The 71,619-nt window shown below is 39.2% G+C and overlaps 5 protein-coding genes and 1 long non-coding RNA gene across 6 annotated transcripts in view; 5 read left to right on the forward strand and 1 right to left on the reverse strand.

Moving 5' to 3' along the window:
• The window catches only part of LOC120741458 (apolipoprotein D-like), a 5,258-nt gene extending 3,634 nt beyond the window's left edge, over window positions 1-1,624 (forward strand). The window contains exon 5 of the mRNA XM_040044392.1: window positions 1,229-1,624. Coding sequence (XP_039900326.1) covers window positions 1,229-1,458 — 230 coding nt within the window. The 3' untranslated portion in view covers window positions 1,459-1,624. The remainder of the gene's footprint in view (window positions 1-1,228) is intronic.
• Window positions 1,625-2,702: 1,078 nt separating this feature from the next.
• On the forward strand, window positions 2,703-5,999 carry otos (otospiralin). The gene is made up of 4 exons (XM_040043681.1): window positions 2,703-3,141; window positions 3,296-3,362; window positions 3,820-3,843; window positions 5,559-5,999. Exons 2-4 carry the CDS (start codon window positions 3,305-3,307, stop codon window positions 5,744-5,746), a joined length of 270 nt encoding a protein of 89 aa, XP_039899615.1. The 5' UTR covers window positions 2,703-3,141; window positions 3,296-3,304; the 3' UTR covers window positions 5,747-5,999.
• A 361-nt stretch (window positions 6,000-6,360) lies between these two features.
• On the forward strand, window positions 6,361-14,569 carry cops9 (COP9 signalosome subunit 9). The gene is made up of 3 exons (XM_040044300.1): window positions 6,361-6,550; window positions 7,822-7,894; window positions 13,813-14,569. The coding sequence occupies exons 1-3, from the start codon at window positions 6,488-6,490 to the stop codon at window positions 13,848-13,850; spliced, it is 174 nt and encodes a 57-aa protein (XP_039900234.1). The 5' UTR covers window positions 6,361-6,487; the 3' UTR covers window positions 13,851-14,569.
• A 541-nt stretch (window positions 14,570-15,110) lies between these two features.
• On the forward strand, window positions 15,111-23,734 carry and1 (actinodin1). The gene is made up of 7 exons (XM_040044299.1): window positions 15,111-16,802; window positions 17,268-17,342; window positions 19,918-19,962; window positions 20,325-20,470; window positions 21,211-21,600; window positions 22,023-22,229; window positions 22,308-23,734. Exons 2-7 carry the CDS (start codon window positions 17,270-17,272, stop codon window positions 23,280-23,282), a joined length of 1,836 nt encoding a protein of 611 aa, XP_039900233.1. The 5' UTR covers window positions 15,111-16,802; window positions 17,268-17,269; the 3' UTR covers window positions 23,283-23,734.
• Window positions 23,735-56,640: 32,906 nt separating this feature from the next.
• The window catches only part of tmtopsb (teleost multiple tissue opsin b), a 46,241-nt gene continuing 31,262 nt past the window's right edge, over window positions 56,641-71,619 (reverse strand). Inside the window, exons 3-4 of the mRNA XM_040044338.1 lie at window positions 70,882-71,115; window positions 56,641-57,743 (exon numbers count right to left, since the gene is read on the reverse strand). Coding sequence (XP_039900272.1) covers window positions 57,447-57,743; window positions 70,882-71,115 — 531 coding nt within the window. The 3' untranslated portion in view covers window positions 56,641-57,446. The remainder of the gene's footprint in view (window positions 57,744-70,881; window positions 71,116-71,619) is intronic.
• On the forward strand, window positions 69,874-71,168 carry LOC120741427. Its single transcript, XR_005697627.1, has 2 exons — window positions 69,874-70,151; window positions 70,904-71,168. It is a non-coding gene; the product is annotated as an uncharacterized LOC120741427 (long non-coding RNA).

The following is a 71,619-nucleotide window of genomic DNA, read 5'->3' on the forward strand; positions in this document are numbered from 1 at the left end:
CAGAAAGATGAGGAAATCTGTTTCTTGCACCCATCCTGATTTATTTCCACTACCAGTACTTCCTACTGGTCCATCTCTGACACAGTGGTCTGCATAATGTATGTGTGGGAACACAAACAGTGGAGGAATTGTGTTGCCAATGGCATTAACCGCATATACAAATGCGACCAGTGAACCTCTCTCTGCTGATGTCGTTGCCCCAACTTGTTTAATATAAGTTAAAGTAATAGTGTGGTAAGTTGTAACATCTGCATTATTGTTACAACTAACCCAGACTGTTGCTGTTACAACTGACCCAGACTCCTATAGCCATGAACTCGCTAACATTACAGCCAACGGCTAAAACATTAGCACTAAAGACCTACACAGAATATATCCCCATAGACATACAAATAACATAATTTAAGTTTGATGAGTTTAACTGCAAAGCAGATAATGCTATTAGAAATTGAAATACAGTAGAAAAACTTACTTTTTGGCATACAAATTGCTTTTTTTTCGTGTTAAATTGTCTGTGTTTGACAAAATGTGCTGATTTTTCACATGTGATAGCAGAACTGAGTTGGGCATGCACAGGATGAGTCACATCATTTGAAACTTAGCCCTGATTGGAGAAATTGGAAGTGTTACAACTGACCCACGTTACAACTATCCCCGGTCTCCCCTACTGTACAGTTTTACTGTCATGGCTGTAGCCGGTCTTATTTATTGAACCTGTTGTATCATCATGATGTTTTAATTTTGTAATTACCTTGACTAATTTATCAGTGGGCTGATTTTATCAACTCATATTACATATTTGCTGATCTATCAGTGTCAGCATTTTAGCCAATAAAAGAAAAAGAAAAATTAGAGTAAACAAGAGACGGTAGAAACACCCTTCGGACTTGCTATGAATGTTGATGTTGCTTGTTTCTTCCACCAGAGGGCACTATGCTATGTCCCTGTTTGAAACAAACTCGAAAGCCACAAATAAATCAACCAGCAGATCAGAGCAGAGGCAAAGCATAAATAGTTCAATAAAAAAAAACTACACAAAATCTGTTTATGTTTCATTTGTCGGAGAAAAAGAAAAGCAGATTTTTAAGTCACTAAAAATCATATATTTGTCAGGCTCCATAATATTACACATTTAAGTTGGATCAGTTTTATTCAGAAAATCAATATAGAGATTCTCCTTTGGAAAAATGTTTGTTTTTTATACATTTTTTTTTCTCTTTGTTCTCAGTCACTCCATATGTGCCATACTGGGTTCTGACTACTGACTATACCAGCTTGTCTGTCGTGTACTCCTGCACAGACATCCTTCGCATATTCCATTTCAACTACAGCTGGATTCTTGCCCGGTCGCCCTATCTGCCTCCAGAGACTGTGCATTACGCCAAACAGCTGCTAATTGATGAAGGAATCGACATTTTCAGGATGACACACACAGATCAGAACTGCAAGGATAAATAATAACCAATAGACACGTTCAGTTATTCCTCTCTTATGAACTCATCCCATTTCAATATATCTGTTTTTAACTGTTGCTGCCTTTTGAAAAGACATGTAAACTCTAAATAAAATGATCACTAAGTTAAAGTGTTAAAATTGTACAAAGGAGTTAAGTAACCCATTATTTATTAATTATTCCAAGAAAAAAAAAAAAAAAAAAAAAAAAAAAAAATATATATATATATATATATATATATATAGACAAATATGAAGGAAAAAAAAACAGCAGGACACTCAAATATAGAGAAAAGTTGAGGAAAAGGTAAAACAAAGACAAGAACATGAAAAAGTGCCTAAAAGACAAATAACTACAACACTGAGGAAAAAAAGATAGAGGAGATGATAGAAAGATGATATCATGATGTACATTATTCTCTGAACTTCATGTTTGCATATTGACACTAGAGTGGATCATTTTCCTTGGTGATGAAAAAAAGGTTCTGTGTATATTACAGTTACTCTTTACAACCATCATTAATATATTGAACATTCTATTCTGATTCACTCTGATTGGGGAAATGCAGTATTTTCGACAGATTATTCTTGCAGCACAGTGATGCAGGGGTTTCTTTGTGGCATGAAAACATCACAAAGATGTTGCTTTAAAGACATTATAAATGAATGTGCATGTGAATGCCTGCCTGTTTCTCTGTGTCAGTCCTGGGATTGAGTGGCAACCAGAACTAGCCAACTCTGAACTGGCAGCTGAGACATGGACTGAGAATTGTGTCTGGATTAGTGAAGAAGGCACCAGACGCGTAGCTTGTGGGGCTGTGAGGATGCCATTTAATTTTAATGGTGACAATTTTATTTGTCAAGTTTAAGAATGTGGAACCAGCAAATATTTGGCTTCATCCTTAAAAATGTGACTAAAATAAAATAAAAAAATGTTTGCAGATTACCAGTTCATTGACTATTTATACAGGGAACTAAATATTTATTATGGGGAACCAAATGTTACTGCTCTACTAAAAGAGTCAGGAGAGATTTACACTTGTGGCCATTCATGCTGCCTTTTCTCTTTCCCAGTTTTTGTTTGGGTGTTTTAATCAGAATTTACACCTCAGTTTACATTACAGTTGCTGTAGTAGGTTTTGTTGGGGTAAAATGTTTATCTGTTTATCAAAAAATGCTTGTCTGTTTATTTCTATAAACAAAGAATAAACATTTAAAAATAATAAAAGCCATTCAGCTCAGCTCTACTTTATCAGAAGTAAAACTGTTTTACAGCATTAACTATTAGACTCGATCAGTAGCAGGATAGACAGTGGTGGTCCAGAAGGACCAACTTGCTACTGTGTGCAATTTTTTACTTTCCTCCCAAATTAAACAGCTATAAATGAGCCTGAAATTCAAAACAAATCAAACTACTTCTTCTTTTTCTTTTTTTAGTAGGTGCGATGTGTACACAGCTGAGAGAAATATTTGAGAAAATATGAGGACAGCTCCCCTCTGAGTACACAGGGTACAGTATAATCTGGGTAAGGCCTGGCGGGGTTATGTGCTTGCATGTGTGTGTTTGCTTAAGTGTGTTTTTGGAGGTCGGCTGCCTCTTCCTTCACTGAGCCCCTCACACCACAGACCTCAGTGAACCAGCAGAAGATCAGCAGCATCTCATTGCACGGCTTCACAGACTATTCACAGGTAAACAGCTGCAGAGTTTGATTCTGGTTTCAGAAGATTTCTAGTATATATATCAAGATATTCACTTTATTTATTGTTTAAGAGATTTCACTTTTGCAACATAGACAAAAAAAACAAACAAACTACAGCATTGGTGGGCATTTTCTTCATTTAGGAGGGCGACATGAAGCTGCTGGTGTTGCTCGGTATTGTCTTCTGCCTCTTTGCCTGTCATCTCAGTGGTGAGTTTTTCTTTTTTTAATCCACAGAAAATATGTTCCCTTGAATTCAAGAGTTGGTGTGTTGTAGCTAAAGTTGAGTTTATTCATGCAGTGCAAACATTAATAAGTTTTAAGACTAAGTTTGATATATGTACATGTAGAAATGTCGGTGAAAATAGCTGGAAATCATGTGATGTAACAGTGCTGCTGGAAAGGATTTGTTTTGTGTACAAAGAGGACTCTGACTGAGTCTCCATGATGAATTCCTTCTGGTTTAGTCTGTTTGTGCGTGTGTGTGTGTGAATAATTAACAATAATATTTGAGGAGGCAGCAGGTATTTGTAGTCCCCTAGGAAAAAGCTCTCTTTTCCAGACCTGAATCCCATCTTTGTGCTCAAGGAATGCCTGAAATGTTAACTTTTTCCCCCCCTTCTCCCTCTCTCCCTTCCCCCCTTCCTTCTCCATCTCCTCATTGCAGAGGCCAGGATCATCCCAGAAGGAGGTAACTTTTCAAACTTCTTTTAGACGTCTTCAGACATATAAAAAAGCTCAATGAACTTTGCATACATGCTGTACATCAGAAGTAGCCACATGCGGCCGGTGAATCAAACCCTGCATTCTCTTTGAAATATATGTCCTATCATTATTATTATTATTATTATTATTATTATTATATCTGCATCAAAAGTTTTCTATAACTTTTCACAACTCTTCTGTAGATAACATTACAAGTACATGGCATATAATGTTTACAAATAGGAAAATGAACTGCTACATTTTTTTATTTCAAATAAATATTGGGAAGCATTGTCATCCATAAATTAGTCAATGTCTTTTGGTCAAATGAGTCATGTGGACTCAACACCAGGTTCATCATGAGGGTTATTTGAAGACATTCAGTTTTTTCCCACAGCCTTTTATAGCACTGAGCTCGACTCAAAGCAACTATGTCAACAGGGAGCATTCGTACAAAGGAAAGCCATTCATGTATATTTGAATTTCCTCCCCACACACTGTTGTTGGAATACAAAGGAGAAAGGGCGCGTCAGCTATGCTTGTCCTTAAATACTGACTCACATGACAGATGCTAAGTCATTATTTTCTCACATGTAGGCTCCAACAGCGGTGAGTGACCTCTGAGACTCTTGTGACCCTACCTAGGAAAAGAATTTCTCCACAGTGATATAAGCCTTGCTTATAAATGGGTGGATGGGGTGGTAACAGTCTTCAAATGGAATCTTAAAGCAACTTTAATAAACTAGAACACTTTTAATGCTAAAAAAAAAATCAGGATGCATAGATCAGGTATTTATTTAGAGAGAAATACTAGAGACAAATCATATTAGTTAATAATTTGGTCTTTTTAGCCTTTGAAAGGAGCGTTGATATGACATGCACATTTTTTTGTTTATAATAATCTCTTCAACTCATGACTTGTAGGAATTTATTCTACAAACTAACATTCAATTTTCATTTTAAACAGGCTTCTGCCTGGACACCTGAATTAACGTTTGCATTTAGCAGCAAGAGCAAATATATGATTTTAAATGCAATAAAGATGTTTCTAATGAGCTAATGTTGGTTGTATCTCTCTGAGAGTGGTAAACACCAGTTCTCCCTTCCCACTATCACCTGTTATTTTTGCTCAGAGGGGGTCATCTGATTGTTGGGGGTTTTGCTCTATTGTTGCAGGGTTTTTTTTGTTGGTTTTTTTACTTTAAAATATGAGGCAACTATTATTGTTATGATTTGCCAGTGTTTAGCTGTCAAAATAAAGCTTTTACACTTAGGATTACCTAATACAATACCATTGTTCTGTGATTGATTTGGGACAGCAACAAAACCCTTTGCTGATCTAAATACCTGGTGGAAATGAAAGCATTGTAAGAACCACATTTTCCATAGAATATGTTAAATAAGTCAACAAAGGCAATGCCTGTGCAGGGCTGTGGTTCACTTTGTTCTCTGTGAAAAATAAATAGCCATTGCCTCTCTTTTCACTTTCATATGTGGGAAAAGGTGCCTGTGATATATCAGGAGTTAAAAACACCTGGTGCTTTTCTGAATGTGTGAATATGAACTACTACCAAAAACTATATTTACTGCAAAATATCATCAGTAAATCCCTAACATGATACTTTATGGTCTGTAACAGCATCTCACTGTTTGAGACTGTATATGTACCCTGTCCTTTCTGACATGCCATGTGTCTTTCAGTGCCTTATGATGAACCACCAGCTGTTCCCTACTGGCCGTACACCACCTCTGACTTCTGGAACTACATTGAGTACTTCAGATCCATCGGTGCCTACAACTACATCAATGAGATGGCCCGGGCCTTCTTTGCCCACCAGCCCATAGGAGACACTCTAGGATATGAGACCAATGCAGGACATGAACACTAAGAAAGGTGCTAGACCCAAAAGAGAGAAAAAGTAACAAGAGCATGACATGAAAAAAAAAAGTTATCAAGAGGGTTTATTAAAGGGAAATAAGGAAATTATTATAAATATGAAACAAAAGGGGGATGTGAAAAGGAACACAGATTTTTTTTAGTAGCTTAGTCACATATATACAATAGAATTAGACATAAATAGCCCTCTTATTGTCATATAAAGTGCCACAAATAAATAAACAAACCATTCTTCAAATATGTAATGGAGTCTGAGAAATGATTTCTTTTAGTCTTTAAAAATCTAGTATTTTCTCTATACTATTATTATTATTATTATTATTATCTATTTATTTGTTATTATTGTTGTTGCCATTTTTGCTTTAACAAGAGGCTTACAAAAAGACTGTCAAAATTTGCGATCACTATTTATAGTATATTTTGCAGGCTGTCACAACAGGACTTAAATGGAGCAAACCGTACTTACCGTTTTAACTTTAAAGACTTGAACTTTAATTTGATCTATTAATTTATTAGAAATGATTTAACGTGCTTTGCGCGTGGTCATATTGAGGAATATTATAATCACCCATATTTTGCTGAGGGCGGACCGAAAGCGGCAAGTCAGCAGCGAAAACCGGGCATGAATTAGTGTTGCACACGGTTGTTTTATTTACCACCACTTAAGCCTCGATAACTGCTAACGCAAACGCACCGTTTGACCTAATTGCGGCGGAACTGCTTTTAGAATAACATGAAGCCTGCAGTGGATGAAATGTTTCCTGAAGGAGCTGGTCCCTATGTGGACCTGGACGAGGTAGGTTCTCAGATTTAGAGCTTTAAATTAACCGGCGTCTAGATGTGCTAACGCTAACTAGCTCCATATGTTTAAAATGACATGAAACGGAAGCGATGAATATAATCGCCTAGCTTGTTTGTTTTTTGTTTTTGTTTTGGGGTTGTTGTTTTTTTGTTTGTTTGTTTTTTACATTTAACTGCGTTAATACGTTACATTTTGGGTTGGGTTATTCAGTGTTCTTGATAGAAACACCTCAGCTCATCCCGTTAAATGCGTGCATGTCTATGCTGTTGCCTCAGCAAGAAGTCTGATTTTGAGTTCACCATCTTTCTGTGTGGAGTTTTCATGTTAACCCCGTGTTTGCGTGGGCTTTCCTGGGTACTCCGGCTTCCCCCACCGTCCACAGACATATAGTTAATGGGGTTAGGTTAACTGATGATTCTAAATTGCCCATTAGTGTCAGTAGGAAGTTATCTTTTTCTATGTGTTAGCCCTGCTATTGACTGTCAGCCTGCCCATGGTGTACCCCGTCTCTCACCCTACGATTGCTGGGATAGGCTCCAGCTTTCATATGTTTTGTTTTTTTAATGGAGAGTTTCTCTCTTGTTATTCCAACTTCCTCCCACATCCTAAAGACATGTGTGTTAGGTTAACTGGAGATTTTAAACTAACGTAAGAGTGAGACTGTCTGGTGATCTGTGCTGGGTATAAACCGCCTCTTGCCCTTTGACAGCTGAGACTTCAGTCCTAAAATATTGTTGTTGTTGTTGTTTTTAATTAGATTTAATTGCTATAACAAGGGTATTTTACAACTTTGGCATAGATAAGATTTGTCTTATCTCACTTTATATTGGGCCTGTTATCTTTAGTTTTAAATATAATTGTGAGTGTTTATTTTTTTGTTGTGTAACATTAAATCTTTGTGCTGGATATTAGTTAAAAGCTCTAAGTAAGCTCTGGCTAAATTGTTAATGTTAATTGCTTTTGTTTTCACTTGGAAGAAAAAAAATCCCATCCATTAGCAACATTCAAATTTTCAGGTTATCTCAGAATTTCAACTTAATAACTGAAGTTTCAAGTTATTTTCTCAATTTTGAGTTTATTTCTCAGAAGTTTGAGTTGGTAAGTTGAAATTCTAAGACCTGAACTTTTAACCTGTGGATTTTGGAAGAAATTTCCATAGCATGCACTGCTGTGATGCAGTAAGTGTAGCAGTTGGTGTACATGTACATGTATGTGTTAGATTTTTCTCATGTGGTATGACTGGTTGCACTGTTGTGTGTTTGCAGGCAGGAGGCAGCAGCGGTCTGCTCATGGACCTGGCAGCCAATGAAAAAGCTGTGCACTCCGATTTCTTTAATGGTAAGGGACAGGCTTCTGCATCTCTTCCCAAATTATTAAATTTGATGAGGATTAAATTTACTTCACTGATTCAATTTAATGAGGTTAGGGCTTACAGAGTCGAGCTGGAATTAAACATAAATCTTGTTTTCATATGGCACGGCTAAGCTACGATTCCTTAATTTGTCTCATGAGGCAAACAAATGTGATTAAAACACATGGTATAACATTCCAAAAATAAGCAACGGCATGCTCCTTTCTCTATTTATTGATCATATCTAATAGAAAAACGTGTGATGTTAACAAGTAAAAACCCATTTAAGAGTGCCCAGTTTGTAAATTTGCCTAGTTTAAGCAAGATTGTGTTTGCATGCAGAGAGGAAGGTTCTTTAATGTTCAAGGGAATAACAGAAAACTGGTAGACGTCTAGATTTCTAATAGGACAAGCAGACATTTTGCCTTTTCAAAACCTCCATTTAAAGTTTAAAATACATTAAAAGTGTAACTTAAGGTGCAAATATGAACAACTCAAACAAACATAAAAAGTCAGCAAATAAACTTTCAAAGACGTGAAATAAACCCTATATGTTCCAGTATATTATTTCAGTAATTTGAAAGGCTGTGGCTGAGAAAGCCTTAAACCTGTTACCCATTTTCTTCCCTTAACCACGTTATCTCCTCACATTAACCCTCAGCAATCCCATTGTTCCCTGTAAACACCAGTTTATGTGCAAACACAGACGCAGAAGACACACTATAAAACACCGAGCAAATCTGTTTTGTGCTGGCTGCCGGTGGAACAATTTTTGGCTCAGCAGCACATGACCTAGATAGAAAAGAGCTGATTGTTAAAAAGAGAGCGTGAGGGAAATGAGAGAGAAAGAGGATGGTAAAATGAGTTTATAGCTGCTGTCAGACCCAAACTCAGCGGGACACCTCGCCAGTCAGCTGCACACACACATTGGCACTCATCACCTGGGTCGTTAACACTGCTAGAACTGGTTCCCCTCTACCTAATAAGCTCTGTACTTAAGAGTATTGTAAAACTATAGATATCATCATATTTTAAAGCTCTTTTTTTAAAGTTGTTAGTTTTTTCCTGTAATTAAAGAAGGGGTTGTGCTGACTTGAAGAAGGCAAAGGTCCCCAGATCACATTTAAACGTGACAGGGTGAGTGCAGTTATGTTACGTCTCATGCATATGTAATAGAGGCCTTAGTCCTTGTATTTTGAAGCCCATTGCAGCATTAACACCTTTAAGCTCCGCTATAACTTGCTGTTCACACTTTGACATAAAAGTTTGGTTTGGAGCCAGAACCTCTTTTCAGGTAGTTGTAGTTGACTCTTTTGCCTCTTTTTCACTATAACCTACTTTGTTTGGCTTGACTTGATTTGACTCTAGTCAGTTTCGGATGTTTTCCATTAAATTTGGGTACCATCTCAGTGTGGGTGAAGTCATTATAGCAATGTAGCTCAAAAGTCCTGTGATGTAATTTGTACGTGACACAAACACAACAACAACAACAACAGAGGATATCAAGTTAATGTTATCTCTGGTGCTAAACTGACTGTAAGTCTCTGCACCTCGTCACTGGGCCATGGTGTTGCTCTGTGTGTAACCGTTCCTTGTTGCCAGGAATAGTGAATTTAATTTTTGTGAATGAGTCACTGACATGACTGAATCAGTGATATCACTCCCTGGCTAATCAGTAGCATGCAGTTTGTTGACGTCACATTTTTGGTTTAGCTCAGTCTGCTTGGAATCCCTGCCTACTGGGTATTAAAAAGTACCTGGTACTAGGACTGGGCCATATCATACCGTTCATGGTAATACCGGTATAATGTTGGGCAACAATAATATGGGTAAAACGCGCATGCGCAGTGCCTTTGTTTTCATACGCACATTGCAGAAAAAGCAAGGCGGCAACGGAGAATGAGAAGGGCGAAAGCGGATCGTTGAATGAAACGGATGAACCAGAATTGGTTTGTAAAAATGCTGCAACTTCAGTGGTGTGGAACTGGTTTAGCTTTCGTCCGTCAGATACACAACAAAGCACTATTTTTGGTAGAGCATGCTAGCGGGCCGTCGTTATTACTGTGTTTTTTGAAAATACAGCACACTTAAAATCAATCCTTTGATTTTTCTGAAAATCAACATGCCCCTTATAATCCTGTGTGCCTTATGTATGAACTCTGGTTGTGTTTACTGACCTCGAAATGATTTTATGTGGTACACGGCGCTCGAAAATCTGTCAAATGTTTTAGTACGACTTTGCTAAGCTACGAAGCCGCACCGCTTGATGGATTGTCGGAGCATTACGGCTATCGTAGGCAGGAGCCTGGCGGAGTGATACGTACTGTGCTTCAACATAATATTACTGTATTGTGTGTGTAGAAACTCTTTAAGTTTTGTGGATATTATACATGGTTATGCTGAGGATATGTTGGCCAATTTCCACTGGAAATGCCTTTTGGTTAAACGGTCAGCGAGGAATTTGCATTTGCACTGTTACATTTTTATATAACTTTAATGCACATAAAAAAAACAGCTGCTTCTTTAAGTAAAAATACATTGATTTTTTTTTTTTGCACTAATAAAGTTGTGGAGTTGTAAAGTATTTTGTCTAGTGTCAATTATATCGTCAGTTATATTGTTATCGCAAATTTTCAAATGTATATCGTGATAAATATTTTTGGTCATATTGCCCTGCTCTACCTGGTACCAGGTATTGTCCCCAATATGGAAAACCCTAATATCCGAGTCGAATCGAGCCAAGTCACATCATGCTAATTAAAAATGAGGCCATTGTTCTGGAGATTTCACTTTACTCTTATGGTCAGTGAATACTGGCTCTATCTGTTTATAGAAGCTGGATGACCATGCAGAACTGCTGGTTTATTTCAGAGACTCTGCCCTTTGACAGGGCTCTGTAAGTGTGGTAGTATAAGGTCAATGCAACAGTGTGAAACATGAGATTTTTTTCTTTTCTTTTGAAGACAGATTGTGAAAGTGAGGTGTGTCAAGGAAGCTTTGGCTTTTATGCCATATTTTTACACCGCTGAAAGTCATTACAGGTAGCCAGAGGGCAAACTGTCCCTCATTACTGAAGACTGAAGAATGTTCACTTCGTCAAACAGTTTCTCAAGCCTGCTGTTGCGAATCGTAGCCACCCTTTGGACATTTTGACAAATTAAATTTAGTCTGCAAACCTTCTTACATATGACCGGCACAAGTGGTTGCACAGTTGTATCAGTATTTTCTGTCTCACTATGTTGGTGCAGATTTCTTAAAAACTTGGAAGGTCAGAGTGCAGTTTAGACTAGATATAACACGATACCACTTTTTTATGTCCGATACCGATATGAATCCGATATAGTGTATTTTTTATTTAACAAAACTGTTTTTTTAATATCTTGCTGCATTTTGTATAAGTTCATACTAAAGTAAAAAAAAAAAAACACTAAAGCTATTCTGTTAAACCTGTATGCAAAAAAAAATACGCTGCACCCAAAATATTTCATAGTTCATCAATACTGAGCTAATAAACTTGAACCCTACACCATCCTCCCTATTCTGTTATTTTAAAGAGTACTTAGAAGAAATATTAAACAACCTAACTAGTAGGGTTGCCAACTCAGAGCAAAACAAAAATAGGGAACCACCCTCTGCCTCGTGATGCTTAAATTAAAGTTGATTACATTGATTAATGCACGTGTAAAATAAATAAATAAATAAATAAATATGCACAGAAACAAATTATTTTTCTACAATAATTAAATAGTACACAGTACAAGTACATTTTACATCAGATTAAAGCTTTGGGTGTAAGATTCAGACAATTATTTATTAAAAGCGAGACATTTTAAATGAGAATAAGAAAGAAAAGTATGTCTTTGTGCCCCCCTTCCCTGTTAATGCCCCACCTGGCCCCCTGGCAAAACTTTGCTAGATCCGCCCCTGCACAGTTACCAGCCGTCAGATTCGTAGAAAAGGATCCTGGTGTAGAAAGTAATATTAAATAAGTTCTAACAACAGCTTATCAAGCTTAAACGTGCTGCTGTTGTTTAGCCGCTGGCTTTCTCTCTCTAGTGCAAAGTGGGCCAAAAACAAAGAAGAGAGACGGGAGTCGCAACAGAAAAGCCGATCAGCTGATCATTGATCAGTTTCATGATTGAAGTAGCAGCAGGAGAGGGAGAGAGAGAGAAGAGGCAGTCGCTCCATATATCGGTTGTTAAACTTAACGTGGGAATGCTTTACAAACATTCAGAGATTAACTTACACATTTGCTTTACTTTTCTCGGGAATAACTTTCTCAGAGATGAAATGCCGGTTTGGTAGCGAGGCTCCAAATGCTCAACCAGACCGCCGACAGGTGTCGCACGCCACAGCCCCTCTATCAAGTGACGCATACTGGTCCGACGTGCTAAGGTGATGAGCTGAGTTATGTGTGATATTTAATGGATCGGATTACATTTTTTACTTCTCTCCGATATCCGATCCAGTAATTTAGGTCAGTATCGGACCGATACGTAATATCGGATCGGTCCATCCCTAGTTTACACCAAACAAAAACTCACAGCTTTGCATCCAAGAGCAGTTAGTATGCGGCAGTATGAGCACTGAGAGAGACGGATAATGGTCATAATTGTCATAACTGAAAATTCATCACTTAAGGAAGAAATGCTTGATTCATGCTTATGTAAGCAGGTTCAAATTTGTGCATTTGCATCTTAATGTATGTGTAAAATAGTGTCACATCTAAGGCAGTTTTAGGAAAGTTCCACCTTGATTAGAGGGAATGTAACTGATATTAATAGACAGTCCCCCATTCACTTGATAAGTTTCTGGTGACTTTCTCCTTCTGGCCAGTAGTAGTGGCACATGGCAACACTAGAGCGAACATACTGCCTCGTTTTGTTCCCTAAAGATCTTGTTAAAATTCCAGTTATTGACCCTGGATGAGAAATCACTTGTGTGCTATTTTAACCTTTTAATATCGAGCTGTCAGAGCCAGTTAGATCCTCTGGTGATGAGTAATTTTCACACCAGTCAGACTGTTAAGTTTGCTAACTGGCCTGTTAGTTTTGTCAAAGTGGGGGAAAAGTCTCAGAAGAACCTCATAATGTCTTCTAATGAAGTCATCTGTAGTGGTTTAGACACCATGCATTCTCCAGATGTGAAAATACTGGCTTTTTAGTAATATTGTTATGTATTTTTAACCTCTAGGGTTGCAACTAACAAATTTTGTCATTAACTTGTTTTGTTTTTTTTTTTTCATTATGTCATTAATTAATAAAACAATCCATTGGCCAATTATTTGTTCCTCTTCCTTCTGGGGTTCCAAGTATATTTAAGTGGTTTCCATCTACCCAACACTCATGTCCCAAGATAATAAAATAGAAATCACGAAAAATTAAATGTTTCCACCTGTGATGCTCAGACCAGTCATATAACTTTATTAACTCGTTGTGTGAACAGATATGTAAATAAAGAGTTTTCCTTGTCTTTTTAAGGCCACAGTTACACAGACCTAGAGAGCAGTCAGTGAAATCGACTCTTTTCAGAAGACATAAATTTTGCTTTGAACTCAGACTTTTTGCTCACACTCACAGATCAATTACTGCTTAGTGGGTAATTGGCAAGTGTTTGCAGATATGTCAGCATCTTCTGTGGAACTGCTCATCAACTTGTTGGTGAATACCTATTTTTTTTTTTCTTTCTTAACAACCAGTGTTTGCCAGGCAGTCACCAACCAGTGTGTAGGTCTGCGTCACTGGGGTATAAGATAATTATTTATTTATGTATGTGTTGTGTTGGTGGTGCACAAAAAAAAAAATCTTAAGTATCTACAGAGCAGCATGAAATGTGATCAGTATATAAAGTAGATTTAAACTCTGTAATTCTTTCCTTGTCTTTGTTCTCCTGTTTCTTTTTGCAGATTTTGAGGATCTGTTTGATGACGATGACCTGCAGTGATGACACCTGTTTGAGCTGCTGAACATGTACATAAAAGGAATGAAGAAATTGCCCCATTCTCTCTACAAGTCTCTTATTTGTACAGCTTCCCTCGTGTAAATCACTCAGCCCAATATTGAAATAAAACCTTTTTGTTTTTACAAAAAAAGTGATGGTGAACCAGGTGTCTGAATTCTGAGAATCTCTTACATTCCTGCTGAAGAGAAAATTATGAGTATGGTTTTGGTGTCGTCTTGTTTGAATCTGCTCCTGCCTGGATTGTAGGCTTGTTTCTCCTGAGAACCACCTGTTAGCAGACGTAATTACATATGTGTTAACGTGATCACTCAATGATCAGCGGGAGCATGATGGGACAGGAATAGGGCTGGAAAAATGTGGAAATGCTAAAAAAAACCAACAACTCCAGAACAAATAAAGATGAAAGAAATAAAAAGCCAGTGTGCAATAATTAAGGTATGACTATGCAGGAACAGCAAAGTACTGTAAACAGAGAAAATGGAAAAAAGATGTTTCTCCTCGTCCACCCTCTTTTTTTAATGGCCGACTATACTAAAACCAACTTCTTCCAAGTACTTTGGTGACAATTTGTGAATTTTCCAGCATGATTGAGCAACATGTCTCAAGACAAAGCAATAACTTAATTGCACAAGATCAGAGTTTGGATTCATGGCCAGGAAAACTCCAAATCTTAATGAAACTGAAAATCTGTAGTGAGGCTTTAAAAACAGGTGGATGGAAAGATTTACATTACAAGTAGCATGCTGTCAAGAGTATTTACCTAATGCTTCATAAAAAGTTTAATTTTACTTTACTAAAGGCAGATTTTGTATTTAGTATAGGCCTCGGATTATGGAAAGTTCCAAACTACAGCAGGTCATCAAGTGGAAAGCCTGCTATGGGAAACATTTTACAATTTAACGCCAGATTAAAACCAATGAGGTCAAACACTAAGGTTACTAAAAGAAAGCTCTTCTGCATAGCAGATAAATGAGATATACAGTAAATGCATGTGAAAGATTTAGTGTTTTATTGTAAAAGGACGATTACACAGGTGATACTGTCAATAAAATAACATTTGTAATGAGTAGTTACATTACCAGTTGAAGCGCAGTGGTATTTCTGACATATACAATCACGTGGGCTCTATGTAGGCCTGCGAAAAACTAGCTTGATCCTTACAGCTTTAAAAGTTAAGAGGGTACTAAGCATCCAAGTGCTGCTAATCAAATGCACTTTATAAATCACTTATCCCTTTATGCAATGCTCAGAGAAACCCAAGAGCTCCATCTCAGACTACGCAGGCCTCAGTTAGAATTTTAAATGTTAAACTTCATGACAGTGCAGTAAGATAAAGACTGAACAAGTATTGTTTATGGCAGCACAGCTTAGGTTTGCAAAAATTCAGTGGAACAAACCTTAAAGTCTGGAACAATGCCGTTTGCACAGGCAAAACTACATTGGAGATGTTATGCACTAACACCTCATACGAGCTGTTAAGCACTTTGGTTGAGGGCTAATGATTTGGGTTTGTTTTGCAGGCAAAGGACCTGGACAACTTAAACCCATTAGGCTGATGGTGCAATTCTCTGTATATCAAAGTGTTCTAGAGTCAGAAGTAAGGCCACAAGTCTGACAACTAACATTTGGCCCAATTTAGGCCATGCAATGGGGCAATGATCCAAGCACAGAAGCAAATCTCCATCAGAATGTTTGGAAAAAAGAAAAAGTGTTGCAATGGTCCAGTCAAACTCCAGATCTCAACCCAAAATGAAGCAACGCTGTAAAGAAGAGCAGGCCTCTTCCTTTTGCTCTACAAGGACTTGCAGTTTTCTCTAATGGTGACCAAACTAAAACACCTCAAGCTATTCAAAATCCTCCAACTGTAGTTCAGTCTTTAGCTATTTCACAATCAGTCATTTAAGCACCATGTTCAAAATCTTATACTTCCATAAATGTTAAACATATTCTCTCTCTGGAATAAGACAATGTTTAAAACTGATTTTCTCTTAAAAGTCATATTTGTTTTAAATTAAATTACATTTAGTGTCAAAAATATTTTCAGTAAAAGAACCAAAAACAATAAAACCCCCCTGCAGCTATTCTGGACATAAACCTGATAACATTACTGAATGGCTTAAATGAATTATAGGCTTATATAGTCAGATGTGGTAATATTGCATCATATATCTCAGATACATCGTTTTTCTACTAAAATCATTGTGTGTGTGTGTTTGTGTACCTGTGTGTGTCTTACGTGGCTGGCATGCCTGAACACAGTTAAACTCAGGAGGAAACTGTAGATTATCAAATTCCTCATGTGTGGACCAGCTGTGCTTGCATGTTGTGTGTGTTCAGACAGAAGCTGTGGTTTGGCCCTCATTGAGGTCTCTGAGAAGTGCTTATGTGGCACCTCAACGCCCCTTTATTTTACAGCCCTGTGTCTTTCCTCTGCCTCCCCTGTGGTCTTTATTTTACTTTACATGAGTTATTGTTGCATCTCTGAAACAGATGTGATTTCTTACATTTAATATAATTAAACAATCAACCGTGAAGTATCTTAAATTAACAACTTGAGGTTTCTTCTTTTCACCCAATACTCCACGTCTTCATCTTTACTCCGAGCTCTCCCACCGTCTCTGCTGTTCTGTCTTTAATTACAGTGCCTCCAATTGGCTGAAAGTTTCAGCCAATCAGGCATCTTCTTGGGGTGGCCCTTGACCCCCCTCAGGTAATCATGCTGAGCCTTTTTTAGTGCGTGTCAGAGATGATGGGCTCACTTTAAAACGTTGCTGGATCCTTTTGTCAGATCAGTCTGTAAGAAGAGCTGCAGGGCAGGCAAGGAGTCCCTAACACACACACAAACACCTCCCACGTACACACCTGGTGGACTGAGCTTCATCCGAGTCCACTTTGGATCCTCTGGAAGGAAACTCTGAAGTCAAACAACCGCAGGTAAGAGACCAAACAGTGCAGTCTGTCTTTACTTTTGGTAGAATCAGGTACTTTCCGAGGCTTAAAATTCTGCTGAAATTCTGCTGAAAAACACCTGGTTCTGTTTTACTATGACAAACCAGTAGATTGAACCCAGCCAGGAGCCGTTGTGGCAACATGTTTGTTTCAAGAGTTCAATTCCAAGCCACAGGTAGAGGTCACTTCTCCAACTGTTGAGGCTTTTGATAGAGCTTTAAAGGTTTTGTAAAGTTATTTTTTAGCTTTAAAATGCATCTTTGTGGGAAAAATAGTGACTAGTGGCTAAAATATTACTACTATGGCTGATTGGACCTTATTTTTGGAGCCAGTGATCAAAGTATATGTGAAAAAAAGGATTTTGCATCATGTGAAGTGTCAATCAGGTACAGGCATAGAAAGGATCAAAGTGACAGTGGTTTTCAAGATTGTGTTTTTGTTGCGCTCCAGTCATGGCTGAAAGAAGACGGACCAGTTTCTCCGGTGTGTTGATCACCATTGTGCTGGCTGTGATGCTGCTGCCTGGTGAGTACCCAGCAGACATGGGACATTACAGACGGCATCAGATAACAAGGCCAGATTGTCAGCTATACATTATATTATAGCGAATTATGGAAGTGATGACAGGTAGCTAAATTATAATGTTGATTAGTAATCTCACAGTGTAAATATATTCATATTATATATTACTGCAGATTGAAATCTCTATTGGAAGAAACAGTCACAATAACACAATCAGAAGATGCACAATTAGGAGCCCAATAAATTAAAGAATTATTAAAAAATATTTGCAAGACAGCAAAGCTCAAAGATCTCCAAGAGTTTGGAGGTTAGTCTGCTTTATGGGTGCATTCCAAGCTCAGTGACAGTGTTAGGATGAAAATGAAAATGTGTTAGTGGTGAAAAGATGGAGCTTTTTCTTTTATTTATATTATATACATTGCTTGGGTTTTTGGTAGGTCTGCAACAAATATTTTCTTAATCAAACTTGAGGGTTTTGTTTCTAAGTGCCTCCAACAAAGTCTGAGATAATGTCATCAGATATCTTAGATGCAACCCCAAACCTAAAGATAATCACTTTGAAATTGTATTAAAGGCACAAAAGCACTAAAACCTCACATTCCAAAAACAGCAACCCATCATATCTTTCATCACAACAAAATTTATCAATATCTTACACTCTTATCTAATACTTCAGTGTATACAAAGCTATAACTAATTAAAAATCTGTCTAAACTCATCTTATTCAAACAGGCTTCAGCAACTTTCAACTACTTTTCTAGCTCCACTTTAAAGCAAAGGTACCTGTAAAACACGGTGCCTCTATGACACGTGGATACTCTGAAAGATAAGCACACTCCCCAAAAGTCTTCAGTGCTGAGATGCTGCCATTTAAAGTGAAAAAACATCCCTGAAAGACTGCAGTTTCCGGTGAATGCTCACTTCTCGCACTGCAAATCTGTTCTTAAATACAGTCCTTGAGCAAATAAGAGTCCATTCATGTCCCGACTGATGGGTAGAACAAAAGAACAATGATGACATAAAAGCCTGTTTCCAGTTTTACGAGTTGAAAAACTGAATGATTGAAGAGTAAATCGTGAGGTGAAGGGTAGACTTTACTGTGGGCAAGAATGAGTCATTCAAGTCCACACTGATGACGAATGTCAGCCATTATTTCTTAATGTTAGCAGGGACACAGCAGTGATGAGTGACTTTCTTTCTTTGTCTGTTTTTAAAAAAATTAAATATTCATGAATCAGAGCTTTTACCTTTTGCATTTAGGTTGACATGCAGTTATTTGAAACCATTAAAAAACACACAGCTGGCTATAGATCAGCGTGATACTAATAAAGCTATTCAGAGCCAGAGGATCTAGCTTTTAGACTTATAACATTTTTGATTTTGTGGAGCAGTTTAGCAGCTTATTTTTCCAACTTTCCTTTGATTGTTCGAGCCTCCTTAAAATGCATTTGCCTTGAGCTATTGCTTCATTTCAAGGTTCAGTTTGTTAAAGCTGAAGTTTAGTTACAGTACGTCTGATGAGTTCATGAGAACTGGGTTTCACATATATCATCATGCGGCTCTATAACATGCCTGTGATGCTCATATATCACCGGCGATGTTGCAACATGGAGACAGGTTGTTCCCCTACCACCTGTTTCCAGTTCTCTCTCTTCTTGATTGACATGCTTTCTTTTAAAATTGGTTTTCAAAGTTACGCTCCCTGATGGATAAAGGGGAAAGAATACAGTAACGAGGAAGAGGAGGAGTTACTTTGATCAGTAAAAAAATTATTACCTGTCAGCATCACCTCCTCTATGCCCTCTTAAAGTGCTGCTGTTTCCAGATGTGCCTGCCATTTTTTACAGGCTTGTTAAAAGAAAGAAAGAGAGAAATAGAGCGGATATACTGAGGCAGCATCATTCAGACCACCCTCCTCCTCCTCCTCCTAAACATCACCATGGGTCACCTTCCCACCTTCTCCTTTAATTCTGTTGTGTACTTTAGGATCCATACTTTTAGTTTAACCTCACAGGTGACAGTGCATATCCATTCTTCCAATCCAAACATTAAAAAAGAAGAAAAGAAGAAGAAAAATCAAGAGATTAATGTTTTTTTCCACTTAAAACACACGCCACGTAACCCTAATTTATCCCCTGTGGATCTTTTTAAGGCTGTCATCTGTTCCTCTCTTCTTCTTCCTCCGTCTCCTCTTCCTCCCCTTCTGTGAGGGACTAACACCTTCTCCCTGCGGAGATGAAAGGAACCCGGAGCAGAGCTGAATCTGAATCTGCTGTTCCTTCGACTTCAAACTGTGCACACGTGTGCATGTATGTGCATACAGATACACACGGCCCTTTGAAAGCACAGCGTGGGGCTTCGTGTTACAAGCGCCCCTATAAAAATCTACAAAGAACTGCAGTAACCAGTGCTTCAGGCAGTGCCAATTAGCCCAGCCCTATTTAATGAAAACTATCAGCCCGTAAGCATTTGAGGTTTAATGTCATGTTATCGCTTGGATATTACAGACAAATTAGATTAGAAAGAATCAGCAATTTTGACTTCAGCAACATCTGTTTTTGCTTTTCTCTGTTTGCAGCATTCTTGTCTGCTGGACCAATTGTGCAAAAGCCCAGAGGAGATGGTAAGTACGTGGTTTTTACCTTTAAAGATACTTCAACATGTGTGTTTGTTTCTAAAGAGTGCACGGTGACCGAGTTTTTGAAAAGTTTGTCCATGGAAGAGGTTTGTGATTGGAAAGTAAACACAGATTTATGACTTCCACCTCACCTGGCTTCTGTGTAGCTTCAACTCTTGACCCTGTGATTGAGAGCTAATGTGAGATGGAAGCAGTTTTCTAGCGAATACAAAAAAAAAGGGGTTTGAGTCCTTGAATGTTTTGTTGGAAACTTTAAAAGTCACTAGAAAGTCCTTGAATATGATGTCAGCGTGGAAGCCTTTGGATCAGCCGTGTCTTCGTTTTTTCCCCTCATCTCCTGCCCTCAGCGGGGGAAAGCATCCAGGAGAAGGCGGCTGCTGCAGCAGCACACAGGAGGCTGATCCGCAACCGCAGGAACATCAGCTGGTACAAACAGCACTCTGACTTCTGGGCATGGTACAAGTACTTTACTGACAACGGCAACCAGGAGGCAGTGAGTGAACGCTTTGTTTTCGACATTAACTGTGTCATGAAATGAAAGTTTCCATGTAACACTTCAGCTGTTTAATATGAAACAAAACTCTTTAGTATTGACAAGTCGTTAATGAGATGATTGGTTCTCTTATATTTAAAGCTGCTCTAATTAATGCTTTTATATTAACCCTTTAAAGCCTGAACCATGAAATAATTAAAATGGATTTTTAAGATATTAATGTACATGCCAGCTTATTTGTATTGTATTTGCCAAATCTGGCATTTGTTTTGCAATGTATTGCTTAAAAATGTGTTGTGCAGTTTATTTAGGTTTTTTGTGGGGGAAATAATCATGCTGATGATGTAGACGTTGCCATAACTCACAAAAACTGTATGTATCAAATGTGAGGTATTACAGGTATTACAGGCTTGAGTCTTTTGCAGTGACCAAACCATAAATTATAATGTGACTGGATGTAATAAAAGCTGAAAGTACTGTTTATTAATAGGAAGAAGCCGGTTATTACTGCTGTTTTACAGTCTCATACTCTTATATTAAAAAAGCATAATTAAAATTGCCAGAGTACAAATGTTGACCACACAGAGTTTATAATTTCGGCCAGAGATAGTTTCTTTCTGAGCGCCTCCCTGTAAAACTGGATGTTCAGAGAGTGGTGGTTCTCTGAGAAGCCTTTTACTTTTATTGATGTTACATGTCATCAGATCAGTGAAAAAACAATAAACCCTTACTCCCTTCAGATTCAGGAGATGGATCGCATCTTCCTCGCCTACCTCCAGAACAAGAACCGTGCTGAGGGACGTCGCTCTTACAAGGCCTACTTGAGACACCTGGGAGATGTTTATAAATCCTGCTCCGATACTGAAGACCCCAACTGCGTGGCTTCCTACACCAGCAGGGCCAGTCCTAAAGCGGAACCCCCCAAACCTGCCCCAGTAAAAACCTGTGACCCCACCAAGGACCCCTACTGCATGTACATGGCTTTAGTCCAGGGAAAGAGCCCTTACAAGCCATTGGTGCTCCCGGCTGCCACCCCTGCTCCTCAGTACGTCCACTCTCCTGCTCCAGCCAAGGACCCTCAGTCAGGGTACTACTACTACTCGCCGTCCACGATGCCTTTCCTGACCATGGTATGCTATAGTATTTTTTGTGCATAGTATACATGTATATTTACTGTATTTTAATTAATTAATTATTCATTGCACTTTTTGTATCATGCCATACAAAATATCACAATTTTTCAAACTGTTTACAACTGAAAAACTGATTATTGTTTAAATTTAAGGTAATTTAGAGAGTTTTTAGAGTTCTTTATTTAGAATTTAGAGTTCTTGTTGAAACATATGTTATTATTAGATAATAGAACCTTAGACTGCTGGGCAGTGGTGCATCTGAAATCTCCCATGGGTAAGATTTGCAAACCTATATCTATAATTGTTGCCCAAGATGGATGCATTCAGCAGGAGCAATAATTTAATTGCTTACAAATGTTTTCGATGAGAAAAAATTTGCACCCATCTCATAATATGGATCCTTGTTTCTCGTGCTTCAGGAGCAGAAGGTAGAGTTGCTGCGGATCTGTGGCTCTGATGATGTGGAGTGTCTGCAGTACCATCTGAAAGCTGCTTATGGGTATTCTGGTGGGTCCCGTCCATCATATGCCCACCTTGGCTGTGACCCCAAGAAAGATCCTGCCTGCAAAATGGTACAGAAAGCTCCTGCTGGTCTCTACATGAATGCCTATTCTGCCTCCAGTACGGTACGTCTTATTCGTCATACTAATTTCCTTCAACAGCTTTCTGCATTACTATATTTTAATTTTACTCCATCCCTCCAGGCTCCCCAAGCTGCACCAGGATCCTGCAATCCTCTTTTTGAAGACGGTTGCAACCCTCTTACCGCCACCAGAATTTCCACTTCTCCAGAGTCATACAAAAGTAACGAGAGAGATCAGGCCGCTGCCATCCGTGCTGCCCCTCCTGCTGAGCAGTATGACCCCTATTCCATGTATAGGGATTCCTATTCTAATGTTAACAGAGTCACTGATCCTTATGCTATGTATCGCCAGGCCAGTGCCCCAACTTCTCCTCCAGCTACTGATCTCTTTGCTGTACTGCGCCAATACATGGCCCAAGCTCACACTAATGACCCATATGCTCCACGTATGGGGGCTGCTTCTGAGTCAAACTCCAACGATCCTTACTCTACTATGCGTGATGCAGCAGGCACTATGCACCTGCACACCCCTCCCTCCCCCAGGCAGCAGCACCCTTATTCCTATCCCAGTTATGAGGAACCTGCCCAGGAGGAACGCCACCCTCTGGGTCCCCCAGGCAAAACCAAGGAGGGCTACGACTGTTTCATTGGCTATGACCGTGAATGCTATCCCGTGAAGCCCAGCGCACCTCGCTCTGGAGTTCAACGTCGCATCCCTTACCCTGCTGAGGCCTATGAGCCCCACCTGAATTCTGACGGCACCCGCAACGGCGTCCTGGAGCCTGTAAACCCACACTGTGACCCCGAGTATGACCGTGACTGCCGCCTGCGTCGCTATGAGACCGAGCAGCCTCAAAGGCAGCCTGAACGTCATGCAGCAGAGGACCACAGCCAGACGGCAGCCGAGAGAGAGCAGGTTAATCAGGACCAGTATGAAGCAGAGCCCTACCAGAGCGGCCAGGAGGAATCTCACACACCCTACCAGCCTCTCTCACAAGGCATGCCCAGCCTCCAGGACATACTGAGGCGCTATGGAGACCAGTATCCCGGGCAGGAGGATCACAGAGCTTATGCAGACAACTACCACAAGAAGTAAACAGGCTAACACGCACAAAAGCATGCAGATGGACATGAATGCACAGTCCCATGCGTTCCTGTAGTTCAGCCCTTGAACGCCTCATGCCCCGAGAAACCAGTTCTATCTGGACCAGAGGTGGGACACAGGTGAATTTGATGGACCCAGAGAGCAAGTACATGCATGTACATCCCAAACACAGCTTCTTGCTTTGGGAGCCTGCTAAAAACTTTCCTGGAACGCCTTCCTATAACTTTAGTTGCTTCAGGCCTGATGCTTTGATTTATTGCTTTTTACTTTCTACCTTAAACTCTCCTCTGTGCTTTCAAGTGTGTAATGACCTCGCAGCTCTCAGCTTTGCTTCTGTATCTGTGCATTATTTTTAAAATGAAATATTGTTTATTGCTTTTTGACACAGATGGATTGTCATTTTTTTTCATTTTAATTGTTCTAATAAAAAATACAGAAATATGTTTGTTGGCTTTGATTAGTTTTTTTTTGCATTTTACTGCACCATGACATACTGACTAGCTACTATAATCACGAACAAACTGATCCACTCAGAAAGAAAAAACATAATATGGGTATTTGGGGGTTACATCTATGATATAAAAGCTGAAGTAGAGTTTTAAGAAATATAAGCATCCACTGATTTTTGGTTTTTCATTTCTTTTGAATGAATGCAAAGGGGGGGAAAAAAAAATCCCGACTTGTATTATATGTCCAAAATAAATAAAAGCAAACTTTAATTAGAATCAAGCATTTCTTGGGTATTGCACGCTGTCTGCCAAAATCTTGAAGTCTTCTGAACAGAAATATATATTCTGGTCCAGGGTTACCATTTGAATAAACACTGGACAGATTAGCAGGCTTTACTCAAATGACAATTTGCACTCACATACCGTGTACAAAACTTTAAATATACTTCACTTACACAGACTATAGGGTTTATCATTTAGTGTAAAATTATTATTATTTCTACTGATGCCCTGAAGTAAATGCAAAAAGTGTAAATTTCTTTTGTCAATTATTCTCTTTCTCTGTCTCATTAACACACAGGGGTGGCTGTAGCTCAGGAGGTAGCGCACGTCATCCACTAATTGGAAGGTTGGTGGTTTAGTCCCTGGCTGTCCCAGTCTGCATGCCAAAGTAAAGTATCGTTAGCGTGCAACCCTCAGGTTTTTTTCTGAATTGTTTATTGGACTGTGAATGTGAAGCAGAAAGAACTTGGAAAGAAAAAAAATGCTTGAATGAGGACTGTTGTATAAAGCAGTTTGAATGCCCCAGTCAAGTAGAAAATACTACGAACGAGTGTTTACCATTAACATTAATTCATGCATGTCATTGCTTTTTGAGAAACACTCACATGGGATTTTAATAGTCTTCCTTTAAAAACCAAAAAACCTTTGTGAGTGCTGTATATTACATGGTGTACACCAAATGTTCGGGGCCCAACGCCTGCTGTGAAGGAGAAGAAAGTTCAGCTGTTCCACGAAACAGAATTTCTTTTAGGAATGTGCTTGTTAGTTTTCTCAAAAATGTGGTTTTGCTATTGCTGTGGTGGTGGGGTGTGGTTTTGGCTCAGCTGTGGGGAGTAGAGGTGGAACAGGAGATTCAGGGCTCAGTGCCAATCAGAGACTGAGTGGCACAGCTGTGGCACATTGTTTAATCAGTCTCTCCTATTTATGCAGCAGCATGCTAGAACCCCCGGTAAGCACTGATGGTGGCCGGTGTGGTAGAAACCATCAGATGACTGAGCGACCTGACACTGAGTGCGTGCGGCCGTGCCAGAGTGCCTGAGCATATGAACACTCACGCTGGAGTGTGAACTGTTGTTGTAAATGAAGGCACAAGGAGACAGAGCTGTACTATACTTCCGACAGTGTTACTGATTCACACCAAACAATCGCAACTGTCATTCAACTTGCTGTAGTTTCCAGTGCTGTGTGTGCAGTGTCAAAACAACTGTAATCACTTTCCTAAGTTTACTTATTCGTTTGTCCTAAACTAGATTATTTTTATGTTGGTCGAGTCAGTCAGTACTTGCGCTTCCTGTAAGTGAGGACTGATGCTTTCTTCTTTTTTTTTTTAAATTTGAGGTTTCTTCTGCTCTACTCTTATCCAAACTGTGACTCCATTGTTTTCCATGCTGGATCTCTCAGTTAGCTCCAAAAGACACAGCAAGAGGAGGGTGAGAGGCCCGACTTTCATTGATCCAGGAGCCGTCAAACACATTAACGCCACATGCCTTCAGCAGATTGGAGTGAAGCTTTTGTAGGCCTCAAAGTTCAGCTGAAAACCATTCAGTTGCAAACAAAAGGACAAAGGGTATGCAGGATTTGTTTTGTTTTAATTAGGTAATAAAAATCAGGGGATACGGTGCAAGTTGTGATGAATATATGATGAGAATTTCTTTTATAAAAACAGAAAATAAAAACAGAGATGAACTCCTTTGAGGCATCACATATTGGTGTTAATTAAAAGAAGGATGGTTGTAAAAGGGATCCAGCAGGGTAGCATTTATAGATTTGAAGAGGAGGAACATTGTCAAACAACATGCTCAAAAGCAAATATAGACCCGATTCACTGTAAAGGCTGGTTAAGTAATTTTCTAAGATTGAAGAATGAGGACCTAAATCTGGAAGCAACACATCATGGACTTGTAATATGCATCGGATGATTCACTGTCAGGTATGAGTAGAAGAAAATGATGATACTTGCACTGATAAAGCTGGATCATCCTCTTTTTGGAATACTTATTTACTGTGGACACAGTTAAAAAAAATAAATTAAATGAAGTGGGACGTTTTAGTTGAAATGTGTATTTAGCCTGATGAATAAACAGAAAGAAAAGCAGTAGGAAGTAAAACAAGAAGCTGTCTTTTATCATCAGAGTTACAAATATTGGCTCAGTTTTTTGAGTAACTGAGATAAAAACATAAAAAAAACTGACAGGAGAGCTTCTAAAAATTTGAAAATCAACTCAAAAGTTTTAAAAATGTTTTATCTAACAAAACAGAGGTGCTGTGGGAAGAAAAACACAATTTGCATCACTACAAATGAATCACGTTCTTTTCAGAGTAAAATTTTGACTCTTTTTTTTTTTGTGAAATATAAAAGAGTGGGGAAAAAAACATCCTGTCACATTGGCACATCTTCAGTCTTCTCCTGCTGAGTGGATTCACAGCTGTGCAGAGTGTAAAATGCTTCACCTAAAATAACATGACCTTTTATGTCTTAACTAAAGACATCCGAGAAAAATAACTGGACCAGAAATCCAGGTACTGATAACAAATCAAAGCTTCTCTTCTACTAAATCTACCCAACGTGAACAAGACAACAAATGAGTTAAGGAGCAAAGAATCTCTTTTCAAAGTATGTTCACAAGTTATTGCATTCAGAAGATTTTTTTCAGAAAGCTTGACCTCTAACCTTGAGGTCAAGGTCACTGAGATTCCAACTTTTTAGTAGATACACATATGGCATCAATATGAAGCTCCTACGTTGCTTCGTTCTCGAGTTATGCCATTCAGGTTTCTCAATTTTTGCTTTAGGTTTGATCAATAAAGGGTGGAAGACCACACCAACAAAGTCCCAGCAAAATATCTTAATATAATAACATAAATACAAGAGCTCCAGAAGATCATCCTCCTTGGCATTGCTCCTTTACTGTGGAGGATTTTAAACATTAAGTGAGCTATTGCATGTTCAAAACAACCCTGTGTTCAAGGGATGGGCTTAGCACAGGGGTGGGCAACTCCAGGCCTCGAGGGCCGGTGTCCCTGCAGGTTTTAGATGTGTCCTTGAACCAACACAGCTGATTTAAATGGCTAAATTAGCTCCTGCAGTTCTCCAGAGGCCTGGTAATGAACTAATCATGTGATTCAGGTGTGTTGACCCAAGGTGAGATCTAAAAACCTGCAGGACACCGGCCCTTGAGGCCTGGAATTGCCCACCCCTGGCTTAGCATCATGAGTGAACAGAGCAGAATTTAAGGATACATGAAAGTAAAGAGAGGAAGCAGGAGGAGGAGGAGAAGATGCATCATGTAGATAGTGAAACATGCAAAGCTACAACATGACTCAATGTCTCAGTGACCATCTTAGTAGACAAAAATCCTGTCCAATGAAACGCTGTACAGACTAAACCAGAGTCCTTTAATTATTCTGTCGTCATCAAGCTAATTCGTACTCCTCTTTGAACTATTTGTTAAATGTCTTCCAGTTCATTGCTCATTCAAAGCCAGCGTCGTAAATCTGCTCTAACTTTCTTCTGGAAGTGAGGTCATGTCTGTAACTGTTTATTCACAGGGCTGGTTATCGTCTGCGTGTCCTCTGCTTTATCTGATTGTTTTTCCACCCTAAGGATATTGTGCTTCTATGAAATTAACTATGTGATAATATCAAAATAGACACATGCACAGTTTATCTCGAAAATATTAGATGCAGCTTGGATGTTCTGAGAGGTCAACACTGAAAAAATAAACCTTTTTTCATATTTCTCTGTGGCTTCTATCACAACAACATTGATCTTTACTTACGGATTATTCCAAAGCAATTTAGATTTTTAGTGTCAGTGTCCAACGCACAAAAGTACTATTTTTCATGCAGGTGAAGAAATAAAAATGAGATGTGATATCAGTGATGTTGGGGTTGGGAGCATATAACAGACATGGACTGCTCTACTAATCCATGTAGGGCAATCAAATTATCCATCCATGCACCAATGTGTGAAGTCCAAGAAATCTTCTACGAGTGATTTTGCAATTTTATGAATAATTTATTAGCAATGATTTCAAATCTATTGATTTCTAATCTGGAACATAGCTAGCTCCGGAGCAAGTTAGGTTTGCAGCACAACTTACCATAGTTATGTACCCTAGTAAAAAAAGAACCACCTTCATAATACTCACCATCAAAGGTTGAACTTAAATGTATAAAACACTCTTCAAAACAAAGTTACAAAGTGTTGAATAGTAATGAAAGCAACAGCTATGAAAAGTTAAAGTTTAAATAACTACAATGAAATTGAAAAGAATTTTAAAAGAAAAAGAAAAACGAAGGAAAAACCAATACAGAGAGCTCTAAAAGAGGTTAGAGAGCTCTCTGAGATCCTCAGGCAGGGAATTCCAAAGTCATGGAACCCCAATTGCAAAGGCTTGATCAACTTTTACTAGACAAACTTTAGTGCCCTCCACAAATCCATGCCAACAGATCTCACCTAACTTACTAAGCACTTAGTCCCTCCCACGCCGCCGGCATTGGACAGCTAACGATCTCCATCGATGCCGGTCAGCGGCGATTGCCTCGGCTTTGTCCCAGGCGATGTCGACGGTTTTCAGATCATCCATAAACGTTCGACACCATGTGATCTTTGGTCAGCCTTGCTTTCGCTGGCCAGTGCGCAGGAACCATGTAATGGCAATCTTGGCTGGGCGATAAGGGGGTAGACGTAGAATATGGCCCGCAAAGCGGAAGCGCCTTTCTCCAACAACGTCAGCTAAAGGGCAGGTGCCTTCCTCATTGTTCGTTATCTGGTCCCGGTAAGAAATTCTCACGATTCGCTGCAGGCCACATTGTTGAAGCAAGTTCAGGCGTTAAGTGATCGCATTTGTTGAGCGCCTGGTTTCGCTAGCGTACAGTGCAGTCGGAATGACGATAGACTTCAATAGTCTGATCTTGATCCTAAGATTCAGGGAGGTCGGGTTACAAATAGGTTGGAGATGTCAGAGGACATGGAGTCAGCATCTTGCTTATATAGAAATGGGTCAGGCTGTGGAGGGCTTAAAAAACTGCAATGTAGTGCTAAAATCAGTCCTCAAACTAATACATAATCAGTGACGGGTCAGAAGGACTGGTGTGGTTAAACTTCTAGTTACCTCGATAGCCCCAAATTCTGTTTTGTATTAGAGCCCTCTGATTGGCTGTCTACATGTGTGTGAGCGCCTGGTGTGCCATCTGAAAGCCACGGACATTCCTCTGTAAGGGGTGAAATTACTTTCTGGATTTCAAAGTCAGGCTTTTCCCACATTGCGGCACCAACAATGGTCCATAAACATCTGAGAGCACATAATGTAGTTTAAGAGTTGCTGCGGGCGCACACAGACCTGTCTCTGTGTGTGTGCTCATTTCAGCTCTTGTTCCATTTCCTGTGTTTACTGTTTTGCTTCGTCTCTATGTTTGTGTCCATGTCCTCACCTCCACCTGGACTCCTGATTGCTCATTAGCCTTCACACCTGTCTTCCATTTACTCATCAGCAAAACATTGTAAAGGTGCTAATTCATTTCTGTTCTGTGCTTCAGCCAGTTAATTGTTACATAATCTGGCCAAAGTAGGCTCCACAAAAACAGGCTGCACCTTTAAAACTCAGTTTTTCTTTGGTTATTTTGCTCTGTTAAAAGATTTCCTATCATGCGCTCCAGGGCAGCTGTGGCTACAATGTAGCTTGCCATCACCAGTGTGTGAATGGGTGGATGACTGAATGTGTAAAGTGCTTTGGGGTCCTTAGGGACTAGTAAAGCACTATACAAATACAGGCCTTTTTTTTTTTTTTACCATGCCATCTGCGTGGCAGCCAAAATAAGAGCTGGATGAATTCTGTAGGCATACGAGGGATTGGGTCACATTAGCAAAATAAAATAGTATTTTAAATTGTAGTTTAATCTTGAAAGTCTTAAATACAGTTAGGTCCTGCACTGGATCATATCTTCACAGAAGATAAAATATGAACAACAAATTAAAAACTCATTTCACTTGATTTCCATTTTTCTTCTAAATTCCAGCCTTGGTTATGAAGTGGAATTCTTTACCAGCATGTTTCCATCTATGCAGCTTCAGGGTCGGCAACAGAGCACATGAACTGAACTGAATGGGGAACTAACTTTGACATTGGAGCATTCAGCTCAAGTCAATTTGCTATTCTACACTCACATAACATATTCAGAATTGCCACCATAGAAGAAGAAAGCCACACTTAGAAAAGTGCAAAAATACCTGTTTCAGATTTTAGGGTCAAAGCAGGAACAGTCAGTTGAGACGTTCTTTCCAGGTGCAGAAGTGGATTAATGAACTCACCACACACACAAGGACAGCTAACTGTGAGTGCACAATCTCCTGAACACATTTGCATTTGTTTTGAAATGTTTGAGTAGGGTAATGCTTCAAAACTAGCTGCACAAGATGACGTAGGATCTCTTTTTAGTTTCAAAGAAACATGAGGGGTGAACACTCAGTGTTGATCTGAGTCATGCTGGTTACCACGATTTCTGCAGAAGCACTAAACTACTCTGAACGGAATAATTAAACTGAGTTTGCACTGCAATAACTTATAGTCAAAATGGGTGTTTAACCAATTTGCATGAATTAGAGTCAAAGTGTATCAGTAGAATTCAGCTGAGAGGGCACAGTGACTTTATCGAGCAAGCCTGGACCCCCGAGGCTTGTCCATAATAACGATGCTGTGTAGCCTGCATGAAACAACATGCTAAGAATGCACTTTTTTTTGTAGCTCATTTTAGGGTCATTGTAGTTTAAACATGATAGACATCAGAGTATTAAGCAATATATTAGAGGTACAGTCAGGTTTTTGCTACAGTTCACCTCAGTGCTCCACATCTCCCCTTACATCTTTTCTGGACCTCATGACGTTTTCCATCAAGTCCAAGGAAAAGTGATTATAAAAACACATAGGAGGTAATTTTTTCAACTATTCGACTCCAGCCACAGTCTCAAAAAGCCATCTCTAGCCAAGGAATCCTCCTGGGTCGGCACAACCAGCTGCTCCGGAGTCTGGTGGAGTATGCCCAGACGCTGTTTGACAACATGTCTTGGATCACTAACTACATGCCTTTAACTCAATCGTAGTCTGAACCCCTGCCAATCCAGACTTATTCCTCCTCCTTCTCACCCAGCGTGCAGCACCATGTAGATGCTAAACCTTCTTACCCAGAGATTCTTTGTGTTTAATTAACTTCATTACTACTTATTGAAAGAGGACTTTTCCACACAGACTGTGATACAATTCTCACACCTGTAAAGTGGGGAAGAGTCTCTCAAGAAATTTATTTTTATCAAAGATCTCACTAACAGAGATCCTGCTGAGGAAGCTGAGATTAACAAGGGACAATTTCTGCACAGTAAGTTCCTCCTCTCCTGCAGACATGACGATAACACCGGAAGAGCTAACGAAGGAGTTCGCATGTTAAATATATCAGTAAATATTTCCTTGCAGTACTGTGTTTGTATCCTTCATCTGGGTTCAAAGGGTTGATGCAACAAAATAATACAATGAAGCAAATCATGGGGTAGATAGTGTGAGACAAACTCCAGCTGAATGGAGAAGTAAATAGTGACACAGTTCTCATTTGCATGCAACAGAAAAAGCATCCTCAGCCTCCTGATGCTGAGAGTTTCATATTCCCTGCACACAAACAAAACTGCAACAAAAGCCCAATTTTCATCACTTATGAAATCAGAGCGGTGCAAACTTGTGTTTTGTAATCACGCTTGTCTGTTAGTCAGAGCACACACACACACGCTGAAGCTGGGACTCCCTCTTGTTTCTAGGAGGCGACTCCACTGATGCTGTCAACAAGTCCAAACTGATTAGTTGTTAAAGACTAACAATAGATCGCACTGTCAAATCAATTACAGACTATCGTCAACACCCTCCATCCTGTCAACAGCTGTTAATGGGAAATTTACATTAGAATAGGACAGAAAGCCTTTACTGTCATTGTATTCAGGATACAAGATTAGTGGAACCACATACTGACATCACAATATTAAAACATTTATATTAAAAGCCCCATAAAAGCATGCAAAAAATGTTACTAACAGGGACCACAGCTTACGTATGAATAGACAAGGTTAACTGAAATAGCAAGGCAGATAGAATGCACAAAGATCTGAGACTGCAGTTTGGAAGGACGTCCATGAGGATTGGTGATGTTTCCCAGGTCAGACAAAGAAAGGAATCCAAAGAAAATAAGCAGGAACCTTCAGGATCTAAGTGTGTGCCGCTGATTGGATCCATATTTTATCTGGAGTGTAACGAGAAAAGCAATTCCAAGTACAAACATCCATGGACAGCGTTTGGAGCGATGCTTTAAATCCAAAATATTGGAGCTGTGATCAGATATTTCAGATATATCAGATATTTTTTTAAAAGCAAAAGTGATTAAAAAAAAAGTAATTTGTTTCATATTCTGAGATGTGGATATTGCCCTGGTCTTAATTGAAACTGCAAAAATGATACAGAAGAGGACAAGTCCACAACCTTGTTCTCCTTACCCTTGTTAAATTGAAATCAAAATTTTGAGTAAAATAAATAAAAGAAATGGGAATAATGTGTGAAAACATTACATTAAAAGAAAATGAAAAGGCAGTGAGATAAACAGAGCCAACGTTGACAAGAGAAAAATTTACTTAATCAACCTTTAATTTAAACCTTCATTAAAAATAAAGAAGGTGCCATTCTCTGAAATAAGATTAGGAGGGAGGGTAAAAAAGGTCTTCCACCTGATGGACAGCTAGAAATGAGTAGATCTGTCAGCGTGCTGCATCACCTAAAATAATAAAAAAAAAAAGGTGTGATATCTCTCACCTTATGTACAGAGCTGGGAAGTAGTGCCAGGTAGAAAGAAACATTAGGGGGTCCAGCTTTCCAATTACTGACCCAAAGCAAGAATGAGGGAGAAAAATAGGTGAAAGGTAGGTAAAAACAAAGAAAAGAGAGGAGAGAAGCAAGGTGATGACAAGGTGTGAAAAAAGAGGGAAACAGGTGTGTGGCTAAAAAGGCTGAATTCACACTGATTACAATGCGGATGAGAGATGTTCCGTATTCCTGCACTGAACTGTCACCTTCCCGCTTTTCTTCCTCTTGGCTGTAGAAATATAACTGTCGTGCAGGAACATCCTCTGATGAGTTGGCCAAACATAGCAATGGCGGTCGATAAAGGTCATACATGACTCATTGCCCTTTAAAATCATGGTTGAACAAAGAAAGCTTCTAATGAGTCTTTTCTGATAACTTTTATTAATTATTGTACTTTGTTCAGCAGTACAATACTTTAAATTACAAGGTGATGAGTCGTGCCACATAAAGTATGTGCGTAATTAGACTGATTCTTTTAAGCAGCAGGGGTAGTTTTAATGAAATGTGCTTACAAAATAAATATTTTTTTGTTGGAGCTAATAAGAGGGTGTCGTGTTGTCTACCGTCTAATTGTTTGCTTCAAAAACATAATCACGCACTTGCAGCTTGAGCAGCAGGGCAACTCTGTTTTATTCCTAAAGACCAATGCTTTAAAGAAAAATGGTTCACAAAACAACCCTATATTCACCTCAGGAAAGCAGAACATGATATATATATATGTGATATGGGAGTCATATTTGTGACTTTAATCCAAATACACACTCAACAGTCAGTTCATTTTCTACTCCTTCCCTGCAGGGGTTAAAGTGGGCTGGAAAGGTCTGGAACGGCATTCTGACTCCTTCAGTTAATGAGCAATTAATTCTGACATGCAGGTTAATGCATATTATACATGTGTATTTTTTTTTTTTAAGTGGCAGGACATTTCAAATGGAACTTTTCAAATATTTCAACAAATATCAGCAAACACATAAATGTTTCTGTGCAGTTTGTCACAAAGTGTGTCTGTGAGCTAAATGTACAGCTGCTGTGTTTTCCAGGGAGAGGGTAAAAAAAGTTACTGTGCACTGACAGATGAGGAAAACTTTAAGAAAGATGGAACGTGACAAGAACATGAGAAGTTGCTAAATTATTTTAATTTAAAAAATGTTGCGTTACTTAAACACGTTAACTTGGACTACTGCAGTGAAGTTTACATTGATGCCACTATGTTTGACTGGTGCAGAGCAGGCTGTGGTGTTCATGGTCAGTGATAGGTTACATCAAGGCTAAAATATATACTAAATATATACGGATGATTTTAAATTACATCTGCTCACCGAAATCTACCTCTTTACACTTGCTTTACAGTGATAAATAAAAAATAAAAATGTGCTTATATCTTGTTGATTAAATCCACAAATATAGTTGAATATCAGGGCAGCAGCACGATCACAGCTTGTGCACAACAAAAACAAAAAGTCTATTTGTGCTGCCAAAAATGTTATGTGACCTATGTAGGAAAGAGCAGTGAGAATGAGCAGAACATCTTTCACATACAAAGTAGACAAATACATTTATTCATTCTGGACTAAAATCCTATTTTAACCGGTTAAGCTTTTCTGTCACCGGTGGCCTGGGTTACATTTACATAAACATACAGACCCTCATCTCAAAGCTCAAGGTCAATCCCATACAGTATTATAGAAAGCAAGGGAGTCATACTGTAGGTTTGCATCATCTCTGCACTTTACGACAAGATAAAGAGGTCAAAGCAAGACAGAGTCAGCGTTTTCCAGAGGCAGATTACACAGGCCCCTATAGCTGCAGGATTACACATGAGAAGGGGCCACAAGATTAATATTGAAGGGATTTAAAGGAAAACTTTGCCCTGTGTGTTATACAGTGTTTTCATTCATTCGTTGTCCTCAGATTTTCAAGCTTTATGGCAGTTTGAATTTGCTTCCGTCCTTGTTTTTCTGATTGCCAAAATTAAAGACAGTCAATGTCGGCAACCCCCCCCCAAAAAAACAAAAAAACCCAAAACAAAAATCACTGTTTTCAAGGTGAGGAATGAACTTACTGTAAGCTGTTTAGACATTAATAAATGTTACACCATTAGCAGTTAATTTTGATTGTACTGTTTGTTTGCAGTGGAGGCACTGCATCACTTCTCTTTATAGTTCAGTCATTAAGGTTCCCCGTGTTCCCTAGGGAAACAGAAATGGTTCTAACAAGGACGAGGAAGAGAGACAGAAAGGGAAACGCAGTGTGGGGTTGTCTTATCATTGTGGAGCAGGGTCGCTCTGAGACTAAAAACCATGAACTAATTTCATACCAAATTTACATGAAAATTGCTATTAATTAGTTGGCGATATTAGGTATGTTGGAAACAATTATTCGATCCACATACAAACATTATTATGGAAATGTAATTTTGTTTGTGTTCCCTGTGCGAGGCTGTAAGCTGGCACTTAAAGAAAAAAGCCTAGTCTTTCAAGGCCAAGTGTGTGTGTGTGTGTGTGTGTGTGTGTGTGTGTGTGTGTGTGTCGGGGGGAGGGATCCACTCAAAAGTTTCCCCCTTTTGCTTTGATTTGTTGGATTCTGCGTCGTGTGATGCTCCAGGGCCACGACCCTTAGAAGCGAGCAGCATGAAGCGGTCGCATGGCGACAACCAGCGACAGGTTGCCACGACAACAACTGTTGTGATAGATGTCCCAGCCTTCTATTGTCTCTTGGCAATGCTGCGGTGTTTGTCTTACTATCCTTCGCCATGAGCGCTCATTCATCATCCTGCAGCTCAAAGTGGGCACATCCCTTGCTAACAGTGGACCTGATTAATATTTAATCGCTTTTTAAAACATTGCCAGATGTGTGTGTGTGTGTGTGTGTGTGTGTGTGTTCTTTTTTTGTTCCCCCCCAAACTTGGCTCTCTCTGTAGAGAACAAAAGTAACATTTGCTCCACTTCCCACTGCGTGTCACCTCTGACACATTTTAAGTAATGAAACACTCCGGAAATTAAATCTGAAGGGCCACAAAAGTGGGGCAGCTCAGCGTGACAGTCCATTCTAATAAAATTTGTCTGAATATGTAAGCGTGTGTGTCTCATTGCTGCCAGCCTGCCTCTTCCTGTGTACATCCTCCAAAGTTTCATGTTCGGCCATGAAGCACCACCATCTGGAGCGTTGATGCCTCAGGTTTGTGTGTGCGTGCACATCAGAAGTGGAGAGCAGCTGTTTGAAGCCACAGCAGATGGCTCCTCCTCCGCTCTCCTGAAGCTCATCACATCTAACCCTTTGAGAACATAGACCTTCACATCAGAGACAATAAGATCAGTGTTCATCTGTGCAGCATTTATATATTTACTGTGGGTTGTCTGAAAACAGCCTTGAGGCCTACATTTAGTTACTGCTAATAACATGATTTGTTTTTACCTGCCTAATAAAACAGTTAACTACTTTCATCTTTATTGTATTTATCTATTACAGTATTTTTAGACTTTGTGGGATGTGGTGCAATGTTGGGAAAAATGGTACCCTTTAAACCCCTGAGTACAAAAAGTACATTTTGGTTTGGTGTAGACTGCAAAAGCAGTCCTTTTCCCACATAAACATGCTGTTCATAACGCAAAAAAACAAAACAAAAAAAATGCCTTTTTCTGTTCATTTACATGTAAAGTAGTTCAGTGCATGCAGTCATTGAATATTATTGATTTATTTTATTTGAAGAAAAAACAGAGTGAAAAAACAGGAAGCTACAGGGCTGTGTCAATACATGATTTAATATTTAACAAAAATATAGTGTGTTAGACTTTTTCTTAATGAAACTGAATCATAAAGTAGGTTTTTAAATGAGTGATGAACTTTATTTTGTTTTTCTCTAAGCTACTACGGTCAGATGCCCCCTTTAACCTCTTGATGTCTCCCATTATCTTCCCATCTCCTCACCCGCTTCATCATCATGCTCAAATCCATGTCCCTTTTGGTTTTCTTTAGATTCCTACGTTGCTGAAAGTTTATCGACAAATCTCAATTAGGATTGCCACCCCAGTGACATAATTCTAGGATTCCTTCACCTTCTCTCTGTAGTTCAAATTCTATTTCAAGATAAACTCACTCCTATCCACTTGAGCCGCTAACACATTACCCTCAGTTCTGGAAATCCCAGCATGCTTCTCTTTAAACCTTGGTTGTTTGTTATTGCATGAAGCCACATATCGGTCCCAGACTGGATTCTTATACCCACTTCCATCAAGTTGCAGCAGATGGCAAGAGGTTTCTTCCTGTTGAAAAGGAGTTTTTCCTTACTATTGTCACCAAGAGCCTGCTCAAGGACAGTTGTTTAATTGTTAGGGTTTTCTCTATATTATTGTAGGTCTATTATTGTAGCACCTTGAGGCAATTGCGAATGTAATACTGAATCATACATCCACAGCAACCTCCAAAATCTTTGTAAATCTCAATCAGTGCTGCTTTCTGCTCTCTGGGGATTTAACTGGCCTTGGAGCTGTTGCCAGTCCTCACTTAAATTTTCCCCTAAACTGCAGTTTCAAGCTCAAACATCTGCCGTTCTCTTTCAATAAATACTTTCTAATCATAATTGAGGTAGTGTCCCTGCTAGTGAATTTAACAGCTACGCTTTTAAATATGTTATCACTTCAGACCTTCTATAAAAATGCACTTCATTGCTGCAACAATGAAATAAAATTAGCCAGACAAGGCTACATCTGTCAAACAATTAACAGTTTTTTTTTTAATCTTTCTTAATAAACTTCAACCTTGACTGAATTTATTTCCTTTCACTTAAAAAATATATACAAATTCTTATCCCAAACTGGCTCTGAGAAACTGGTCCATGCATTCATGTCAAACAGGTTACTGTGACACTCTTTTTTTTGCAGAATTGTGATTTCATCTTATTCAGAATGCAACAACCAGAGTCAATACATGGAAATGTTTGAACATATTACATTAGTATTGAAATCATTTGCTGCCAGTTCAACACAAAGTTACTTTAAAATCCTTCTATTAGTTTATAAAGAACTCAGTTGTTTGGCACCCCAGAACATCTATGACTTGCTCAGTGTCTATACCAAGACACTAAACCTCTCAGATCATCAGGTACAGCTCTTCTAACTGTTCCCAGAATTAGATCTGGTGGTCATCTTCTTTGGAACACTCCTCTGATCTGAGGTCAGTTCCATCTGTGTCTACATTCAAAAACAGTAAATGTTTTTATTCTTGCAGGTTTATGTTTTTATGTTCTTATCTGTTATAGTAAGCACATTATGTTTACGTGCAATATGCTATATACATGAAATATGGTATGTAAATAAAATTGGCATTGACATTTAAAAACTAACCACTGTAACTTAAAGTTACAGTGGTTAGTTTTTTTACCACTAGATGTCAATAAATTGGAGAATGCAGTCAAATTATAATATTAGCTTTGATCGCTGCCATAATCATGTTTTAGTCAGCCAGGATAGATTTAAAACTGTACGTCATAAAGGTCGTGGCTGCTCGGTGGCTTTCTACTACTTTTTGAACTGGATCCAGATGCACCCGTGGAAGGCTTTCAGTTTACTGTTTATCTCAGCTGCTAATGCTGGGTGAGAAATATCTACCCCTATTTGCTCTGGAAGAGGCATGGCTTTGTGAAAGGAGTCTGATATGGGTCAATGAGTCAGAGAAGCTCACTTCTGACCAATGACAGCCATGCCAAGGTGAGTTGTTGAGGATATGCAGAACTGCTAGTAGGCCTGCCGTGTTTGCCACTGTCAGCTGCTGTTTGCTGTTGTTAGTGAAACTGTCTTTGAATTCAACTTTGCTGGACTCACAAGCTTAGTGAATAAACTGTCATATGACGCAACACTTGAGCCTAACATTAGCTGGCATAGTTCTTGTTGTTATTTAACAAGCTCTTGCTGGCTATCCCGATACGGGAAGGTCACATGTCTAATCTGTTATTTATATGAGAATGAATCAGTGTGTTAGAAGATGTAATTATGCACTATTGTATCTCTTTTCATGAATATGCTTTTTTCTATTAAGTAACCTCAAAAATGACTGGCTGTACTTTTTAGATACTATACCTTTTTGTTCTGGATTTTCTGGAATTTTTCTTCCATTAGGACAGAAAACTTTGGTAGAACTGTGATCATAAACGCAGCAGTGAGTAGCTTCTATGTTTGTCTCAACTTACCGTCATCTGAGAAATTATGTAAGGGGAAGCCTAAGTTTGCTTGTGAAGCTACAAAAACCAACAAAATTTGTGGGAGAAGTCTCTTTCTTTGACGTGCATTTTTCTCTTTTCTCAGTTCTCGTCCATGTTTTTGTTCCCAGATGAGCTGACAAGCATCTGGTGGTGAAAATGCAGTAACACATCAGTGTGCCAGTGTTTCCCAGAATTAAATTTACTGGCAGACCTCGGAAAAAGTTGTAATCTCTGCATTAAATGGTAAATGGCCTGTATTTATATAGCGCTTTACTAGTCCCTAAGGACCCCAAAGCGCTTTACATATCCAGTCATCCACCCATTCACACACTGGTGATGGCAAGCTACATTGTAGCCACAGCCACCCTGGGGACACTGGCGCCACCGGGCCCTCTGACCACCACCAGTAGGTAACGGGTGAAGTGTCTTGCCCAAGGACACAACGACCGAGACTGTCCAAGCCGGGGCTCGAACCGGCAACCTTCCGATTACAAGGCGAACTCCCAACTCTTGAGCCACGATCGCCACATTAGTCTTAATTTCTGGTGAACTGCAAAATAGTCAGTATCATCAGCAGACAGCTGTAAGGGCTGATGTCACAGGGGTTAACGCTGAATAAACTGGAACTTAAACATCAATGGATCATGCATCTTTCAAGCTGTGATTTGTGCTAAACTAATTTTAAGAGTGCATGACAAATTATTCAGATATATTCATGCAGTTTTCACAATTATTCTCAAGTTAAATAGTTTGTTCACAAAATATTCTTTGCTTTACTTTTGTTTTTTTAGTGTTGACATCAACATAAATTCTTTTAAATCATTAAGTGCACTTTGTTGCCCAATCAGACAAACATGAAGAAAACATTTAAAACAGATTTTTTGCTCTGTTTATGTCAGATTTTCAGCAAGACCTGGTTTGTCGCCCACTCAGTTTCAGTGTCACAATATTTTGAACATTTATCTAGGTGATGTTTTGTTTTGGTCTGAACCTCCGGTGCTCTATGTAATATTCAAAATCTGAATATCATATAAGGCAGCTGATAAACGCTGTCATCATCCTGCATGTCACATGCTGCCAGCAATAGAAACAACACTGTCCAGGAAACAAGTTAGACCTGGTTTTCGTCAGATATAGCTCTTGGCGTTCAATAAAGAAAGTTTAGCTTTTGTTTTATTAAATGACAGATTTAGATGACGACATGCTTCTTGGAAAACCTCAGTAGAGGCTGTCATTATCATTTACCTAGAAGTGGCACAGAACTAGTTCTTCCATCTCTCCAGCAGAAATCTCAGTTTCAGTTCAGGCCTTCTGAGATAACCCCATATTTTGTGAACGTGAAGCAATTAAAAATCTATTGAAATATTGTCTAAAAAACACATGTAAAAGTCACACTAGGTTGTACAGTGCAACATGGCACAGAATTGAATATATTCACATCAAGTGATTGTGGTTGAAAAACAAGTTGATGCAAGGAGTTTTTTTGTTGAAGTTAAACTCTGAAACCAAAGGATGAGGTGATTTCACTTGAAGCACTGGTTCTGACTGAAGGCAGAATTTGTGTTTGCTATAAAAACATTAAATATCTGCAGTGGACCATCTAAGATTAATAGCAGATAAGCTGGTAGAAGAGGTTTGCTGTTTCATCTCCCAGCCCTCCTCTCCACATGCTGAAGTGTCCTTGGATAAGACACTGGACCCCAGGTTTGCACCAGTGGCAGGCTAGTGCCTTTGTAATATGGGAGAGATAATCAACCAGCTTAACTCCCAACTACTCGCACTAACAAGGACGCATATGTCCGCTTTAAGACCGCTGACTTTGCCCTGGGAGATTGGAAAACAATCCTTCAGTGCAGCTATACAGGCTGTGTTCCATAAAGCAGGATTTATGAGCTTTAACTTAAAATTAATGAAAAAAAAAAAGATCCAGTGAAGGCCCAGCTGCCAGTAATTAGTTATCAATGTGGCCACGTTTTGGAATGCACATAGCCTACACATGACAAATAACAAAGTGTAAATAAAAGGGTAAAATAAGATAAACCCTAAAACACACATGAGGCATGTAAAGTTTCACAGAAACTCTCAAAAGTTACTTTAAAAGCTCTTTCCATAACCTGCATAAAAGTTGTCCCCCACGTACTGTTAAGTTACATGGTAGTATTTTGCACTACTTAAATATGATGGGCTAACTCTTCAACTCCAATCAGATTTGCATCTAAAGTTTCTAAAGGCATAAGCCTGGATTTCCCAGTGGCAGTAAACTTCCCAGTAAACTTGTGGGCTTCAGAAAGACAACACATTGCAACTGCCTTGCATATGTGTATGACACCCAAATCAAAAACCCAAGAAGTAGAGGCCTTCATCAAAAACATCAACTCAACGGACAGAAACATCACCATCACTGTGAGGTAGCTTGCTGGAAAGCAGAAAGACTGGCAATCTGAAGAAATACAATAAAATCAAACACAGAGAGAAGAGTGGTTGGCACAGGGGAGCGGGAATTAAAAGCCACCTGGGTGTTTGCATGAGAAGGAGAGTGAGTGTCTTCTGAAGTAGGACAGAAGCACATTCTCACACACTCAGGCTTGATCACAACCTCTTCAGCAACACTTTTCAAAATACAGGATAGTGCTCAGGCTTCGGGTTCAAGTACAACAGCGGTCTGACATTTTTTTTGTTTTCACTTGCTATTTAGTTTGATTTCAACATTGGGTTTATAGGGAAATAACCCATGATCTGTTGTAGTCTGAAGTGTTTGCTTATCCTTCCAGAAAGTGCACAGTAATGAGCCAAAACATTGTGGTTAATAACACAGGCGTGCACTCGGTTACCTAACAGAAGCCTGTGGTATACTGGTGTGAACATGTTATTGGCCTCAAGTCCAGTTATCTGCAGACTGGAGCTGATGATGAGCTGAGGATGATTTATACTCCTTCTGAAGTCTCCACTTCAGATTGTTTCTTGTAGATGGATGAGCCCGTAAAGGCCGCCTTCTTCCTGAAAGAGAAGACACCGTTTGGGATTTTAAGCCTGGGTTGGCAGCTAACAGCCCTGTAGCGGAGCCACCACTTCTATTCCTTCAGGAATACTGCTGCTTTGTGTTCCTTTTTGTGTTACTATGCTTTTTGCTATGTTTCTCTAAGAAGACAAAGAACAAGAGTTCTAAGAACTTAAAAAGAGAGTGGGGTCAGAAGAGCAGGTAACATGTAATAGACAGGCTGGTCCACTGTCCACAAATGCAGATGTGGGATTACTGCATGCAGAAGTTGCATAACCAGGAGGAGGAGATTTGAATGTTTTTTATTCACTACCGACTTCTTGCCTTAAAATGTATGAAGTGCTTTCCGGGGTGCTTAAATGCTAGATATGATTAAGCTAGTCAGCTAACATGTATATCTATGTAAATGTGTTAATAATACCTGTTTAAGCGATTTCCCATGATTATTTTCATGTTGGCTTAAAATAAATTCTCTCTCCCTCCTGTTACTGCAACTTACTCCAACTTCTGCATGTGTGTCTGTCCTCTTCATATTTTGGAGAGGCAAAGCATGACACGGTGGACCGGCATGCCTATTACACATTTAGCCGTAATATCGGGTTGCATCACAATTATGGAGGTGAAGAATACTTAAATGACTTACAGTTTTCCCCCACAGGATCCATCACAGTCAAGCGGACCTTAGCTCGCCTCATCACCTCATTGTTTTCGTTTTTCCAAGCCGTTTAAAGCATGCAAGCATTTAACTAACAATAAACTCATTATTATATGTAGTATTTCACATAAAATGAGAAATTGTGGCATTTTTTGTTGTCCTTAATAATGTGAAACTGTAAACGTGAAATGGAAATGTAACAGTGTGTGAATCATGTGACTTACAGGTCAGAGACAAAGGTTGGCCCTTTTTTTTCTACTTAAGCACTAAATGTGGCTAAATATGTCTTTCTTTTTGTATGAAAGTCACACAGTGTGGCAGTGTCACATCAACTTTCCCTCAAGGTGAACTAACAAGATGAAGAGTAGTGCAAAAGGTCACAGAGAGTTGGAACAGCTGCATTTAACCAGAGCCCACTGAGGTCAAGGATATCGGTGAGCATGTTTTTAGGGAGCTGAGGCTGAGCTGCAGCATTTGTCTTCATCGCCGTGATCAGCCGCAGGATGGAGAGAAAGAAAAAGGATGGAGATGATGAATGGTATTAAATGGCAAGATAACAAACAAGCATCACATGGCTGTGCGCTCATGTTGCATGTGTGCGTGCACCCAGGTGTAAATCAGACGACGTGCATGTGTGGGTGCATCTGTTTGAGAGTAATTTGCTGTGATGAATATCCTCATTACTCAACGAGTCCTTTGACATTTCCTTTGGCAACCCATTCACAGCTCCTAAGAAGAAAAGAAAAACACAGTGATTGAATGGATGTGAATAATGTGTTTAAAATATTTAAAATATCACACAAAAAGCACGTGGCTATAAAGAAGAAAAGACCCCCCCACCCCCTTAAAATAATAGCTCTTTAATTATGATGCAAAATAACCACAAATAAATGAAAACTTGCAGGCAGGATGGGATTACAGTTTCGTTTTATTATGTTTTCATGAATGCTTGACTTTTCATGTGAAGATCTCTTAGTTTTGGCTCTTTCCCTGAAATTTTCATTTGCACTGTTCTTCTAGTGTCTGTGACTTTAGAGTGTACAGACATTTTTATTAATAAGACCTCAAATTGCACATTTGTTCCACACAAACATGGAGTAATTAAAAAGGCTTAACACCTTGGAATTATGTGACGAAGACAAAGGACAAGTTACCAGAGGAAGGGAAGCAGGAATAATTATTGCGAGAGAGACAGATGCACAGACGGGAGGGTTGAAAAGGAGAGAAGCATGCTGAGTGCAAATTATCACACTGGGAGGTCAGAAATGTATGGTGAGCTTATGAACTGACAAGATAGTACAGAACGTGTCTAATAAACTGGGCTTGGGTGGGACATTTGTTTTGATCTATGTCCTCCTAGATGTCTTCATGATAACAGTTTTAGATCTTACAGCTGCGGGTGAAAGGGCTCACTTTCCACTATTCACTACACCCATTCCCCAGATATCAGTGTGGAGTGCCGTCAGGTATCTTCAATGAATTAATTCAATTTTAACCTTTTTTTTTTGGATGTTCTCCTTCTCATGACCTGCCAACCTGACAGCTACCCTGGTGCCAACTTCTGCCACTTTCTGAGAAGGCTGGTGTAAACTGTGAGAAATCACTCTGGGTTTAGAGGAGACTTGGAGGAAGTGGGGGAAGGGAGGGCAGGGGAGTCCTTGTCCTTCCCCTTGATTATTTTGAATCTGCCAAAGGAGTTTACTTCATTCTCGGTACAGGTGAGAAGGATCTTACTTTCATACTAAATACTAAATATTCTAGCTTCGACCTTCGTAGGACCCCCATTTATACCACAGATAGATTAAAATCTTGGAATATATGGGGGTCAGTGAATTTAAAAAAGAATGATTTATTGTCCTATCCAACTGGGAGCCAGACTGGGAAGCCTAAAGTAACCCTGTTAAAAGTTTAATCAAAGCAGACATCTGTGCATACAAGGACTTTAAACTGGATGAAGAAAGGCCTGAGCCTTAATTGATGCTGAGAAGCAGATGATTAAGGAAAAACATGGGTATTGTCATTAAATTGGTCAATAAAAGGCCCCAAAAGAGTTATCATGGATAAACAACAGTATAGGCTGTAAGCAAATAGACAGCTAGAAAATAAACAATAAGCAGATCCCCAACACAAATCATCATCTAGTCCAAGGAAATTAGAAGACAATACACTTTCCATATCATGCTAAGTCCATGCTGTACCTGTAAAGCAGAGGAACTTCTTAAGGACTAAGGACCTGCTTAGTCTGTTGTATCTGCTGCCCAAGATCCATAAAGCGCTTGCTTTATGGATCTTGGGCAGGTAAAGGTAAAGGTAAAGGTAACGTCTCACCTGACCAACCAAGCTATGTGAAGGACACCAGGACTCCAAGAAGGATATCACTTCTTGGAGATTATCCACCTGGCAGCCATGCCCCTAAGAAAACCCTCCTCTTGACAAGTGATGCTAATACTCAAATGGCTTTGAGGCCTGTTTTCAGACAATGTCCCAATGTCAAAAGACTGGATTAGGGAATCTGAAAAAAGCCATGAGGGAAGAGATGTTCACAATCATATGTGAGCATATATATGAGCGAGTTGGAGAGGGGTACACTGCCTTTGTGCTCTCAATCTTTTACTTTAGGTTCTGGGATAATATGTGCTCAAGGCTATGAGCGACTTTGAGCCTTTGCATACATACCCAGTGTGTATGCAAAGGCACTTTACTAGGCACTGTGGTGTAGTTTGAGCAGATTCAGGGAAGAAACCAAAACAGGATGTTGACAAAGGTCTGCTTCAAGTAGAATAATATGCATGCACTCTTGCATAGGTCCACCTAATATCCTTCACACACATTTGGGGGTATAGTGAAATTTCAAATGATCCACTTCCACAGAACCTCCTCTAATAAGAGTAATTTACATTGGGTGGCAGGAACCCTGTTTCAGAGTCTCAAACGGAGGGGATTTCTGTTCCAGAAACAAATTTGCAGGGAAATTCTGCCATTCTTCTCTTACACCTCTGACACAAACCCTCAGACACATGTCCTGTCTTCAAAGAATGGAGAAACTGTAGTTCATGTCCTTCAGAGGCCCCAGATATACAAGAAAACTATTTTTGCCCTTCTTGAGTACTTTCAACACTACATTCCCTTTCAATAAATCCTAGAGATAAGCTTTGAAAACATTCAGGTGGAGGTATATGCCTCGTAGATGTAAGGGGTCATGAGGGCATAAAAAAACATAGACCGATAGAAGGGTGGTGGGGGGTGGGTTTTGCACTCTTTTGCTTAACTATTGTCAGCAACATCCTCTCACCGCCTAGAGTGGTTGACTGGTGGTTGTAGATTCAGAAAGTAGGTACTTATGTTAAACATTTTTCATTTTCAGTGTGTAAGCTACAACAGATGTAAAGTTCCCCTCTTTACACAGGGTTTTGTAGAATACACTTTCCCCTTCCTGCTCTCCTCTTTATTTCTTCTCACTCTGCCGCTGTCTAGTTATGTACTATAATGGATAATCCTTAATATCCCAGGGGTGGCTGTAGCTCAGGAAGTAGAGCAGGTTATCTACTAGTCGGAAGGTCGGTGGTTAGATCCCTTGCTGCTCCATGTCAAATAACCTTGAGCAAGATGCTAACCCAAGTTGCTCTCCAGTGCATTCATCAGAGTGTGAATGTTAGATAGAAAGCACTTAAGCTTAGAAAAAAGTCCTTGTATGAATGGGTGAATGAGGCATGTTGTAAAAAAGTGTTTTAAGTGCTCAGGTAGAAAAACATTATATAAGAACAAGTCCATAACCTCCATCATTGGTGGATAGTCACAGGAGCACATTTCAGGAAAAAAATCTCCATTGATGCAACACAGGAAGTCATCCCAACCAGCAGTCATCTAACATCACAGCTCCTCCCTATTTACTTATTTACTTTTGCCATATTGGCTCTTGAATGGCCTTAGTTTTTATAGAGTTGCGCATGGTTTTGATATTTTTCCTGTCTTCATATTTTCTATCTTCAGTATTTACTTTTCAGTTGTCTGCAACCAGTTTCCTTTTGGATTAATACAATATTCTGATTGTAACAGAACTGTGTCATTTCATAACTCACATTAGATGAGTGGGTTGACAAGTCCAAAAAGGAGTTGTTTTCTAATAAGGTCCTGCTTGTCACATTTAATGCATCCCATCTCCAGTTGAACTGATTTGGCCATCACATGTAAGTCACCGGCTAACTGAACAGAGCAGCTCTGATCACACTGCAGACATATCTGAAATCAGGTCTTTAGGATAGTGTCCTTTGTCATTTATACATAATTATGCCAATGTGGATCCAAAATCACACTTCATGGTGTTGGGAAATATAGACTTCTGAAAATAAACCCCAGCAGTTTGTGAAAACAGAATGTCAGGATTTTGTTGTCAGTGAACATGAAATTGTAAACGACATTGTCAGGAGACTGTTTGTTTTTTTATTTATGGAGAGAAAGCAGGGAGCATGTTTTGCCAGTTGCCATGTTACCATGGTAACTGGCAAAACATGTTTTGTTTTTTGTTTTTTAAAAAACATGTTTTTAAATAAGCAACATTGTATCCAACACATGGTATTTTTCTAAACCTAACAAAGTAGTTTTCAAATGCCTAATGTTGGCAAATTCACACTGAGGAACACGCACACACACACACACACACACACACGCACACACACACACACACACACACACACGTGAAAATTTGTGTCCATCTACATGAAACAAGATCAAAGGTTGTGACTGTATCATGACCTGCCATGAGACAGGGTTGTTGACTTATTCCTCGTGCTCCATATTTGGTTTCTGTTTAAAAACAGGTGGCGTGATCAAATGCCAAGTTTTAATACCACAGATTTCTGGAAATACTATACAAACAAGAACTATTAAAGTGTATGTTGTACGGGTTTCATTAACTTGCCACTGCTAGTTTTGATTTGGGGATAAGAGGGGGCAAAAAGAATCAATATTCCAAATTTTGGAAGAATACTGAAGTTTGAAATGCTCTAGGTCACTGCTGATTGGTCAGATGTAATAACGTCACTGCTACTTTTAGGTGCTCTTTTGCAACGAGTGGTCAGCACTACAGGTCAGTGAGTTTTGCTCCAGATGTCCTTTCTGCAACAACTCCAAAGGTAATTTGTGTCTCTCCAACTGGAATCGAACCTTTCACTTGCCAACCAACAGTGTTCACCACTACACTTTTAGTCACATCCGCCAGACAAATTTAGTATTCAGCTTGTGAGGACCCCCCCCCCAAAACAATATTAAACTGAACTGAAAAAATCCAAATGTAAATTTCTCATGAACCATTGGGTGACATTTATCAGCACCACTATTTAGAACTTAAAACTGCATTTCTTTGTTGAAATTAAATGTGTCCTCTTTGCAGAAAATCTCAGAGAATTCAAATATAATTGATACATTTTTAGTCCACCATAGTCAGACTGATGTGTATTAATTTCCTTTCCCCCCCCCCAAATAATTTATTTGCCATAAATAGCCACATTTACCATTGCATTAACCAAAAGCTAATATACACAGCCAGGAAAAATCAATTGTCTGCCTTGATGTATAAATCATCAAAATGTAACTGCAGCTCTGTTTGAGTGAGCTGCTGCTTTGTAATGGACTTTGCCTGATAAGAGATTTGTGTGCATTTTTGGTAGCCTTGGCTCAGGTGAAGTGACAGGACATCTCTCTATTGAGAGTTAATAGTACCGCTGCCCTGAAAGAGGCTCCTTTTGTCAGCTGAAGATGAAAACTTTTTATGACATTTCTGGAATTTTTCTGCCAACAAAATTTCTGTGGTGAGGAAAAAATGTTTGATTGAATTTTCAAAATTGTACACGAAACTACAGGTTAGCAGACTTTCTTTTAACATCTGGGTAAACTCGATCTACTGAGGAGGATCATGTGATAAGTTGAAAGCAGAGAAAAGGGTTTGCCAACTACAAATTCTAAGTCAACAACAAAGCTTTGGTCTGTGAATAAAATGTCATCAGCTCATTTCCAAGAACAACATGTAACGTTATGATCCGTCCAATTTGGTTATAAAACAACTGTTTCCAAATCAGACCAAAATCCAAATAATAAGATGTAACATTATGTAATTACTTAGACCAATGTTTCAACTAAGCACCGCTTTCCAATTTACTTAGTAAAATCCACCAGTCTGCCACAATAAAGGAAGTGACTGCTATAATTCTAAAAGCAATGTTGACAGATGCTTATGACTTTATCGAACAGATGAGCTTGTCCCTCTCCCCACACCATCCCACAATTGATTGCCACTGGTGCACTTAAGTAGAACTACAGAGAAAAGATTTAAAACTCTTCAAAATAGAGAAAGATTTACCTGCATGCACAATCAGCATTGTATATGCTCTAGTTGGGCAAGGGTCAGACTGCTGCAGATGTTTAAGTTCCTAAATCAGAAAGAGGACAGGTAAAGCTAAAAAAAGAAATTATCCAGAGTAAGAGCTGTAAAAAAAACAATCTACAGAACATTCAATCTAAAGTTTCAATCTTTCAATCGTTACAAGGTATTTCACTCACCAAACTAACGTGAGCATTTATCCTGAAAGTGTAGTGAATATAAAATGAAATTATAAAGCCTCCGTCTCTCTTTATCAAGCTACTAATGAGGATCCATGTAGTGATTTAGCTGAGACAGTAGAGATATTCATCCACTTTTTCAGTAGTACTCCCAGTGAGATTGGATTTGCTTCTGTTGCAAACAAGAGAGATATGATGAGTGGAAGTTTCTGTTCAATCCAATTAAAACTGCGTCAGAGGAAGGACAGGCTGAGGACGTCAAACCATCGTTTGTTAGTAATGAAAGTGTTTTTCTAAAAAAAAAAAAAAAAAAAAAAAGGAAATTAGCTCATCTATCATTTCTGACTCTTTTTGTGTGTGTGTGCGTTTTGTGTTTAAACAGTTTTTGGCCACATTTGCCATAATCCCTGTGTTAACATTAATAGTCCAGAGAGTACTTTAGAGTGAAAGACCAGTTAATCTCATTTAAATCTGCTGATTATAAATACCAGCGTCACAGCTGTGCCTCTCTATCATTTGCATGCCACAGGGATTAGTGTAGGCTGAATGCCACTTCTGACCAAGCTACAGAATCAATCTACCAAACAAAAAAGGTTATTTCACTGTTCCTTTCAATGTGTCTTCTGGCTTCTGCAGAAAATGGTGAAGTCATGCCAGGTTTAGCATATTTGAAGATGTGGAGTCAAAATCTTGGACCTTACCCTTCAACTTGAATTTAATTTGGGGGAAAAAGAGGGATGAACTTTCAGGGAGCCAAATCAGGCTTGTAGGGCAGTAAGTAATGACGGTGTTTGTGTGGCCAAAAGTCATAATACACATGTAGTAGTGTAGCATGCTCCTGGTCACACGCTTGACCTGATACGGTGCTTGGGTTTGGATGCTATTGACTCACCCAAGGGAAATGGCTGTTAACTGATCCAGCTTTCATAAGTGAAGACTATGGGAGGGTTTCCAGCTATGAAAATTGGTTTGCTTTTCACTGTGTAGGAAGCAAACATCACTTATACTCCTGTATTTTCCCTTTTTTATTATCTCTGGTGGGTTTTCTCATAAAAACCAAAGAATCCCAACAAAATAACAGGGGTAAAACATTACAACATCGCTGCCTTAGCTGAGAGTGTTTGCTAGTGCTGCAAATTTCCTTCTAAAAAAAACCAAAAAACAAGTAAAAAAGAAAAATACCTGGGATTCCCATGAGGGTATGGGGCTGTTTGGAGCTTTTTGTTTTTGTTTTGTTTGTTTTTTTTGCCTCGTGCGATAATCCAACCCTGTATTCAGGCCAAACATTGTGTAAACCTCTGCCCATCTTGAAAGTGGCTGGGGTGCAAGCACACAGGGCTCCGGCAGACATCAAACAATCAAACCAAACCCACAGTCATGTGACAAGAGACTTAAACCTTTGTCCAGTTCTCCCACAGTTGAAACATGCAAGCTGTGACCTAAAGCATGAGATCATTCCCTCCTACACATCACAACAAGCCACAGTACAGATATCAGGCTGCACTGTTTAGTATTCACGATAAAAACTTGCTAACAATTACATATTTCTACTGCTAGACTGCCACTTAGTAATAGATGGAACTCTTTTTTTTCCTCCTTTTTTTCCAGTGTGGGAAGGAAGGTAGACTGATGTAAATCAACACAGCGTGCATGAAATATAATGAGCTGACAATAATAAGCAATAATAAAAGGGCACCCAGCTGTGAACTGTCTCTTCAGAATAATGAAACGGAGGCTACCTCTGTCACCGGCACGACTGTCACTGAAACCATGTTGATGATTATCCCATCATATCCTGTGGTACTTCATCAACTGGTTATCTCAAGCGAAAAAGTGAGTCAAAGGTGGCTGACAAAATAATTTTCAGGCGAAATTGAACATGTGCTTCAAAAGCACAAAGACGTGTAACCAATCACGTAGAGATGAACTGATAGTTCATACAGAAGAAGCGAGATTTGTCTTTGTCACATAAAGAATATGGAGATGAACGGCACTTATTTATTTGCTTACTTCCCAGACACTGTGCTTTACATTTTCTGGCAACCACCTGTATTTGGTTCTTTAAAAAAATAATAATAATAATTTAAAAAATATATATATCTTTCAGTGCATTTTGCTCAGAAATATAAACAAAGAGCTCTTTTTAAAAAAAAAAATTATTAAGCGCTCAGTTTGACTTATTGCAATTGTCAAACATTTTCTGACTCACTAATTACTTAATATGGCTCTTGTAATACAAAACATTACATAACCTACTGGTGCTGTTATTTCAATTTATAACATTCAGTGCCTGCAACTTCTCAGTATAATTTGATTAAAATGCAAGCGCTGTGTTATGACACTCCATCACAACAGAGTAACTGTTTATGATCTAGTGTGATATAAAGGGCACTGCAGTTAGTTGGAGATGTCTGGAGCTGATAATCTGCAACCATCTAATCTGTCTGATTATGTAATTGGTGTCTCTGCAAGTAATAAGGCCATGCTGCACAGTTTATGATTACATTCCAGACAGATAGATTCAACACAACCTTATATGTAAATGCAGGAAGAAAACCTACTGTGATATATTATATTCATGTTGAAAAAAAGGCCAAAGCAACTTCATGTTTAAAAAAAAAAAATCTATTGAAAAAATTAATTCTACATGTTTTTCTGTATTATTTATGCTGTTCCTTTTATAATACTTTAATAGAACTGGGTTGTCCTTGCAAATAAGCTTGAAATAACTTCAAGCAAGTGTGATTCTCAAATGCACACCAGAACCACTTCTTCAGGGGATTCAGTCATTTTGGTTTATAAGCCTTCATCCATTTCTAGCCTAGCACAGCATGGTGCTAATTCCAAAAGGAAGCATAGGTCCGTGCAGCAAAACATTTTTAATTGGCTAAACTATTTATGCAACATGGTGCAACATCATCACTCAAAAAACATCCTTAGATTACCTCACATGTGCAAGCGTGCATCCAGTGTAATATACTGAATAAGTTGCGATATTGAACACATAGTGTTCTGTGTGTTAGTATTATAAATTGGTGACACTTGGACTTCCTGTACTACCATCTCACTGTACCTTCTATCTACCTGACACATCACTAGCATGTCAGAAAATGGGGCTCCCCTCTAACACAGCAGTAGCTGACACTCATGTACAAATAGTGACTTTGCCTCTGACCTCTTGTACTAAACCTCTCTACTACCTCAAAGTTAGAAAATGATTTGCATTTCACTGAGATAAGTATTTGATCCCGAACCAAAACATGGCCTATAACACAGCAGTAAGATGCTTCTTGTAGTCTGTTACCAGTTGGTTACTCAGGATAGATTATGGCCCACTCCTCTTCACAGGAACTCTTTAAATCCTTTAAGTTTCTTGCCTGCTGTTTGTCAACGAAGAACTTCATCTCCCTCCATAGATTTTCTACAGGATTGAGGCCTAGAGATTGGCTACTACATGACCTTAATGTAGTAATGTCTTCTTTAACCACTCCTTTTTTGCCTTGGCAGTATACTTTGGGGCCAGACCTGGAGTGATTGATGGTTATTTGATATTTCTTCAGTTTCCATATATTAAGGTGAACAGCTGTCTTCTTACCAACTTTCTTGCTGATGGTTGTGTAGCCCATTCCACCTTTGTGTAGGCTCACAATCTTATCCCTGATGTCCCTTGACAGCTCTTTGGTCTTACCCATGGTAGTGGGCGGTGTGGAGTGGAAGAAATAGATTTTGCAGACAGGTGTTATGTGAGCTGAGATCAGTAGTACAGGGAATTGACTGATTATAATCTGTGTACCGCATTTCTCTCCCACTGTAACATCTTTTTATACCTTCTAATTTCACTCCTCAAAAGTGGATCACAAACTTTTTGGACAAGCTATGCCATCACAGCAGACCATATTATTTTTTATTTTATTCAATTAAAATGCTTCAAATGATACCAGCAGTACAAATATAGTGGAAAGGTTCAGTTCAGTGACTTTAATTAGAGTAGGGGAGGGCTAGCAGATGATATATCCAAATGAATAAAAATTTCCAAAAGACTTCTAAATAGCCTTCAAGTCTGCTGGCTGTTTGATAATAAACAAGATAAAGGTGTCACTTTTCATACTGGAGGAACTATTTCTTTACACTTTTTGGGGCCAACTTTAAGCGGCAGTTAAAACTGTTTTTTGGTACTTCTCCACTGATGAGGTAGTCACCTAGTGGTAACATGTATGAAACTAAAAATCCCTGATAAAAGTGTTTTCAGTGTTTTCAGTGTAATGTAACTGAAACTGTGTGGAGCCACACTTAATTCCTGCAGCATACCATCCTCCAAAAGATGAGATCAAGTAATCCACTATGAAAACTGACTTTAGTGAGTGTGTTTGCAGCCGTCAGCTCATTACATATTCATGGCCGTCATTTTGTAATATTCCATTCGAATGCTCCAAATACTGTTTGCTTCTCAAAGAGGCCAAGACTGGTAATCTGTTTTTCTCTCTGTAATAATGCCTGTGTTAATAATTCATGGATTAATCACCACATGTGAATATGGAGAAAGTAAACTGACACAGTAACAGTGAGCTAAAGCTTCTCAGGAAAGAGACAAAAAAAAACTTTCAATGAAGGAAAAATACTGAGACATCCCAATCTGTTTCGGACATTATTTCATTTATGTTACATAAGCAAATGAAAGTACATTAGGAGACAACACAAAACCACACTGCCACCAAACAGAGAGACGCAGCAGTTTTAGAAATATCAGCAACTCAAAACACTGAAATACCTTACATGTCCCATGTAACATGGTGAAAGGTCCCTTTAATGGCTTTTGTAACAGTCCCAGCTCTGGTGAAAGGAGACTTATATGCAGCAAAGTGTAAATAAAGATCTAATAAAAACCATCTCAGTACTAAATTGCATGAAATTACTCAACAAATCCTTAATACTCTGTATCAAATCCTCTAATAGCCTACTGGTTTGGAAATTGGGTCAGGAAAAAATGCTTACCCTCCTTCTTCAACCAAATTGAAGTTGGAAAAAAAATCCTGCTACAGTATCTGCAAACATAGCTGACAAAACATCAAAACCATCATCCAGGTAAGGAAATTCCAAAAAGTTGATTCTGCTTATCTGGACGTAGCGTTTTCATCTAAGTGACTTCTTCAGTCTCAGCTGACTGCAGGTTTCCGCAACCTTATAAACAGTGCATGTGCATTATGAATGAAACTAGCACAACTGACGAACAATGGGCCGTGATATCAGTTTCTTGATCACAAATGATCAACAACCACTGATCAAAGACCATTGATTAATGACAATTGACAAAGGGCCACGAGTAACAATTTACAGAGTTCAGGAATGGCTGCAATCACAGCATTGTAAGATGGGGAAAGATGTACCCTTAGGTCCCCTCCTCGATTCAGAGATGGCCTTTCCTTTTTCACATAAATGGCCTCCTCGACTCCCTGATCAAACCAGCGTTCCTCCCTGTCCAGGATGTGTACATCCTCGTCATTGAAAGAGTGTTCATGGCCTGTAGATAGGCTAAGGAGTCTTGGTCTGACGAGTTCGCTCTTCTGTGTTTTGCATTTCACTTATCCACAGGTTGTCTGGTTTCCCCGATGTATAAATCATGGCACTCCTCCTGGCACTTGACAGCGTACACTATATTACTCTGTTTGTGTCGGGGAACAGGATCCTTGGAGTGGACCAATTTTTGGTGCAGCAGGTTTTGGGGTTTGAAAGCCATGGAGATGCTGTGTTTATAGGAAATGCATCTCAGCTGTTCTGATACTTCTGACACAACAGATCACTAAGGGCTTTTGCTTAAGCAGCAGTTGTCCTTATTCTCTCCTGGATTGACCTGGATTTCACAAATGTCCAACTGGGATAATCACATTTACTCAGGGCCTTCTTGATATGATGTTCTTCTGCTTCCCTGGCAGCTGTATCTGTGGGGCTGGTGTTGTAGCGTCCTGAGTATGCCCAGCATACTCCAGTGGATGATGAGAGTCATGGTAAAATGGACTGATTCATATATAGCGTTTCTACTCTCCCAGAGTACTCAAAGCGCTGTATACAACATGCGACATTCACCCAATCACACCCATTCTCACAAGCACTGACTCTAAACCGAGTGCTTTTCTAACGACATTCACACACATTCACACGCCGATGGATGCATCGGAGGTAGTATCTTGCCCAAGGATACTTGGCATGTAGACTAGAGGAGCCAGAACCACCACCGTTCCGATCAGCAGGTGACCTGCTCCACCTCCTGAGCTACAGCCACCCCGGAACCTTAAATAATTAGTCAACCCCAAGGATCAGGTCCCCCAGCACAAACAGAGTAATATAGTTTACGTTGTTAAGTGCCACAGGATTGCCATGATTTATACATCAGCGAACCTAAACAATCTCTGGCTAGGCAGATGGCACAACACGGTATAGCTAACTCGCCAGGCCGGCACTCTGCAGTCTATTCACACCTACAGACCAGTGGACACTCTTTCAGTGATGAGGATGTACACACCTGGACATTGAAGGCCATTTATGTGAAAAGGGAAAGACCATCTCTGAAGGAGGGAGCCTAAGGGTACATCTTTTCCCATTTTACAATGCTGTGATTGCAGACATTCCCCAACTCTCTGTGAATGGGTCAGTGGTTGCTGATCAATGGTCATGACACTTTGCATATTAATGATCAAGGAACTGACCTCACAGCCCATAGTCCCTTTAGTGTGCTAGTCTCAGTTATTATACAAATGTACTGTTTGTAAGGTTGGGGAAACCTGCAGTCAGCTGGGACTAAAGAAGTCACTTGGATGAGTGACAAAACGTTTGTCTCAATGTAAACACTACGTCCAGTTGAACAGAATGAACTTTTTGGGATTCCCCCTTTGCACAAACAAAACAAAACAAAATGAAAAAAAAAAAAAAAACCAGGGATAGAAATCATCACCAAACAATTTACGCTGTGGTTCTGCAAAATGTTCCTGAATTGGTTCTATTAGTTACATAAAAAAACACACACACATCCATACAAGCAAAAAGCTTAGCTTTTTTAAGCACTCTGTGGATTTTTTAATTTCTCTTTGTAATTGATTTACCGGCACATCGTCCTCTCCATTGGGACATCTGAATCATTAAAGTGCAGTCGTGCTTATTTCCATACCCATTACTGACATACTAGCAGTGGCCTAATAAACATGCTAATTCTTGGCTTGTAGCTAACACATTCCGCCACACACACACACACACACACACACACACACACACACACACACACACACACACACACACACACACACACACACACAAATATACACATCTGAATACACGCAAATAAAGGGTTTAATTTCAAATGCAATTAATTACATAAAGACACATACTTGCAAACACATTACAATGTGCTATAAACCACTTAGTAAATCTGTATATACAGCTAGTAACTGCTAAATAATGGGGGCTCAAATCAAAGTGTTGTCGATGTATCCGTTCCAAATGCACTGCTGTTAAAACCAAGCATGAGTCCGTCCACAAAAACAACCATTATGTAAGCAGAGCCCCCATCACATCGTGATTAAACATTTAGTAAAAGCGAATATCCACTTTTTCTAAAACAGCAGGCTTCTTGTTTTGTAATCTTCCTCTCCACATTGGCACTGCGTGGGTCATGTTCTGACCATACATCCCTGACCATTTCTGCAGAATTAGGTAGAATTATCCGTCTTCCAGTGTGAAAGAAATACATGGTCCTTAATGGTAAACTTTAGGCAGAGGTAAGTGAGCTTTAATGCAACATTTGTGCTCTTGTGTACAATGGATGTGATTATGGCGGGTACATCCTAATGGCAGAAGTGTGTGGTTTTAACACATAGCACTCTGTGTAGCCCTAATCTTCAAATCTGTCTTCTGATTTGTACACAGAGCCTCTATCCCTGTTTGCCGACCTCACACAGCAATGATAACCTGTTCTGGGATTAAAGCATCCCAGCTTGTATTTAAAACCCCCACTGTGGTCCCACTGCAATCGTTCTTTCCAGCTATTAAGAGGATTTGTTTCTTAATTGGAGACCTGTTCTCCCGCTCGTTTGCGCCTTCTTGTTTCTCTGAGCATTCACCTCCTGTTGTCTTTGTTTTTATTCCCTATAGTGAGCCACCAGAATCAGTTTAGGTTTGAGGCTGACAGCAGTAGGAGTTTGGGAAACCACACAGTCTCTTTTTGTTGGAGATTGAGCCACGTGATTGGCTTCCAGCGAGGACTCGTGAAAGGAGCGGGGTGTGGGCAAGGCTGTGGATGGAGCGGCGGCAAACACCTGGAGTTCCTTCTCATGGCGGTTGGAGCGGAATGTCTTAGTCACCCGAGAAAACGTCTTTAAGGTGGAGCTCTGCTCAGGGATGGAGCAGCTGAAGAATGCTGTGAAACACCTGTAAAACTACACAAAAACACACAGACACACACAGGATTAGCCGCAGAGTGGTAATGAGTTTGTTAATGGCTGAAATCTGTAGATTTGGGTGTTTGGTTAGGAGGTAAAAGAGGTGAACGTGACTGCAGGTGACTTTTGACTTGATGAATATTAAGATCTGTGATCACCTTTTCACCTCACCAGATAAAGCTTGTAACCTCTTACCAGAAAGAAGGCCAACTTTTTCTAAGCACATTTTGCAATATGTGTAATAACATGATTGAAACTATATGTGTAATATATTGAATAAATGTTTTAACCAAATGCCACTACTCAAAGCTTAATAAAAAGGATATCGAAGAATAAACATGATATAAAAATGATATAATTCCCACAAGAGACATAACAAGACTTGTTTCAGTAGTTTGCAGTAAAATTTAAGAATAATTTAAGCTGCTTTAGACTGAATAGAACTGTGGTACATCTACACACTGCTTTGCAACCCACCTCAACGCCAACTCACCCTTTCATGACTAAATAATTCAGTTTCACCTCTGTCACTGATGCTTGCTCTTTTGTGTTGAATACAGATTACTGAAGTTCAGAATAACCATCTTATTTTGACTTCCAGTGGTAAAATCCTAATGCATGCTGTAATGACATAGTACTATGAGTAGAAACAGAAGCAGGTAAAGTGTTGACTGTAGCTACAGTATCAGTGAAAGTGTAGACTTAGAAATAGTATTCTAGAAGTGATGATATGTAATTCTGTATGTAAGCAGTTCCCCAGACTTCTTGAAGGAGACTCAAAGCTCTTCTTTGCATGCTGGCTGCTTTTGTTTTGTTGTTCTTCTGTTCTCTGTCAAGGTGATCCCACAACACCTCAATAATGTTAAGGTTTGGGCTCTGAGAAGTGACTGACAGCGTTCCATTACGTTTGTGTGTGTTTTATGCTGCTGCACATCAGATGCTTTCCGCATGGTTTTGCATGGTGGATGGTGCTTTTCTGCAATCATAATTGACTTGACTCTGGACAAGATGTTGATGAGGAATTGAACCACATATCAGACCAAATGCCACTGATCTTCAGTCCAGTTTGTGTGTAATTTGGCATACTTCAGCCTTTTCTCACTGTTTCCCTTCCTTAAGAATGCGTTTTTGACAGCCATCCTTCCACTGAGTCCATTTCTGATGAGGGTTGAGCAAACAACAGATGGATCGACTCAAAGGGCAGCTGTATCTCTCAGGCCCTGAGTCAGGTCTTTGCTGTATTTTTTTCCCCTTTTTCTTAAGGACGTGCCTTTCAGATACATTTATTTTGCTGTAAATAATGCTTTAAGATATCAGTACACACAGCACACCGTTCTGTGATATATCGTGTTTTCAGCTAAAGCTCTTTGGGAATCCCTTTGTTGGATCAAAAGTGCTGTTTCATGCCTGTCTGACTGTTACCTTTTGTAATTTTTAGACAGACCACTAATAACGATGTGATTGAAGATCCTGAACTGAAAATGAATGAAAAATCAGACAACATCCAAAGAAAAACTAGGAAAAGAGATTCAAAAAGGATGGACAAGTTTTGCACAGTACTGTAAATCCTGTACTTACTAGTAGTAGTAATAGTATTTAACTGAGGTTAAAAAGTGAAACAGACAGCACAGCAGAAAGACTGGAAAACAATGGAGAAAGAAGTAATAGTAATCATTCAGCAATAACAGCAAACACTGAAAATACTGATAAGAATAGATGTTTCTCTCCAGTGTTCATAACTTTGGTATATTTCAGATATTTGTTAACAGAAGTGTATTAATGTAAGGAATAAGAGACAGCAACGAAATGACCAAGAGATCAGAACTAACTGGATGTTGCACAGACAGAAATACCATATAATGATAATCAAAGTGAAGTCATTGAAAAATAAGAGGAGGTTTGCAATTACACACTTTCAAGTTTTCTGTCTTCTGCATGTTTTGAGTCCGGCAGGCATCCCCTGGATAAACGTAGTGTACTTAGTATACTCCCCAGTTCCACATGTATACTTAAAGTCTACTACATTTCCCCAGGGTGCTGCAGATCAAACAAGCGTGCTGCATGAAACACGACACCTCGGCATGCAGTTTCCTCCAGCATGTTAGCACCCTTTGAAAATGTAGACACCCACTTATTGATATGACAAATGAGACCAGTTTGTAGTGCTTTTTAACTAAGACACTTGAGCAATTGGCTGATAATTCCTCATATGAGCCAATTAATTTCTGTTACCCTGAGGAAATTATGCAGCGTTCAAAATTAGCTGTGTGCTTTAAATCTGCTCGTCTCAAATCCCAGTGTGTTAATCAACTAGAGAGATGTGCCTGGGGGAGAAAAAAAGAAAATGTTGGTTTGAAAGTAAAACCGCAGAGAAAAAAGAAAAGGAGAGAAGTGGGAAGGAGAAATTGGGGAGGAAGGAGGGCGAGCTGACGTCAGGTGGGATTACAGCTGAGATCGGACACAGATTGGGATTTTATGATGAACTGATGAGTGACCAAATCCTCACCTGCCACTCCAAACCTGTGGGAGTGATTAACACAAATGAATATGTGATACCACCTTGATGTGAAGTGTGGTCTTTAATGCAAGAGACTGGGGTTAGTGGGTGGGAGCGATGATGTGAGGGTTTCACAGTTGGTGGTGTGTTTTTCATCTTCGATGGGCGTCTGCAGCTATTCTTTGCAGTGCAGTGTTGAAAACAAAAGCCAGGCTCATTCAAGGGATTTACTTTATTTTTCAGACGTATGAAATAACACCTGGCAGTGTTAATAAACGTGCTCAATATCATCATTTCTATTGTGCAGAAGTTCTGGTGGTATACAGCAAATAGGAGTTTGCAAAAGGTAAATAAATAGACAGTCGTTTTATTATTTCAAGACAAACTGGAAAATCTACTAAACCTCTAGAGTTTGTGCTGCGCTGGAAAGGTGTTCACAAGAATAGAGCCCACATTTATGATTCCAAGAGGAACTTATTTATTAACTTATTTCAGTCATGTATACTGTTAAAACCTCTGATGCTCGTATTAATGTGGCCAGAGTTTCAAATAATGAAGTAAAAATGCAAATAAACCCTATAACTCCAAAGCTTTAAAAACTCCAAACACTATGCTTCGGGCACTTTTTCCTGAAGAGATATGTGGCCCTCACAGCACACCAGAAAACATTAGTAAAAACTGGCATTAGTAATATTAATCCATACATTGAAACACTTAAAAGGGACGGTTTTCTGCTGAATAAGTACTTTTAATTATTTATGTACAGTTGGCCAGTCATACATTTTATCTGTAGGTGTTTTTGCATTGTTTTATTGCTCAGTGAATAGTTCTACAAAAGAAAAAGAAAATACCTCCAACACACGACATTGGCAGCTAATGTTAAACATTTTGCAGCTCACTATATAGGAAATACTATTTTACAATTCCTCAGCCAGGAAGCAACGCTAAAAGATGAAGACGTCCATACAGAGTGCAGCAAGATGCAGGCAGTGAGCACACAAAAAGAATAAAATGCATGTTGTACAAAATCATGAAAAGGTTCGATTTACCTTGGTAAACAGTGGAGGAAGTTTTTTTTTTTGTGTGTGATTGCCCTAATTGCACAAAATGTTGTTGTCTCCACTAAACTATGACATCATTGTGGATATTAAAAGCAATCTACAAAACGCTTGGAAAAAACAGACCTGCTTGTGTGGTAACCTGCTTACATGCTGATGGTGGTTATATTGATTTGTTTGTGTTCATTGACCACATTAGCACTTTATTTGATTTGGCTCAGCTTTGGTAACTCTGGTGAAATGGACTGCATCACAATGAGAGACTGAAAACGTGGCTGTGTGGCCAGTCTTCTGGAAACAGACACGAGTGATCAGTGCTGCATGTGTCCATTTGTTTCATATCTACATGATTTCACCTCTGCGCTGTGGTCGGCCCCCTGAACTCTCTTTATGTGTAGTCTCTGTGTTTGTTCATCTCCTGTGTCTCCACAGTCAGTCGCGCCTACTTGTCAAGTCTGCGTCTCCATGCCTGTCTCCTGTTTCCTGCTTTATTTTGATAGTCCCTGTCCTGTGTGTGGTGTATTCTGCTTTGCTTCCTTTGTCTCTTTATGTTTAATTAGTCCCAGCTGTGTTTCCCTCATCCTCGTTGCTCCCTGTGCTTTCCTTTGCTCTTTGTTGTGTCGTACTGTCACAACTCCTGTGTGCTGTGTGTTTCCTCCATATTCCTAGTTATCCTCACTCCTAGTTTAAAGTTCCTAGTTTCCCAGTGTCTTAGTTCCCTCGTGAACCTTGCAAATGGTTTCTGAAGTACAAACACAGATGGCCTATTAAAGTAAATTAAGTACATAATGTCAGATAAAAAATATGTAACAGCCTCCAGCCTGAATTTGTTAAAAAAAAATCAAAAATCTGTGTGCAAAGTTATATTCAGTTACATCATCGTTAGCTATAGAACAAAGGAGGCTCCCTGAAGATTGTTTCTAATGTAACTGAATATATGACTGAAGTCCACTGTATTTTTGTCCATTATATGATAAGTTTAGAGTGAGGTAAGGTGGATAAATATTGAATTTTTGATGCGTTCGCCTGGAAAGACGATTATAAGAAGAGCGTGCCCATATGGAAAAGAAACAGTAAAACCTTATAAAAGACTTGCATAAGATGTGGCCTACTTCATATAGTGAATATAAGGCTTATATGATTTACTCATGGAAGTGGCCACTTTCTCATTACTTTCATATATTGTTTTAGTAAGTATCCAAAACATACAAGTTTCATTTATATAATTTTTCAGGGGATCTTATATCTGTTTTCACTCTTGTATGCTTTTCATACAAGTTTCACACAAGACAGATACAAACTTTTTAAGATTTATATATATATCTTTTCCATATGGGTGGGGCTGCTTTTGTTTGGTGAGCCTACAACAGAAGACAGTAAAGCTCTTTGTTTGTAATGTAAGAAGTGGGTTTTTATATTATTATAATTGTGGGCTGAGTACTTTTATGCGCTTGACACAATTAACTAACCACAGTGTGGCAACTCTAAATCAGCAATATTAAGATTTCTTCTTAACTGAAAGCACATGTGCTTTTAGCATCAAATCAAGCCAAAATCATGTCTGTTAAGTTTAAAAAAGAAATTGGTTAAGTATACCGCTGCTTTAATGTGTAATCAACTGAATATTGTAGCTAATGAAGATGAGGCTTTTTTTGCAAATGTTTGATTTCAGGGCATGAGAAGTAACCACAATGTAACAGCCAATAAAAAGAATTTCAAACACATAATGAAACATCACGTTACACATGGAATGTCTTAAGAGAAATCCTCGAGGCAGGTTTGTCTGTCTTGTGACTGATAAATAGCTAGTGACCATCGCTTGTGACTAACAGATTTTATCTCGCTCTGAATTGGCGATTGCTATACATGCATTTATTTCGTCACGCTTGGATTATTGTAATTCGCTGTTTATGTGTCTAAGCAAAGGTTCTCTGGATCGTCTGCAGGTTGTGCAAAACGCTGCAGCTAGGCTTTTGACAAAATCCTCCAAGTACTCACATGTGACACCGTTGTTATCTCAGTTACACTGGCTTCCTGTTAAATTTAGAGTCAATTTTAAGATCCTGGTCTTGACCTACAGAGCTGTGCACGGACTGGCACCAGCCTACATCTTTGATCTGCTACAGCCCTATGTCCCTAGCAGGTCTTTGAGGTCATCTGATCAGGGCTTACTTGCTTTAAAAATACTAAGAGGAGGACTAAGGGTGACAGAGCTTTTGCCACTGTGGCCCCGAGACTGTGGAACTCTCTCCCCCAAACATTAAGAACTGCGGACTCAGTAGCTGTTTTTAAAAAACAACTCAAAACTCACCTTTTTAAAACTGCTTTTGGTTAATTTTTTGCCTGTTTTATTTTCTCTTTTTATGACTTGTAATCTTATGTGCAGCACTTTGTGATTCTGTCTTGAAAGGTGCTATACAAATAAAAATATATTTATTTATTTATTTAAGGTGGTGAAGGCTGAAATACTGAGAGCTTCAAAATCAAGATGGTTGCCAATGACGATAGCTTAATACATCACTGTACGGATATAACAGATCTTTATAATAAAAAAAAAAAACCTGATGATGATTCATTCAACATTCTCAGTAATCCTGTAAGGTCAAATTGTTCATGAGTCATGAGCCACTCAGTCCACAGTGTTTTGCAGCACAAAATATCTTGGTGGAGAATTCAGGGGAGAGTCCAAACATACACCATCCTCTCCAAAATAAACAAGTTACCAAGCAGCTGGTCTCTTTGGGATGGAACTGGCTTTGGGCTCCACATTTGTAGTTCAACTAGGGGCGTCAATTACATTAAAACATCACAATTCCTCATTTTATGGCATTTGGCACTGGAGTAAAAAGCATTTTTTCTTACACATGGTGAATTTGAATTATAAGGAAGAATAGAATATAAGTATTCAAGTCTAAATTCCTATACATTGTACTTAATTTCAATATTTAGTTGAAATATTGAAAAAAAAAAAAGCATATACAGCGGGTAGGAAATATGCACTTGCTTAGATGAAATGTAACAGAAATATAAAAGATAGTGTTAAACAGCCAACATGTAAAAAGTAAATAAGATGCTCATTACATTGTCTGTATAAACTGGGCTGGAAAAAGTAGCAGCTGAGGTCCGGGTCGTGAATCTGCACAGCGCTTAAAGTCTTCAACTCGCCTCAACACATTGCTGCCATAGTTATGGGCTGGGAGGAACTGAAGACTGAAAGCGCCACACAGTGCGGCCTCCCACGTGGCCTCCCGAGAGCTTATCCGAAGTCCTGAAAGTTCAGTTAGTTGCTTAATCATCACATACAAACCCTAAAAACTTTACCGTCGTAATAAGTCAGCCATCAAAGATGGTTTAAATGTCTCACGAGCTCAAAAGTGACAACTTCAGCACCTGAACGACAGGCAGAGGCAGCAGATAAAAGCAGACACAGGCAGATAAAAGACTGTTTGCGTGAACGTATGAGAGAGAGGAAAAAAGGAAAAGGTCACCACGGCACTGTGTCGCTCCCTGATAGTAACATGCTAATCAAAATCAAAGCCACGCTACCTTTGCAAGATTAAAAAGAACTTCATCCTTTACTCCTCCTGCCCATCACCTTTCTCTTTCCCACCTTTCCTTCATCTTAATGTCTTGTATACTTTTCCAACTTCTACTATATTTCTGACATTTCTTCTTCACTGCCAGTCTAACAAATTTTCATTTCATTCCTTCTTTCTTGAAAAAAGTTTCTTCATTTTCCTCCCCTCTTTTAACATCCATCCTCCAGCCTTTACATCCAGCTTCCTCATTACAGTTATTTCTTCTGTCCTCCCTTCCTCACCTTGGATTTTTTTCTGTTTTCCCCTTTTCCTGTGTCATCTTCCATTTCCTTCTGTAATTTTTTTTTTACCTGCATTCTTTTACTCTTTCATCCTTAATCTAACCTTGCATATTTTTTCCTTTTTCCCGGTCAAGTTTTGCTTTTTCCTCCACCCAATCAATACGTTTGAATACCTCATATTCCCCTCATTTTTCTTATGATTCATCGAGATGTCACAAGGTATTAAAAAGCAATAATTTTGCTGAGCTCTGGAGGTCACCGCTCATGAAAATGTAACACGGGGCATCTGAATCCTGTCAAAAACCATCCTGCCGTGACAGATTAACACATTAAAAAAAAAAACGCCTTGCGTCACTATACAAAGTACCATCGGAAAACATCAAACGATAGCTGAATTTAAAAATGCATATATCACAGATGACAGGATATGACGGAAAGAAAATTTTGCAAGAATACAAATGGATGAGATACGTTACGTTGATTTTGATGTAATTTGGCTGTTTTTCTGAGCTTTTTTTTTGAGTAAAAAAGGAGAAAAAGCAGTTTTAAAACTTAAATCTGCTCTGAGTGGTTGTTAGGACTGTCATCACTCCTCCTGCTCAGCACTTTATTAGAAGGTTCCACTCTTGAAAAGAAATTGGCAAGAACAGCGTGAATCCAAAGACACAACTGGCTTTGTGTCAGCAGTTTGCACTCTTCCTGGTGTTGCTGTGAAGGTGTGAGGAAAGTTTTCTTGGCAGAATTTGTGCCCCTTAACACCAGTGATTTGAATACCACAATGTGAATGTCACTGCTGATTATACACAGCCCTTAATAGGCATGAATGTACAACTTTCTGGCTTGCTGCAGCATAATAATGCACCATATTACAAAGGAAAAATCCATCCATCCATTCCGCTTATCCTTTTCAGGGTCGTGGGGGTCGCTGGAGCCTATCCCAGCTGTCATAGGGCGAGAGGCAGGGTACACCCTGGACAGGTCGCCAGTCTGTCGCAGGGCTAACGCACAGGGACAGACAACCATTCGCACTCACATTCACTCCTGCATTCACACCTATGAGCAATTTGGATTAATCAATTAACCTATCCCCACTAAGGAAAAATCCAGTTTGGCTAAAATAACAGGTATCTGGCTTCTCTAGTCACCCTGACAGTTCTCACTCCCAAGATGTATGCTGAGATTTTGTCAAAGCCACGGGCATAAAGATATGTATAACATCAGGTGTTGTAAACGCTTGTATCCATTCTTCCTACTATATGCCATTTTTCTTGGGAAACAATCCAGGTAGTAAAAATGATTAAAATGGGGAAATGAGTGCACCTGAAAGGTGGGAACAGCCAATGTTTCAGTTAAGTCTCTCTCCATTTGTTTGTACATCCATTTGTTTTGTTTTGTCATTCTCACACCCCACTGTATTTTGGTTTAAACAGAACTGAATAAATAAACTTTTTTTCTTTTTTTGAGTTACAGGGAGGCTGGAGCCTATCCAGGCTGTCTGTCGCCGCCTCTTAAGTTCCAAAACAGAAAAATAGTCCACGAAAAGGCCGTGAGTGGCAACAGGTGGTTTGTTTCAGAACACACTTCTGACTTCTTTGAAAATATATGGCGTTTATTTCGTGGTAAAATACAAAGAAAAAAAATCAACCCAATAATGTCTTACAACTTAAACATAAACGAAAGTTAATTTGATTATATTTCAAAAAGTGGTCAACAAATCATTTTAAACCCTCGTCCCAACTGACATTTGTTAAACAAAAAAAAACAAAACATTTCCACCACACCCCCTAGTGTGCTCTTAATCCCTTAATTAATGGGAGGGTCCAAAAGTTACCAAACTAACCACTTTTCCAAAACTTTCCCAAAAGTAAAATTAATTACAGACTGACAAAGCAAACTATGATATTCTTATTGTATTAAAGAAAAATCAAAAATGGATACAAATTATGTTTCATAAAAATTCAACAAAAATGGCCACAACACTGTCCTAGGGTAAGAGACCAGGCGCATACTTACAAGTCACTAGTGGCTGGGCTAATGCAGAGTGATGGACAGCCACTTACACCCACATGTACACGTACAGCCAAATTAGACCAGAGCCATACTGATATATCAGTCATATGTTTCAATATTTATACCAGCTGATGAATGAAACTTCAATAAGTAAAGCGGAGGGAGCAGAAACACCCTTCACGCATGTTTTGAGTTTTGACACTGCATAGTTTGTCCACTAGAGGGCGCTCTGCTCAGATGGGCTGGTTGTTGCAGGGCGTAAAAGACAAATTCATAACTTGCTGTGAGAATTATAAACAAGATTATTTTTAAGCTTCATTGTCATTTGTTTTGTGTGTCTGAAAGCAAATAAATATAAACAAAATACTCGATATTGTCTGGTATCAGTCTAAAAACTCCCACATTGGTCGGGCTCTAATTTAGAATCCCCATAAACCTAACAAGCATGTCGTAGTACTCTACGAGAAGGCTGGAGCGCTTGGGGAAACTTCTACAGGAAACTCTACACAGAAAGACACCCCTCCCACCCCCCGACCAGTTCGCAGATCTGAACCAAGTGCTGAGGCAAGAGTACTGATCACCGCATCACTTATGTTTTTCCCTTACTCAGTAAGGCAGGAAGATGAGTCCCAGGTGGACTCTTGCTTTAGATGTCAAATGCCCAGCATCCACCTGACATGACCTCCTCAGGAGAGGTTGTCAGGAGAGAAGTCTGACTGGGATGGTACACCTGTCAATCTACAATTCAGGTGTCCTAAGATGAACTCAGAAAGGACACGAACCTCCCCTGAAGAACAAGAAGGGCAAAAACTTGCTTGCTCTTGATTTCCAGTATGAATATGAATGAATGAATATGAATGCAGTGGATAAATCTGCAGAAATTATGCGATGCAATCATGTCTACATGGGGCAGAAGCTCAAAGGAATCTTTCTAAGATGACTTGTAGAGGTAAAAAAGAAAAAAGAAAGTAGATTTTACCCAGTATCATTGTTTAGATGAACTTTTGACAACTCTGATAAGGTTTTAAGGTTTACTGACATAACAGGAGAAACCATAGAAACCATCGTTTTTTTCTCACTGTAATAAAAATAATTGCGTAAAGCCATCCTCTGTGTGCTGATCTGATTTGTTTGCAGTCATTAAATTAATCTGCTAATGACTGCTTTAAAGATTTATCTACAGTGAAATTGCTAAAAAGCACCTTGAAGTTTGATCTGCTGTCATTTAGGAACAGCAGTAACATCAACTAGATTTTCCATCGTCCGTAAATGTCACTGATGTGTATCACAACTGAACAGGGGGGCGAGGTGGGGGTGTTTTATGACTTTGACACCGTTAGAGTAATGTCAGATCTGTCTTTGTCATGTCATGTGTGTTCTAGCTGAATATGTAAAGAAAGAGACAGCAGAGGGTGAGAGGACGTCTGCTTGCTTTCTCCACAAGTGTAAATCCTATGTTTCTTTAGTCACTGGATTTTTGCATAGAAACCTTTTGATACTTTCAATTCAATTCAATTTTATTTATATAGCGCCAAATCACAACAAAAGTCGCCTCAAGGCGCTTCATTCTGACAACTGAATGTTCTCTTTTTTTTTTTTCCAAGCAGCATATTAATGGACAGAGCATCAGTCCTTACTGTTTGCAAGCATACATCACTGTAAATCACTGCATTTCACCTGCTTTGGTACTAACGAAAGTGAAAACAGATGCACTGGAGAGGCAACAAACAGGCGACTCCCAAAAAGTGATTTTTCTAAAGAACAGCACAACAGAGAGGCCTCCCAGTGGCGTCCGCTCTGTTCACAAATAAGAGCAAAAATGAGGTGTAAGAACATTTTGTCCAATTTAAATACAGCACTGTTTTGTTCTCTAACAGATCATTAGGAGCCTTTGGTAGGGACAGTGGCTGATATTCAGATTATTAACAAGAAAATATTTAACTTTTATTGTTGCCTCTGGTTGAGAAGTTTATGGATTTAATTGGAGTCAGAGCTGATACAAATGGCTTCTGGCAACGCTCAGTTAAATCAGCAAATCCACTGAACAATCAGCTGCTATGTAATATTTTTGTTTAGCTAAAAAAAAAAATATCAAGGAGAGATAAAAAGATAATAGATTATTTTGCCTTGAAGATGGAGCGAGTGATGTTTTGCTCATATAAAGCCACAATTCTAAAGCCTGCATATGGCAGTTCAAAGATGAGTTTCTTTGAATGTCAGTGGAAGATGCAAACAAAGATGACGCTGCCTTGACGGTCGGCATGTAGAACGCAAAACTGAGAAAATGCATGTCCTTGAGAACTGTGCAACAAAAAAACAAAAACAAAATGACAATTGACTGCACTCCTAGAAAAGTTGCAAAGAAGTAAACCTCAAACAACCAGCAGTGAGCAACTGCAATATGAAGTTGAACCAGTCTTAATAACTACACCCAGTCAGCAATCAAGACAAGCTGAACTCTCTCTGTTTTAAGCATTCTTTAAGCTATCTCAATAAAAAACATCCACCCTCCATCTGTCATCCATATTTTATGAAAACCCATAAATTTACCAATAACCTCAGAATAAAAGCGGTATGATCTTTGGAGAAGGTCAGAAGGATGTAGTGTCCTTTACATGCCTTTTATTATGTTTGCACTGTGTGTTTCTTTCTAAGATATCATTGATTTTTAAAGTTGTCCCTGTCAAACAAAGCACCCCTCTGTTCTTGTTCTCATGCCGCGTAGTGCTCATGCATTGAAAACGTCTGCAAATCCTCAGATTGTGGTAGTATATGTGCATTGTTAAGTGAATGCAAGTCAGCTGGTTGGAGTTTGAGGGTGCAGCTGTCTCTGGAACCGGCTGGCCATTAGTGATAATGTTTTCCCCTACTACTCACCAACGTTGCTTCTGGAATGACCTAAGGGAAGCTCCTCAGGGACATTGTGAGTGGAGTTAATTACATCATCAAGTATTATATCAGATTAAACTTGCCAACCATGTGACAGACTAGAAGAAGACTCAATCTCACTGTTTAAAAAGGTTCTTACTCAATTTATTACCCTCTAAATGTTTAATGTATACATCTCTTTTACTCTGTGTAAATGACATTAAGCCAGTGCTGTGAGAAAGTTTTTGCCCCTTTCTTGGTTTTGAAAACACCTAAATTTTATGGTTCCAGCTTTTAAATGTAATGTAATGTAAATGATCTCTGCCTTTCAGTAATTTTGATAAATCTAGAAATTTGCACTGTTGATTGAACCAAGCAAACATTGAAAAGGTGTCATTTTGAGCTTAGAGTAGACTCAGTTAAACCATTTGTGCCATCAATCAGAGCTGTGAAGTCACAATTTAGTTTAGATATAGCTTCCAGGTGTGAAAAGAGTCTCTGTAAAAGGGTCAAATGTTTAATTTTTCATTTTGTCACAGAAAAACTGCTTTCGGTTTGGTTTAATTATAGGTAGGAAGGAAGGGCCACACAACATCCATTTGGGTAGTTACCCGCGTTTATGTCTGCATAAATTAGGTACCATAAACTGTATGCTTACATCTCCAACATGTCAACACTAACTAATCCAAACAAATTCTAAGTTTGCATGTTCGTCTCTAAAGATGTAGACAACCTTAAATGAATTATGATGGATCTACAGTTATATAAAAGAGATGCTGCTTTTTCTACTGTAAGCATGTTTTAGAATAAAACTGAAGAGATGTTGAGAGAGAGTGATGTTTGCAAAAAAGTCATTAAGACAAATAAAGAGCACTAACCCACCTGTTTGTTCATGAATATGTAGATAAAGGGATTGATGACAGTGGACAATTTGGCCAGCAGTGACGGCATGATGGTCGCCTCTGGTGTCAAAAGATCATGCGGGCCGAAGGTTGCAAGCAGAGCTGCCACACCATAGGGCAGCCAGCAGACCAGGTAGCATACCACCATTGTGACAACCATCACCAGCACCCGCTGTTCTCTGCGACGGGTCACCACTGAACTCACGCTGCGGACCTGACAAAGAGGAAAAGACACTTTACTGATCTACTGTCATGATGCCAAAAAAAGAAAGAAAAAAAAAAACAGACAAAAAAACAGTGGTGCTGCAATTTCAGCAGCTTGTAGACTTTTCTCCCCCAACAGTGGCATTAATCTCTGCTTTATTATTCCCTACATGTCTGTGCCTCCCTGACCAGTTATAAAGCTGCCATACCTCCCCTCCAAAAGCACAACTCAGAGCTGACTTGTGTAAAAACACACCTTAAACCAGAATGCAAACATTAGTTTTCAAAAACCAAAACACCTGATGCACAATAACCTAAGACCATAAATGCAGGCAGCAGCACAATGAACATCAAATAATTCAATCAATTGGCGGGACCCACAGAGGCCTAGAGCAGTAAAAGCAATATTCTTTTAGCAACAACAGAGACTAATCTGTATGGTTTAATACGCTGGAAATCATAAATAAATAATTTCTATCATACATAAAAGAAGATGCGATTTTACTCAGGTAAG

Source organism: Simochromis diagramma, unplaced genomic scaffold, assembly GCF_900408965.1.
Source record: "Simochromis diagramma unplaced genomic scaffold, fSimDia1.1 OVJJ01000602.1, whole genome shotgun sequence".
In the NCBI taxonomy this organism is placed as follows: domain Eukaryota; kingdom Metazoa; phylum Chordata; class Actinopteri; order Cichliformes; family Cichlidae; genus Simochromis; species Simochromis diagramma.

Bases quoted from the DNA above. Each gene is read 5' to 3' on its own strand.
- cops9 (XM_040044300.1), top strand. From the start codon at position 6,488: ATGAAGCCTGCAGTGGATGAAATGTTTCCTGAAGGAGCTGGTCCCTAT. The intron at 6,551-7,821 runs GTAGGTTCTCAG...GTGTGTTTGCAG, and splicing joins CCTATGTGGACCTGGACGAG to GCAGGAGGCAGCAGCGGTCT. The intron at 7,895-13,812 runs GTAAGGGACAGG...TTCTTTTTGCAG, and splicing joins GCACTCCGATTTCTTTAATG to ATTTTGAGGATCTGTTTGAT.
- otos (XM_040043681.1), top strand. From the start codon at position 3,305: ATGAAGCTGCTGGTGTTGCTCGGTATTGTCTTCTGCCTCTTTGCCTGT. The intron at 3,363-3,819 runs GTGAGTTTTTCT...TCCTCATTGCAG, and splicing joins CTTTGCCTGTCATCTCAGTG to AGGCCAGGATCATCCCAGAA. The intron at 3,844-5,558 runs GTAACTTTTCAA...TGTGTCTTTCAG, and splicing joins CAGGATCATCCCAGAAGGAG to TGCCTTATGATGAACCACCA.
- and1 (XM_040044299.1), top strand. From the start codon at position 17,270: ATGGCTGAAAGAAGACGGACCAGTTTCTCCGGTGTGTTGATCACCATT. The intron at 21,601-22,022 runs GTATGCTATAGT...CTCGTGCTTCAG, and splicing joins CGATGCCTTTCCTGACCATG to GAGCAGAAGGTAGAGTTGCT. The intron at 22,230-22,307 runs GTACGTCTTATT...CCATCCCTCCAG, and splicing joins CCTATTCTGCCTCCAGTACG to GCTCCCCAAGCTGCACCAGG.